At 41.3% G+C, this 72,089-nt stretch overlaps 1 protein-coding gene across 1 annotated transcript; it reads left to right on the top strand.

Moving 5' to 3' along the window:
* Positions 1-23,863: 23,863 nt before the first annotated feature.
* On the top strand, positions 23,864-59,201 carry LOC139690495 (sodium-coupled monocarboxylate transporter 2-like). Its single transcript, XM_071587953.1, has 12 exons — positions 23,864-24,165; positions 31,081-31,240; positions 37,541-37,592; positions 40,527-40,594; positions 41,092-41,246; positions 44,562-44,702; positions 46,098-46,263; positions 46,451-46,560; positions 49,107-49,322; positions 53,448-53,564; positions 55,951-56,171; positions 59,134-59,201. The coding sequence occupies exons 1-12, from the start codon at positions 23,864-23,866 to the stop codon at positions 59,199-59,201; spliced, it is 1,776 nt and encodes a 591-aa protein (XP_071444054.1).
* The last annotated feature ends 12,888 nt before the right edge of the window (positions 59,202-72,089 follow it).

Genomic DNA, 72,089 nt, shown 5'->3' with positions numbered 1-72,089 from the left:
CGCTTCGCTTGGCTACCCCCTCCCCCTTCTCCCCCACCCCTACAAATCAGACTCCGCGTCCATCTATAACCTCCCTCCACAAATCTATATATATATATATATATATATATATATATATATATATATGCATATGTATGTATAAATATACAACACTGCCAAAACTTCCTTTGATAAATGCTATAGTATTCTAGCATCCCTCCCACCCTCTGACCCACCACTCAAACTCAAAACAAAATTTATCTGGCTCCTTGATTCCTGGAATGAACCAGGTATTAATATTAGACATTGATTCCCCCATAGTTTCCATATTTCCATCCCCTTTCCACTCCCAAAAGCTTCCACATTATTCACATACTTCTAAACATTCCCCTCCCAACTCTTTCCCTCGCAAACCTTACCCTGTCTTCCCCTTCCATTCAGCGTCCCCGGCCCCTTCTGCTAAAAACCTATTCCTTAAATCCTTCCTTCTCTTCTTTGAGAAAGTTGGTTTAACAACCGAAAATTCGGAAACGTATGAGTTTCTTTTCTTTTGTTGTGTTTCTGTGTTTTTGTTCGCTAGAGCTATTTTGATATACATTGTGTGTGTGCATATACTGTGTATATATATATATATATATATATATATATATATATATATATATATATATATATATATATATATATAATTATATATAAATAATTATATATATTATAATTATATATATTATAATTATATATAAATAATTATATATATTATAATTATATATATAAATAAAAAATTATATTTATATATATATATATATATATATATATATATATATATATATATATATATATATATATATATATATATGTATATATATATACACAAACACACACTTATATACTTTTGTCCTTCTCTTCCTTGAGAAAGGTGGCGTGAACCACCAAAAATTTGAAACCGAGTGAGTTTCCTTTCTTTTATGTGTGTTTTTGTCTTTGTCCACTAGTGCTAACTTCATATGCATATATATATATATATATATATATATATATATATATATATATATATATATGTATGTATATATATATATTTATTTATTTATATATATATGTATGTATGTATATATATATATATTATATATATATAAACATAGGACATATATACTTGGATGACTTGGATTAGTAGAAAGTGAGCGATTGGTCCAAATGCTTTGATTGCATTGATGCTATGCTTTACAATGGGTCGCGTGCAGTGGCAGATATCACAGGTTCTAAAGGGCGAAGGGTTTAGCCGGAGGCAAACCAAGACCTAAGAGTAGGGCGCATCCCCAAAATCAGCATCGGGCCCTACCTCCCCGCGAGGTGCGACGGGGGGAAGGGAGGGCGGGGAGCGCCACGAATACTCCGGCCGCCGCGCCATCCCTTTCCCGATATAAGAGCCACCCCCCTTCCGCCACCCGACCTTGGCCTCCGAAATACTCGCTCGCCTCGCACTTACAAATGACCCCACGTCTTGCACGTCGACTCCTTGACCTTTTTCAAGGCATCGAAGCCTTCTCTCCACACCGCCTCCTCCAACGTCTCCTCCCATTCGCCAAACACGCCCGACCCGACGTGCGTGCTCTTAGCTGTACGAGGAGCCCTGTTCACCCCTCAACCCTTCCTCTATCCAGCCACCAGCCAGCCCGCGCTCATAGCTCCTGCCCGGCCGATTGACCCGCTTGGCCCCCAAGATAACACACGAGGGTGCCCCGACCAAAGGACATTATTAAAAGACGCTTGAGAAATTAGAGAATTGAAATTATAGTCTGACACTTGCTTGTTTCGCAGAGTAACTGATTATATTCCGAGGAGCGCCAAAAAAAGTTCCCGAATCGAAAATACAGGTAGCTAACCGAAATTCCCAAATTTAAACTTAAAATTCATTTATCGAAAATATTTGACTGATCATCTACTGTGAATAAAACTTAAGATAGGACATCAGAATCCATCTTGTTCGCCATCACTGGCCGTTTATTACAGACAAGGTTTGCAGAAAAAGTATCATTAACAATTTTTCCTGACGTGCGCATGATCGCAGATCGTACATTGGCATTGATACGATGACAGTGCACTAAATTATCACTGAAATTTTGGCGATGCGAAATATCTGCGCTTAACTCGTCCTCCCGAACGGACGATCTTTGGACGGACGACCAAGAGAACAGTGTCCGGTGTCTGCTAGCAAAACCCTTTTGTAACGACACCGCGACGATTCCCCAACCCCCTTACACTCCCGAATCGTCACGAGCAGACTATTTCCTATTCCCGAGAGTGTAATCCTGCTTCAAAGGACACCATCATGAGAATTTAAGTGCCGTCAAAGAAGCTTGCAGGCGTACCCTTAAAGACCTCCCGGAATCCGCCTACCAGGGAGTTTTCAAGTCGTGGAAAAGCCGCAAAGGAAACAGTTTCTCGACGCTCAAGGGAGTTACTTTGAATAATTTTGAACCATTTTAGCCATATCTGAAATGAATTTATTTTTCCGAAACTTCTCCCGATACTTTTTATACAAACTATGCATATGCGGTATTCACTCGTCCTCCCCGGACGTACGCCAGCCTTTGGGACGACGCCTGTGTGTTGTCGGTTCACTTCTCCGGCCTTCCTCATCGTCCGCTCCTTTGCTGTGGGCGCACGCTTCTCTGCCATCGCCAACTCATTTTCGACAAATTTGTAACGAAACGAATTTATGGAAGGCGTGTACTTCTGTTTATCAATTTCAATACACGTCGCACTTTCTTATCGGTCTTCCTCTCTGTCCAACTTACTCCCCTGTTCTTCTCCTGTCGCAAAAGACATTTATCCTCTCTATTGCTCTCAGGAGACTGACTTCGGAACTATACGATGTCCACGCATCCTAGTCTTAACTGATCACTCTTTGGGTCTTGGCTGCCCTCGATCTCTTGATCCCTCGGCTGAAATGAGCGGAAATAGCACTCTGTGCGATTTTTTATTGAATTGCCGGGGAGAATAAGTTTTTACGTCATTTTAATAATTAATATGTATTTTTTATTGTGGATTTTTTATTTTTTATTTTATTTTTTTAAATTTTGTATTTTTTTAAAAATTTTTATCTTTTTATTTTTTTAATTTTAATTTTTTTAATTATTTTATACATTTGCTTATTTACTACATAATGCAACTCCAAGTGCTTTTCACTGTTGTATTGGATCTGGTTAATGTTTTACGAACAAAAAGTGAGTCCCGCTATCGTGGACTCCCCTCTCAATTTTTCAAGGCCCGAGATATTTCAACCGAAGTTATGACGTCATGTCTCTCCGAAAGCGACCTCCGAGGACGGATTTGGGAACACAAGGAACGCGGGGGCGGTCAGTTCCAGAGCGAATAAAGGAACATTTCCCCAAATACATGGACGACAATGGCGACGATGAGTCGGAGGCTTGGAGGAGTGACGTACGACGTGACGTGAACGGGCGATGACGTCAAAGAGCACCCATTCGACATGGGAGTCGAATAAGGGCACGGGGGTCGGAAGACAAGAGATGACCGGTGCACTGCCCTTCGTGGAGGGTCGCCATTTTTGTTAACCTAAGCAGTCTCCCAGAATCTCAAACACTCCCTCGCTTCTTTCCTCTTGAATAAAACAGCGAATCGCGTGATTTCTTTGAAACTAATTCCTTGTATCGAGTTCTTTGTCCTTTGGGGTAAGTGCCTGCTCCCCAATCCCCCTTATCCTCCTCCACCCTTTTACCTATCGTCATCAAATTTTCACCGGTCGGCGTTAGATGTTAAAACGGACGCGTTTCGCGAGGAAATAGCTCAATGAATATTCAATGTCCCTCCCCTCGCTCACTAATTGCTCTCATATAAACCTTTCCCCGCACTCGTTCGCTCACGCCACGTTCAACTCCACTCCAGAAATAACTCACGCGTTCCTTCCAAAGGGTTTACATTAATAAATATAAGCAGTCCCCCCGCCCCAAACAACCACCGCGTCCTCCGCTACGAAATTAATGACTACGCACTGTTTTAAGTTTAATTCGAATTGCCAAGTGTCGCAACAGTGTTGTATAGCATTAACGTCCTTAAATTAGCCCAATCCACAGCGTCGTCCTCTTAATTTCAAATACGTCTAGATTGTATTCGACGTTCCTTTCTCCAATTGCTTTCATCTCTGCAATGGCGCCATGAGTTCCACTCCCTTTTCTGAAGCCAATACGATCTTTAACTGGGTGGTTGTATTAACTACTTTGTAAACTTTTATTTATAACTCATAAACTAACTACTCGTAAATTTGAATTTTCAACTACATTTCGCATTAATCACTTTTGAGTTTTTTAATGGGACGTATTTCTCTATTCTGCCTCGTAAGATATTCAGGAAGGACATTCAGGCATTCTCTCTCTGTTGGAATTGAAGGCTTTGATTATGGATGCCGCCGTTAAATACTTTTGGAATTCTCTTTGTTAAAGAAGAATACTTTTCTCTATTCCCTTTCAAATCTCGCAAGTCCCCTTGAGGATTTCTAAAAAATATCGCTTTATGGCCTCGCTCATGACTTCAAACGAATCCGGGGTATTAGTGGCGGAAATTCCGATTACACTGTTTGTTGCCTCGTGTCGGTATTTCAACTAGTTGTTCTAATGAGTGTTTGGCAAATATGCTTACTAAAAATCACGTCGCATGAATCTCGGTTCCTGCCACTCTTGAGGGTACCGTAATGTTCCCAATGATTAAACTGAAGATTACATTCCATTGCGACAATAATCATAATATTGCTGTGCATTAAGCCGAGACATGTTTGGACCACGAGAATTTCATTTAATAAGCATGAATCTGGTGCTTTTCCGGCGAATACAGAACACTAATGAAGAGCGTCAGTATATGAGTCAGGTGATCGACAGAACGAGCAACAGGTTTTTTTGATGCGGCCTTTACTTCACACTGTCACTATGGCATTGTCATCTATGGCTACTGCAGGGTTTAGAAATGACACATAAATACTGCGATAAAAATTCCACTAAAAATCTAAAGAAACTGCGGGAGATGCCACAACAGTAACTTTTAACGGAGACATCTGCTAACATCTGTTTCGACGTAAGAATTTCAGAGCTTAAAAATCATTCGCCTCGACCGGGAAACGAACCCGGATCCCTAGCCCCCCCCCACCCCCCGCCCCCATCCCCCTATTGACGCCCTACTCAACAGCTCTCTCCCCCTCCCTCAAAACATACACACCAGTTTCCCTTCTCTTTCCCTTCCTCCTACTTCTCAAACACCTCCCCTTCCTCTTCTCTCTCTACTATATAAAGCTCTGTGTCTTTTCTGCACTATGCCTGATGATGACTTTGTAAGTCGACACCTAGGTCGTGTTTAGTAAAGTATATGTGGAATAACTAAGTATTTCTTTTCCGAATTAACTGTTTTCTAACTTACGACGATAATCCCTGAAGTACCCGGCCCAACAGAGAAAACACAAACATTTTGGATATATATATATATATATATATATATATATATACAAATATTTATTTATTTATTTTTCAATATAATCCCCTTTCAGCTCTATAAACTTTCCCAGCGATGTTCAATAAGTTCGATGCCCTTTTTTATAGTAAGAACTGTCTTACTCCTCAAAATAGCCGTTGACTGCCGACATCACTTCCTCCAGGTTGGAAAATTTTCGACCACTGAGCCATTTTTTCAAGTTTGTGAACAAAAATTAATCCGAGGGGGCTACATCTGCCGAATAGGGTGGATGAGGTAGCAATTCAAACTTTAATTCATGAATTTTTGTCATTGCAATAATGGATTTGTGAGCTGGTGCGATGTCTTGATGAAGCAACACTTACTTCTTAGGGGCCGCTTTTGCTTGATTTATTCGCTCAAACGTTGAAATAAGTTCGCATTAGACTCGCTGTTGATAGTTTATCCTTTTCCAAGATAGTCAATGAAAATTATCCCACACGCATCCCAAAAAACCGATGCCATGACCTTGCCTGCAGATAAAACGGTCTTTGCCTTCTTTGGAGCCGGTTCTCCCTTTTGAATCCATTGTTTTGATTGTTTCATTTGTCTAAGGAGTGGAGTAATGGATCCATGTTCCATCCATGGTTATGAAACGCCACAAAAATTCTGCTTTGTTGCCGTGAAACTTTGCTAAACACTCAATCTTTATGACACTGGTTTTGCTTGAGTGTGAGCAAACACGGCAGCCATCTTGCACACAGCTTTCCCATGTCCGAATTTTCAGTCAATATGCGATGTTCCGCACTTTTTGAAATGCCTACTAACATCTTTTACCTCTCGCACTTTCAGTCAACGATCATCCAGTATCACTTTGTGGATTTTCTTCACCGTTTCTGGAGTCGTCACCTCATTTGGTCGACCGATGCGATTCTCGTCTTGACACCTCGTACGGCCTCGTTTAAACTCTGCTACCCAATATTTTACTCTTGTAAATGAAAGAGCAGACTCACCCAGAGTAGAATCCAGTTCAGCTTCCTTATTGGTTGTGCTGAAACCTTTCAAATAAAAGTATTGTATCACCTAACGATGATAAATTTTCTCCATTTTCACAACCTCACTGAAAACGTTCACTATTGATGGCTGCCAAACAAATACTAAACGACTTGGCGTCTTCAAAATTGAATCATATGTTTTATAGATTGCATACTTTCTAATACAGTAATATTTTTTAAACAACTACCGCCACCTCTAGGTCAGACCGAGTACTTCTGGGACCACCCTCGAATGCGCCGAAATAAATTATACTGAAGTAACATTGTATGCAATGCATTGAAGAAAATATAAAAAACTATTTCGAGTATAATTTTATTACGCGTTACAACTTTAAAAAATTGCAAGGACAGCAAGGTTTGTTTTGCTGACAAAATATCAGAATCACAAAACAGTAAAAGCAATCAAATTGGAGATAATTTGAAACAATTCAAATATTCAGCAAAATATATGCCATTTGGACAATTGCTTCCGTTTTAGCAAGTTTTACAATGAGAGATATGGCCTTGGCAATCAACTGGTATATTTGAGCTGGTTTTCAGCTCTGATTATTTATCCGACGAATAATGTTATCTCCAAATAGTACATGTGAATATGGTATTGAAATTACTGGTTTATGAATAAAACTAAATTACTGTGTTGCGGTTTCTTAGGTAAGCCATTTAATCCTCTTATCTCTCTCTGCGTTTGCTTTTTGAAACAAGGTTCCCACGACGCACATGTCCAAATGAAATGTTTTGGGGACTGCCGTCATTCAAGAAGGCATTATCTCTTTATTCGTGGGGCGCAGATAACGACGCTGATTGCTTTCGTGAATTTGGGTCAATTCGATGGCCTCCGCGGATGTCGAGTTGCCAGCGCATAGAACGTTCCCTTCCGCTGTGAAGAATGTTTTGGACAAAAGTTCAACAGTGAAGCATCAGAACTTGGTTTTTAGTCAATAAGGGCGTTCGTCAAGGCCAGGAAGTAGTTGCCTATTTATTATTCTTATTGGTCTACCTTAAGACTCGTCCATTCCATGAAGAAAGGACTGACTCGCTCACACCCGTTCGTTATGAGGGTGAAACTGCTTTATTCCCTTTTCTTCTTGTCACATGACCGTGCGCTGAATCTCTGTCTAACCATCGCCTCTGAAAGTCGTTCCGTATTCCCCAGTCTCCAAGCGGGAAGCCTCGCCCGTCCTTGCTAAAAGATCACACCAAGTACTCTTGACCCTGGTGGGCCCGACAGCTGAGTCGTGTCCTTCCACGAAAGCATTCTCATCCATTCTTGGCGATATAGGAATCCAATCCGAGAATAAATTGAAAACAAAAATAATACTAAGGTATATTTAATATAAATTAAATAAATTAATTAAATACATTATTACATAAATACAGTTGTTCCTGATAAAGTATTAGTAGCCTTGTCGCTTGGATAAGGCGACCGGACGCTGTTCTCAAAAAAGACAATTGGAATAATAAACCGTCGTCTAGCGGATACCGCGAGATTCGATGATCTCGAATTATTTCTTTAAGAGAGAATTTAAAAAGTGCATCAGGTATTTTTTTCGAATTCAGTGTTCATTATGCTATCAAGGGAAATCAAATCGCATCCGAGTAAAGCATCTGCAAAGCATCGCGTGTCCACAGACGCCCCCTCCGCGATGGAGCAACTGCCCACGCACACACGAGGTCTCTCCCAAAAGTAGCACCACTGATTTGATTAAAACGTCTATCATCAGAATCGATACACTCCCTCATAACTCTTCGAAGAAGCACCTTTGTTCGCTCATGCACCATTGCCAAGGGGTTTTCCCCGCCTTGCACGCTCTCTAGAAGGCGTCGCTCGGAATGCTACTAAGCTCCCTCGTCACGGTCTGTTGTAACGCCTCCACCGAGACACGGTGACGTCCTTTCAACACGGATTTGAGGCGGGGGAAGAAGTGTGGTGGGGCAGCGTCACGGAAATAGGGTGACTGAGGCATCTTGGGAGATCCGCGTGCGAGTTTCTTTTCGTTCGTCCGAGAGCACTTTTACCACCAACTTCGCACACATTTCTCATGGCCACGGCGAAGAGAAACGTGGGCATGGTGATTAGATGCATGACGTGAATGAGAGCATTAACCGTGAGCAAATGAGGATAGCAATCTGGCGGGACCAGCACACGCCTTCATCCCTTGATTGTGCATCGCGTCATCCCAAACTCGAGAAATAACGTCCAAGAGAGGACTCACGAAGGGACTCACGCTGAAGCTGTTGCGAAGGTTGCTATTTATATTTTCAGCCTAATTATGAAAATACAATAATGTTATGTAGAAAATGGCTTCATTGTTTTTCGAAGTATTCTCCATGATAATCAATACTTTTTTGCATGCGCTCGAGCTAATTCTAGTAATATTTCCACTCCGAATGAGTTACCTCCAAAATATGGTTTTTGAATGCATGAATGGAATCTTCAGGCACCGAAAAACGTTGGCCAAGCAATTTTTTCTAGATAAACGGGAATAAAAAAAGTAACTTGGTTGTATAACTCAGGGCTTTACGGAGGATCAATTCGACTTTCTGGCCAGTCAAATAGGATAGTTGTTTCAGCCGATCTGTGAGAGCTTGCATTGTTGTCATGATGAAGAATGATTCTTCGTTGCCGCTTCTTTTTCCGTATTTCACCAAGCACTCCTGGCAAACAACTGCTCGTGTATAATTCAAAATTCACGGTTCTACGTTGCTCTAGCAGTTTGGTGCTAACATGTCGAGTTATTCCGAAGAAACATGCGATCATTTGCTTCGATGTGGTTCGCGCACGAATCACTTTCATCGGATTTGGCTCGTCCTGGAAGAACCATGCAGTGCATTGCTGTTTTGTTTCAGACTCATACGCATAGATCCAAAATTCGTCACCTGTGTAAATGTTATACACGGCTCTCGATGCACCGCGGCTTTACTTAGTGAGCATTTATTTGAACAAATTGACACGAGCATCTTTTTGAGTTTCTGTGCAATTATGCGGGATCCAACACGACCGATTGTTTTCCATTGCTAAAATGTACATGCAATATCTTATTGATGCTCGTCATACTAATCCCCAAGGATGCCTCAATCTCACGATAAGTGACATGGTGATCTTCCTTTACCAGTTCTTGCAGAGCAACAATGTTTTCTGGTACAACAACTGATTTCGGACGACCTTCACGACTTTCGTCGCTGAGTGAACGGCGGCCATGATAGAATTCGTTGTACCAGCGTTTCACAGTGGTAATAGATGGGGCGTTATCGCCAAAAGTGGAAGTAAGTTGATCGATGCACCCCTCTGTTGATAATACACGTCCAAAGTCGTAAAAAAATCATCGCACAAAATTGTTCACGAGTAAACTCCATTTTTTCGCCGAGACAAAATTGTCGAGTCACTGTAAACAACACAAATTATGTTCAAACGACAAAATATTCTGTCCAATGTTAGCGTTAGTGGGGTCAAACTTTCAGGTAAAATTTCAGAGGGTACGTAAAGCACTTATTGTTGTCAATGCTCAAGATATAAATAGCAGCCCTCGCGCTGTGAGACTGTGACTCAATAGATTGAATTATTTTTATTCTTTATTCAGCTTTACTTGAGATATCGAGAAGAAAAAAAGCCCTTAAAGACTTCCGTAGGTAATGCACGATTGGAGATACTGCAGGGTGCGTTCCAAAAGTAATGCAATTGAATTTTCCGCGCCTCTCCTATTGATCGGAGTGGGATCGAATTACTTAAAGCGGTTGGGGGGACGCTAAGCTTTGCCGAAAAACTAGTCTCAGTGCTCTCCAAGCTGTGGAAGCGGCAGGACCCGGTGCCAACGCTGCCCTATCCCCCTTATAGTTCTTACGTCGCCCCAGCGGACTTTGTTTTGTTCCCTCGGATTAAGGAAGCCCTGAAAGGAACCCGTTTTTCGTCCATAGGAGAGATCCAATCAGCCGTGAAGAAGACCCTGCGAGAGGTCCCCGAAGACGCCTTCCAGGGCGTGCACCGGTCGTGGCAGAGTCGCTGGAAAAAATGTGTAGAGGCCCAAGGAGTGTACTTTGAAGAATTTTAAGTGATTGCGCATATCTTTTCCATAAATTTCTTGAATTAAAAATAATTGCATTATTTTTGGAACGCACCCTGATCTTTAGGCCATTCATACGTTTCCCGCAGGCAAAGTTCACCATCGGAACGCCAAAGGTAAGGAAAAATCACAAAATAATATGTGTCCCTCTCCTTCACGTGTGTTTCCATTTCCATTTTCGTAACTGATGGCTTTCAAGGTCGTGCCACTCGCCTAGCTGGGCACTGTTTTGGGTATGGACATACGGGAATATTGCGATTGCCCATTCCATTCCGTTCCTCCTCGCCTGACTTCATCGATCGCCGCATTCCATTTATTCCCCTCCATTTTCTCTCGGGCTCATTTCTCGTCCGCTATTGCCTTCGGAATACTGTCGCACCCGATAATTGAATCAATCATCGCAATTGACAATGCTTCAGTCAACTACTTCTTCATCCGCTCAATTGCCGAACCCTTGGCAAACCCTGGACTAGTCTGCGACGCCGCCGACGGAAATATTTTTTGCGACCTTGTACCGAAAATGCGAGTATGCATGTTCCAATCTTGTCTGGAAAAAGAAAATAATTGCAAAGTTGGTAAGACGAGTGGACGGGCGAAAAGGAAATCAAAACAAACGCATTACGATTTTTATGTTTCCATGGTGCATTTGACATATTATTGAGCTAAAAATCGCACAATGTCATGTATCATACTGCAATTTATAGACTGAAAATGTTAGTGCATACGTAGTCTGTGTAATAAATACACGAACTGGTGCAATCTAACGGCAATGACGGGCACTATAGCCCCACCCACTAGTGCCGCTTGTTCCCTGAGACCCAATGAGCCGCCTGTGCCTGGCGGATCGTCGAGCTGTGCGTATGGTCCAGTTATGTGGGTTTCTGTTGTACTTGTTTTTACTGTTTGTCGAAAATGGAAATTGAAGAAATCAACGAATTAACATAAAGTTTTTTTTGGAAGTGCGGTAAAAATTATCAAGAAACTACTGAAATGTTGATTGGTGTTTACGGTGATAACGTTCTGAAGAAAACGCACGTTTCCAAGTATATTAAGCGTTTTTGAAGATGGCCCAAAAGACACCACGCATGATGCAAACCGAGATGACCTTCAACCGCCTGTGTTGACGACAACATTGATCGTGTGCGGTCCCTTGTCCTCACCGATCGTCGGAAAACTGTCCGAATGATAGCTGAATAAATGAATTTAGGAAAATCAACAGTGCACACTATTTCAACCGAACATGATGGATGTATTATTCACCATGACAATGCACCTGCACATTCAGCATTGACTGTTCGCCAGTTTCTGGCAAAAAATTCAATCACCATCTTTGATTATCCTCCTTATTCGCCAGATCTCGCACCCTGCGACTTTTCCTTTTCGCAAAATGCAAAATTGTGATGAGGAGACATCACTGGGAAGATGTGGGTGAGACTATAAAGCAAGAAACGACGAGAAAACTAAAAAGCCTTAGCTGCCGGGGAGGACTTCCAAGGGTGCTTAATAAACAGTGTATGAAAAGAAGAAGATGGAATAAGCGCATATTAGCAACGAATGGAGAGTACTTTGAAGAAGGGGACAAAATCGATGTAGGCTCAATTTTGCAAAATAAATTTTTATGGCCTCAGTTCGCGTATTTATTGGACATACCTCGTGCATTGATTAGGCGTCGTGTAAACAATGTATAATGCATAGCAATGCATGCAACCTTGACTTTGCAGGACGAAGAATCAATTTTCCTGGACGAAATGAAGTCCTGCCACACGCAAAGATAATTATAAAGTCATTTAAAGATAAACGGTAGATGAAAAAACCCGGTGGAATGAATAACAGCAGATCGCCCGGAATTCGGGAATTGACCGATGGAGGGAGCGCAAACTAGGGGAATGCGCGCCATATCGCCCACGTCCGAACGGGGAACTAAACTGGAGGACGAGGGAAAGGCAAAGAAATTTAAAAAAATGGAGGACCAAGATTACGAGAAAGACAGTCCCGAGCCGGAGTAAACAAAAAAACTAGGAAAAAATCTTTGAATGTAGATATCAAAAGCATTCGTAATTTATATTTGTTTTATTTTACGAGGCAATACTAAGAAAACTGGGGAGACCTCTCCTAGCAAAAGCATTCGGTTTTCCGCAAAGAATCAGAATATTTCCATGAAAAAATTGCATCTCTTGGATATTTGATTGCATTACAAACAAAAAACGTTTGAATCTCATTCGGAATCCTCTGTTTAGTAGGAAAATAGTCCATTTAATGTCAATTCGATGACCAGAATAGACATTTAATTTGAAGGAACTTTAAATGTTGAAGAATGATTGGTGGAATGAAATATACACGAACAATTTGGGAAACATTTGCCGTCTTTACGAAAATTCTGGTCCCAATGAATTGGGTGACGCAATGAAATGGCTGGTAAGTCGATTGCAGATGCAATGACCAATGAAAGGACGTGAAAGGTGATCAGTATTTGGCAGGGCGTCCGTCACTCAATCTTCATGGTTGCAAATACTTTTTAACAAAAAGTAGACTCCCCGCAGTGATATTCTGTGGATCAAATCCCCAAAAGTCAGGGATTACGTTGTACAACAAATAGACTTCCAAAACACAATGTATCCCAGCATCATCCGAAGGTGAGCGCGAGAAATTTTGAAAGAAGAGTTCAAGCAATCCAGAGAGATTATCGGCAGATATAAAATGTATTGTTCATTATTTATAATAATTTAATAACAATGAAGAAATAAAAGAAAATGTTTCGAATTTCTGGAAATATTATAACAATGATACTTATTAAAAATTCCATAGCTCGGAAAGTACAGGGTTCGTCCGGAAAATAAGTGTACTGAGCTCAGGAAAAAAAATGTATTACACTTTTACATATCTTAAGCTAATATTCCTCAAAATAGGACCCTTGTGAGTCGATACACTTGTTCCAGCGGCGTTCCCATTCCTGGAACGCTCCCGCGAAGGCATCACCGGGAACCTCTCGAAGACACGTCGTCACGACCTCTTTGACGGCGTCCAAAGTCCCGTATCGCGTTCCTTTCAAACTCCTCTTTATCTTCGGGAACAGAAAGAAGTCCGGTGGTGCCAAGTCCGGGCTGTAGGGCGGGTGCGGCAGCGTTGCCACGCCGTGCTTAGCCAAGAAGTCCGACACGACAAGCGCGGTGTGAGACGGCGCATTGTCGTGATGCAGCCGCCAGATGTTTTTGATCGCTGGTCGGACGCGGGCGACGCGTTTTCGAAGCCTGTCGAGCACTTGGACGTAAAATGCAGCATTTACAGTTTGTCGTTCAGGTACAAATTCGTAGTGGACGACTCCCCTTTTGTCAAAAAAGACAATGAGCATCGCCTTGATCCGAGATTTGCTCATGCGAGCTTTCTTTTGACGGGGTGATGATGGGGTGTGCCACTCCGCACTTTGTCTCTTCGACTCCGGGTCGTACTCAAAGATCCACGTCTCGTCACCCGAAACAACGTTCTCTAAAAAATGTGGATCATTTTTGCTGTGATCCGTAAGTTGTGTCGCGATTTCCAAACGATTGAGTCTTTGATCATCACTGAGCACTTTCGGCACCAACTTTGCACAAATTTTTCGCATCTGTAATTGGTGCCTAATAATCTCGTGCACTATTGTTTTTGGCACATTACACTGCTCTGCTATCATCCGAACACTAAGACGACGATCAGAGTTCAGTACATCGCGAACTTTTCGCACATTTTCGTCGGTGAGTGTCGTTGATGGGCGTCCAGGCCGTGGTTCGTCGTCGACCTCTTCTCTGCCCTCCACGAACATCTTGTGCCACCGAAAGATCATGTTTCTGGACATGGCTGACTCCCCGTAAGCCTGGTTAATCATACCGACAGTTTCGGTAGACGATTTCCCAAGCTTTACCGCAAATTTGATGGAATAACGCTGCTCCAAAAACTTCGGCATCGCGTTCCGTGACGTGGGTCGAGCGTGGAGGTTCGCGTTAACAGAGCTCCTCACTACACCACAGCTCAGAGCCGACTGCCTTTTTCAGCGTCGCTTGCCAACATACCCCCCTCCAATCGCAGCCCGTCAGAGCGGTGCTGGGCGCGCCTGGAGCGGCGGGAAAGAATCAGTACACTTATTTTCCGGACGAACCCTGTAAATTAAACAGGAAGATACAACCGCCTCTTTTAAAAACTACGTGTCCGAGGGTGGGCTGAAATCTAATGCACACATGCTTGGAGACCACAAACAAAATGACATTCAGAAGCACTCCTGGTGGTACGTGGAAGTAACATTCCCCCACCACACGCATGAGCAGGTTTGAGGTCGTTACATTTATCCTGTGTATTTCGAGAAGCGGAAATAAGGAGACGTGTTCTAGTGCTGTGTCAACGCGAGTTAAACAGCGTGCTGTCATCGAATTTTCAACCGTTGAAAAAGTGACTGAGGTCTACTGTAAACCGATGGGTAGTAAAATTTCGTGGTCGCGAGCCTGGAAAAGCCATAATTGTTAATGAAACACGGAGCGGACGCCCGATCACTGCCACAGATGATATACATCGCGAACTCGTCGAAGATTTGATTCAAAATGACCGGCGAATCACTCAAAAGCGTATTGCAAACCATATTGGTCGAGTTATAGGCAGCCCGGAGCCTATAATCTCTAGTAATTGTTATTAAATTATTATAAATAATAAACGAAACAAGCAATGCATTTTAGATCTGATAATCTCTCTGGATTATTTCAACTCTTCCTTCAAAAATTCCCGCGCTGACTGTGGGGTGATGCTCGGATACAGTGTATTTTGGACTCTTAAGTATATTTATTGTACTACGGAATCTCTGATTTACTACGCAAAATAATTTTGAAACGTGCGGGAACTGTTCAGTGAAGAAGGCATGTGTTTTTTTAACAAATTCATTGGGTAAAATTTTAATTTTATGGAATATTGTTAGTCTGATGAGTGCTGTTAATGAGGTACATATTTCATTGATTTGACTCTAGTATTGCTTCGGCGGAAGACGATGCAAGTTCAAACAGGTTCAGTTCGCGACACTGGAGCTAATACGTTACGCTGCGTTGCAATGTTACACTCGCTTGAACTAAATGGCTGGCGAGGCCTAATTACTGTTATATGGAGCTCACTGAGAGCAGTATCCTCTTTTGTAGCACATCTAGAAAATTGTTTTAAATGTTTAAAGAGGAGAGATAATTTTAAGGAAAGGTTAACCTGGGTCTCCAGTCACTTCTCTTTCAAACACCACTACTGCCGCTCCTGTCAGTATTGCGAGAGGAGATCGTCAAATGACGTCGAAAGCGCTCTCAGATATGTTAGGTTCATTGGGTACCACCCACGCACAGTGGTGACGGAGATATGCGCGATATGACTCGTGTTTGAGCGCGAGTTTCACGAAATCGCAATTGCCTCGAGAAAATCTATTTTAATTATGTTCCTCGTTCTCTCTTCCTGCATGTGTACGTATAGTCAGTCCAGATTCAGCCCAATGTGACTCTTTTCTGCTCCTCAAACACCTCAGCGGGAAGCGTTTTTCTGCATCATCACACACAGCAAACAGGCGAACTGAAGACATTTCAACTGTAATGGTATCTGTTGACGTAACAGTGATATCAAATTAAGGAAACCTGTACCACATACGGATTATGGTAGCGGCCTCGTACTAAGCTAGTGCCTCCTCGTAAAATAAATTTAAAAAATATTATGACTCACAGTCATTTGGCCTTTGCTCGTGGGTTTTGCATATTATATATATATATATATATATATATATATATATATATATATATATATATATATATATATATATATATATATATGTATATATATATACACACACACACATATATACACAAGTATAATTAGGTAATTTTCGTAGCCAAATGACTGACATCTTGCTTGTTGTAGAGTAGGATTTAGGGTTTTGTCTATTTGGGAAAGACAAGAGAAATATGTCGTAATTGTGTCCATCCAAAACCCACCTTAACCGGTAGATTACCTATTATGATAACAATAATATGTGATAATGGCAAACATTTTCTTTTATATCATATGTATGCATGATATTAAATATTTAATATAAATAATGAATATAATTGTTATAATAGGGCACTAACGCCCTGGTGTCGTTGGCTGAAGCGTAGTTCACCCGTTGGTCAAATCCAGTGAGTATGCTGTGAAATTCGGGCTATAACACGAGAGAGGGCGCATTGCTTTCCCCCGTGTCACCCCCAGCCTCACATTCAGACATTCTGCGGACATGCCCTTGGACTCTTGCTTGGCAATCGCCCGGGGGCATCCGCAACCCTCCGGTCGACAGCCAAGTGCCATCTCGTCATCCCTTCCAGTCTCTGAACCATTCCCATTATTTTCCTTAAAAGAGCCCAGGTGTTTGATGAGGGGAAACTTGTCGCCTGGGAGTGTATCGGGGTGGAGCATGCTCGAACGGGAGGGAAGCCCCGAGTGGTCCAGGCGAGAGACCTAGATGCGCAACCGCGGATGTGGAAAAGCGGGGACACCCAAGGGAGAGTGAATTTGAAGAGGAAAGACGAAGGATAAAAATGGAACATCCAACTTTCTAAATATTCATATGTGAAAGATTTCACGAAACATGTGACAATTCTCGTGCAGAAGATAAAATGGAAATAATCAGGCCTCTATACCAAATCTCAAAATATTTACCGTATCTTTTTGCCGATAGCGGAGCTGCCGCTTAAAAAATAATACCAGATTAGAGCAAGAATTGCTCGAGGTCAAGCAATGACACTTGAAAACATGCACCAAATTACTAATTGGACTAATGATTGCGTGGATTGACTAATAGCACGAAATTCATCTCGCCTCAATCGTATACTCCAAAATTGAGTGCATTCCAGCTTCAACCAAAAAATATTTTGGTTTTTGGGCTCATCTTGTCATCTCGCTTGATGGTTATCCATATGAAAGATTAATGGAAACCCTAACCCAGATGCAGCCACGGCAGAGGCATCATCATGCAATTAATAAAATGGCGTTTGCAACTGAGAGTTGGGGTCTCCGACCAACGGGTGGGACCCAGCTCGCGCTGTGTTTTACACTCAGGTCCATCGTGACCTTGAATAGTTTAAGCGTTAAGCTGCAATTGTTAATTATGGTAAGTTACAGGAGATCACCAACCTGATTCCTTGCCCCGCACGGAGACATACAAACACATTGGTGTCCACATTCTGCCTAGAGCTTCAGTCGAGGAAATGCCCTGAAAAGGTACTTTCAAATGTGTCGAAAAGAAATGGGCCCAACGAGACATAATTGGAAGAATATCACACTAGTTTTATCGCCATAAATCCTGTTAATCGGTATACTAATTCAATACCAGGGGTGTAAGATTCATATTCGTCGTGCCGTCACGAGAATTGACTACAGAAGAAGCAGAAGAACCAGACCATGAAATATTTGATAGAGAGATTCTTGGAATTTCCGGGTCAGGACTGGAATGTCTCCGTCGGCTGCCTTTCGTCTGCTGGAAATTTTATCTACGGGTCTGAACAGTAGACTTTGGTTACAACCTACAACCTCCTATATAGCGGGTTACTACCCCTTATGTAGATACGTTTCAAGAACATAAGCTAAATTATCGATAAAATATCCCCCACATTACATATAATGCATCTAAATTTACTTAATTACCCGCAAGCCACCGCAAGGGCGTGTGGCGGAGGGTGTTAGAGCACTACCTGTAATTAAGAAAAAAACAAACCAAATGCAAAAGCCAAGAATTTATTCAGCCCACAAACAAAACATGGTATACATTCATGCCAAAACCCTTACAACTCACGCTCGTGCAAACACACAAACTTCCCACTAACACATGTACCCTTGCTCCTAAGAATACACCTTATGTCTTTGCAACGTTTAATTATGTTCCGAATTGTTAATTCAATGTTTTTAATGTTTCAAACATGACTTCGGTTTCTTACAATTATGATTCCTCATTTTTCGGGGAAAGAATGAATATTTGTATAATCTATCTGTACTGGAATCTATCTCCCTTATTTTATCTTTGTGGTCTGATCTACTCAAGTAGTGCGGGTCCAATATAATTCCTTTAGTTAGTCCTCGTTGCATTCGTTTGTTCTGAACCTTTACTATATAGGATACACATTTGCATCTTGGATGAATTTCAAAAACGGTGAAATAAATTCCATAATTTTACGAGGCACGTGACGAGTAATGAAAAAAACAAAAGAGTAAAATTCGCGATGACGCCGCCTCAAGCTTCCTTCGCGATAACTCTTTAATCCGAGTCCGATTGTGAAAAGTTGCATTCGGAACATCGGTAAAGGTAGACCGACCGACCAGCATTGCCGGCCACGAGATCACGATCCTTACCATGAAAGAGATTATTCACGGGACACAAGAAATAAGATAGTCGGTGGGCTGATTACAGCTCTGGCGGGCGAGCGCTCTCACAACGAAGATTCAATGACATCACCGAAAGCGTTCTGTCGGGAGGACGCGAGTCAGTCCGCTTAGAAAGAATATTCGCTCGCTCCGACGCAGAGAAAGAGGGAATACGAGAGGGAACCGAAACGAAGGCGACCGAGGGAGCGTTCGTTGCCTTCACCTGCGGAAGGGACGGAGGGAAGCCGGCAGTGGTGAGCAATTCTTTTTACGCTTCCGATCAAAGAAAATAACTTCTAAACGCATCTCCACTAAATGTAGTCACAAAAAAAATCATAAATTCTTAGGCGATGTTTTGAATGCGTGGCCCTGGGCCACTTGCCGCGAAACATTATTGGTTTACGAAGCCCTTCATTCAGCCCGTGACATTTTACAATCAACCTTGCATTGCATTCTGGGTCGTCAATTAGGCTCAAATATACGACAGGGGAAATAAATTCTGGAGGATATTGATTTAATATATCAATTAGCTAAAATGCCTGCGCCATTTACGTCTAGACAGCTACGAATATGTTTTATATGTACGTATACGAGGTGTGTCCGATAACTATTCGACCTGCGTTCATATCTCCGCATTGGTGCTATCTATGTCATCTAGGCCGTGTGGCATCCTTGGAAGTAGTTTTGCCCATTTGATTGAACCACACGCTATCCCAGCGGTGCTTCCACATCTTAAAGCAGTCTTCAAACGCATCTTTTGAATTGGCCTTCATGCATCGCGCGTCACATTACTCCATGTCGTTGAACCGCTTTCCTTTGAGCGCCTTTTTTTCAATTTTGGGAACATCCCCAAAAGTCGCAGGGAGCTATGTCTCAGGACTGTATGGAGGCTGGCGAAGCTGCACAATCTCCTCTCTTTCGCCAAACATTGCTGCACAAGGTTCGACGAATGCGCTGGCGAGTTATCGTGGTGAAGAAATAGCCAGTCGCCGTTTGACCGGAGACGCGGTCAAATTCTTCTCACGGCATAACGCAATCTTTTCAGAACATCATCTTAATATTCTTTGTTGATTGTCTGATCTCTCCTGGAGCAAATTCATAGTGCTCAACACCCTCACAATCAAAAAATAACAAAAAAAACGCAGGTCGGATACTTTTCGGACACTCCTCGCATTTCGTGATGTCGCAAGGATGATGAACACACTGCGCTTTAAATAACACGATTCTGTTTCTTTTTGCCACCCTTTTCCCCATCCTTCACACCGTGCGAGACAGATCTTCAGCACCGGAAAGGATTTAGAAGTGAGACAAATTTTCTTTCGGTAAAAGGCTGACATTTCTAGTTGATTCTCGGTAAATGGCACTTTAAAAATTGTATTGTCTTGGAACTACGTGGAAATGAGTTGTAAAAACCTTAGACAAGCTAGGATTTAGCGATGATTTGAAGGTCAAAACGACCAGAATAATTGCAAAGCATGTGACCACCTAAATTCTATAATTTTCGTGTTTCAAAAAATTACTTCTGCAACTACAATTTTCCAATTGCTCGAAATTCGCAAAATTAAAACTAGCCCGTTACTTGGTCCTTGTTTGCAGCGGCACTAATCAGATTGCCTTCGATTGGAATCACAACTGTTTGCGCGAGATAATGCCAGGGAGTAAAATCACCATTCCAATCCATATTTGTTCCAAATGCGTTTTGCTTGCAAATGCAAATTTGCTTGTTGTACCCTAGCTTGCATGTTGTTGGATGGCTTTCGTGCTGCATCCTGGGGTGCAGTTGTCTGTTGGTTTATGGCATATGTGTTTGCATGAGTGCTTGCGCTGCCGTGGGTGTAGTTTTCCATGTTGTTTTTTTTGCATGTGGTATTGTTATCTTTTCCGGGTGGTGACCTAACACCACCCCCGCCACACGCTCTTGCGGCGGCTTGCGGGGTATTATGTAGATTTAGAAATGTCTCATACTTTGCGAGACGGTGAGAAAGGGAAGCGCAATCCTATTGGAACACCTAGGTGTTACTACAACTAACTACTTGACTCGGGGTACCCACATGCGTAAAGTCTGTGGGCAAGTATATGAAAAATTGGGATTGATTAGACGCATTGTCGGCAGAAGTGACTCCAAGGTCAAGGGACGTTGTTACCACGCTCTTGTAAGGCCTTATTTAGAATATACATGTAGCGTTTGGGATTCCTAGTGTTTACCTAGCCTCATTCCTAGCCTCATTCGGGAAAATGAGAAGGCTCAATACCGGGCAGCCCGTTTTATTTGAAACTCTTTCAAATAAAACAGAAAGCGTCACTGAAATGCTTATGGAGTTGCGGGTGGGAATCATTGGAAGAGAGACGATTCAATGCAATTCAGATCCGCATGTTTCAGCACCGAGGTCTCGCAAATTATTCGCACTCCAACACACTCGAACATCTCGTACATTAGTCGCTTGGATCATGTGTATTAAATTCGGGAAATAGATGCCAGAACTAGTAGACTCAAGGAATCCTTCATCCCTCGGACAATGCGGGATAGCAACTGCAGGGTTATAGATAGCAAAAATTCCACTTCCCACCCTCAGCGTGTAGGCAATAATTAGTTCTACTCAATCGCATGCACTTTCAGAAACCTCGTGTGATTTGTTGTCAAAAAACTTTCTTCTCGCATGACTTCATCAGAATGCATTTAAATAATGTAGTGTTCTTTAGAGTATTGTTTGCTCTGCCTTTTCTGTTTTTTAAGTTTCCCCTCCGTCACTCGTCTTTCTCTGTGAGGGGGGACCCTCCCGCTACCTGCAGCGTTGGGTCACATTCCCTACCTGTGTCCTTGGGGATGGGACAGTTGTATGTTGCATGTCCATGTGGCAGTGAAATTTCGCCTTCTTGCTTTTCAAATTCTAGCTTACACGACGTTGGATAAATTTCTTACTGCATCCTAATATGCAATTATTTGTTAGATGATACTATATGTATTTGCATGAGCGTAAAATGAAAGGATTTTTGCATGAATGTGTACGCCACTGTGGGTATGGTTTTGCATGCATGTGTTGATTTTGCAAGTGGTTTTGTTCCTTTTTACGGGTGGTGACCTGACACCCCCCACCACACGTCCTTGCGGCGGGTTCTGGGGTATTATGCAGATGTACATGTAGATGAACACGTAGTATGTGCAATAAACACGCGAACTGGTGCAACCTAGCGGCCATTACGCGGACTATAGCCCCTGGCCCACTAGCGGCGCTATTTACCTGAGATCCAATGAGCCGTCTGTGCTTGGCGGGTCGTCGAGCTGTGCGTATGGTGCCAGTTGTGTTAGTTTCTGTTGCCCTTGTTTTTACTGTTTGTCAAAAAATGGAAATTGACGAAATCATGGAGGCAACGAATCAATATAAAGTATTTTGGTGAAGTGCGGTAAAAGTTATCAAGAAATAACTGAAATGTTGACAGCAGCTGTTTAACAGTGATAATACTCTGAAGAAAACATCCGTTTTCAAGTTTAAGGCTTAAGCCTTTAGTTAAACAAGACGCCACGGATGATGCAAGGCCGGGATGACCTCTAACCACCTGTGTTGACGACAACATTGATCGTGTGCGGTCCCTTGGCCTAACCGATCGTCGAAGAAGGGTCCGAATGATAACTGATGAACTGAACTTAGGAAAATCAACAGTGCACACTATTTTAACCGGACATAACGGGATACTTCACCATGACAATGCATCTGCACATTCAGCATTGATTGTTCGCCAGTTTCTGGCAGAAAATTCAATGACCATCCTTATTCGCCAGATCTCGCACGCTGCAACTTTTTCATGTTCCCAAAATGCAAAAATATGATGCGGGCACATATCACTGGGAAGATGTGGAAGACACAATAAAGAAAGGAACGACGACGAGAAAACTAAAAAGCCTAACTGCCGGGGAGGACTTCTAAAGGGTGCTTTATTAACAGTGCATGAAAAGAAGAAGATGGAATAAGTGCATATTAGCAACGAATAGAGAGTATTTTGAAGAAGAGGACAAAATTGATGTAGACTAAATTTTACAAAATAATGTTTTCATTGCCTCAGTTCGCCTATTTATTGGATAGAGTAGTATATCGTGCGAGCAGAAGACGTTGACCACACCCCACCTCTAAAGTCACACTGACCGCGTCATGCAATCAGGGCCCTCATGAGGGAGAACTGGAAACCAAGCGAGTCATATTTTTTATTCATTCGTTAGTCCACTGTTTAAGGTAAGTTTTTGGCGGACACGGAAATAACACTCCCTAGAAAATGTTAGCCTCGCCCAAGACAAACCTGATCCCACAATGCAATGAAATCTTTTTCAATTCAACATAATTCATTCCTCCTTTCATTCTATCATTATCATGCTATTTATAGGTGAGCAATGCTACACTCTCCCTAGCTTTTCCCACAAACTTTTACGTCATTCTTTGCTTGGACTTTCCCTAATTTATTGTTCTCTCTAATCACTGTCATTTACTTTGAGTATGTGTGTACGTGTTGGTGTATTTTTAATTTATATGTGTGTGTGTATATATATATATATATATATATATATATATATATATATATATATATATATATATATATATATATATATATATATATATATATATATATATTTCTCTTTTCTTTTCGACGTGCCAATCTGATCATAATGTAAATCTGTCTGTGTGCATGTACGTATTCATGTGTATGCATTTGTAATTATAGATTTTATGCCTGATATGTATGTGACGATGGGTGATATGGAAGAAGGGACCAGTAGGTCTCAATTTCGTCCAAATGAAAACCTCTATCTATCTATCAAATAATAAATATCAGATGGAGAAATGAATTACTATGTTTACTCTCAGAGGAATCACTTCCCTTCTGAGAGTACATGATGGACGCGGTCCATTTCCGCTCGCGAGCTGACCGCTTACTTATTTCGCCCCACCCAGGCCCGCGATGGCCAGCTGGTTGGCCGGTCCGGGGGATGACCCCTGGTCGCGACCGCTCTTCGCCGCCGACGAGGAGGATGCCGGCGGTGGTGGACGGCGGGACGCCTCCGAGTGCCACGAGGTCAATGGGATCGGGGCGCACCGCTTCAAAGGGGCCGACTACGCCGTCTTCGCGGCCATCCTCTCCATCTCGATTTTCATCGGCCTCTACGTCGGCTTCTTCCGCGGGAGGATCCGCACGGCCTCCGCCTTCCTCGTGGGCAACCGCAGCATGCACTTCCTACCGGTGGCCCTCTCCATGATCCTCGGGTGAGGACGCCCTCTGCGACATCAACTAACGCGCCGGCTGATAACTCTGGTTGTCTTTTCATTTTGTGATGATCGGAAATACTGAATTTCACGGCGAGAGATTATTTGAAATCGTTCGATCATTTTATAGGTTGACACTTGGTTGCCTTTGCATTAAAATACATCCATGTCTATGTACTTATCCACTTGTCACAACGTAATTCAACTCATACATGTATGAAAGTACAAATTGACTGACTGACTGACTAAATTTCACACATTCCTGGTAAATTTCAATAGAGTGAGGACCTTAAAATTTCCAGGCTACCTTCTTGTGTACCGGATGACCGCGGAAAAAATGGAACATTTCAAGAAAGTACCCTTCTCGCGTCCCAGTACATGGTCAGGCATGATTATAATTTTCAGTGTGAAGAAATGGACAAAAGGAAAATAAGTGTTCGGATCGATTTTCTTTCACTCTTTCACCAATTACACTTTCTCATTCATTTTATTTTTAGCACATTCTCTCAAAAGCTTAAATAATTTATTCCAAATGTGAAAATGCGACAATTTTCTGGAGATAACTTGGCATACATGTCTAAAAATAATTGCAAAACTTTAGAAACGCACTCTGTAACTAGAACCACGGCAGCCTTAGAAGTCGGGTTTTCGCGAGATATTTCCAAATGTTGCGCAGATTCGCCTGTTATCCCTCAAGTGTCGACAAATCAACTTGTTCGGAAACCAGGAGCAACTCCTTTTTCAATTTAAAAAGTATTGATAGGGTTAAACATGCGGTGATTTGATGGACATATGCTTATTGTTTCGATGTTGTATTGCAAAAATTACCTTTGGCACATCTTGAGGGAGATTTATCTTAAAACAAATTAAAATTATATGAATTTTCGATTGAAAATTTAATGTATGTTACACATATAGTAGTCTGAAATATGATTTGTTAAAAGTCAGTATAAATTGACAATATACAAACATTATGAGCATTCTTCGTTTTTTGTGATACACAATTCTTTAAAACCGGTGTGCATTGGAAACGCATCTATTTATTTGCAGAAAATCGATCGATATTCTTAATTATACTATTTCTCCGTTCAGTTCGTAATTTCTAACATCGCACCGACTTCAGGCATATATAAGTATTCATTCCATTTTCATTTTCTTCAGTGTCACTTTACCAGTTCGATCCTAACATGTTGGTTTTTTCAAATCAATTTTATCATCATAATATTTTGTCGCATTGTTTGATTTCATTGGCCGAATCTTTTCAAAATCAACTGGAGGCAAAGTCCACCAAACTGCGCACACTATCATTCAATCGAGGTTAGTTCAATAAAATATGAAAATTGAAAGGCTTTTCCAGTGTGTTGCTACAACGAATGGCATGGTAGGATTTTACTCAAAACGGAGCAAACCGTATACCTATTTCATGTTGAGAATTAATCGTCTTAATTTTACTTCGACGCAGAAGAGACTTTGCTATTATTATCGGTTATCTACCGGTAAAGGCATGCTTTTGAATAACACAAGTTATTAAGCGGTGCAGCGACAAATTCCTAGTCTCTCCCACCAAACACCCTGACATCAGATATTATATTTAGCCTCTTTTCAATCCCATATGCCTCCTTTCTCCCCTCATTCCGTCAGTAATAATTACTTTAAATCTATACCCCAGTGTATACGAGGACAATTTTTCAGTGAACTATCGCATTTAGGGAGTTGGACGATGAAGTAACTTGGAGATATCACGGTACTTAATATATAATACCTTTACTGTGCAACCAATTGAAGAACCTGAATGATTTCCGCATAATTTCATGTAATCGCGTGCAAAACGCCACCTGGATTTGCTCCTTTAACAAACATAATGTTTAATTTTATTTATTTATCGATTAAGTTGTTATTGTAATTATTTGGTAGTCTATTCTTTTTTTTAACGGGGACAGGCTGTACATTCCAACAAAATTTTTAGCCACGCCTGACAAGACATAATATGATACCCCATGCGACGTATAATAAACTTCTTCAATTCCGCAGACATTACATACACATTCATTCCGTTCAATATTCCGATCATTTTCCAACATCCCTATCCTTTTCCTACCCCGTCCTCGTTTGTCCGACATTCTCCACTCAGTCGCAGTCTCCAATATCTCGTTGCCAATCAAAATGTTCTCCATCCATATTTTCTTCATTTTTGGGATTTCTCCCAACAATCCTCTCTCCTCCCCTTTAACCATACCTAGGGCGCTTCCTCATCTGTTTTCCTTTCTGTCCACTTCACCTTCTCCATCACTCCCCGCGCCCAGATCTCAAAACACTCCAGTCTGCGCCCATCATCCTGCTTCATTGACAATGTTTCACTCGTTTAATCGTCAATCTGTCATCAATTCCCTCCTAAATGTTAAAAAGAGATTCTTTACCTAATGTAATTCTTTGCTTTATGTTCCTCCTGCTTTCCTACAAGCTAAATCATATAGGGATATCACAGACCCAATTATGCTAGTAAATAGATGCTAATGCAACATTTAATGAATTTTTTAAATTTCCAATATTAGTATAATTGACCAGAGAAATTAGAGTCACACCAAAGAAACAAGTAGATACGTAGTTAATTATATTGGTGGGTGGTTGGAGAACGATGATCTTTTCATTTGATCATCACTCTCAACCTAAAAAATCACAAAATATACTTACTCCCTATGGAGAATTCGGAAATAACCATACCAAATATTAAAAAATCACTAACACAGGGTTCACCCCGAAGATTGATTGGTTTGGCTGGTGATGGTAGAGTTGACCCACTACTCGACCCGACGGCGTTCAATTCACGCATCGATACGCTTAAGCAGTAATACACAGGAAATTCACATCCGCTCCTTCAAATAGATATGTTTAAAGAGGTACTATGGTAGAAAGGATCGAAAGATATTTCTACGTTCCATGCATTAGGCACGACACATCTTGTAATATTTATGCGATGTTTGACACTGCAAGATATGAAAATTCAATTCGAACGAATGAATTTCAAAATTAAGAGAAAAGAAGCGCTAAACGAGATTTGTGGTGTGTATAATTAATGTCAATATAATTAAATTCTATAAGAGGTTCAGCTTATGACTGCAATGAATTTTCTACTTTCTAATATTAAAATTTGGGCGGATACTTTAAGTAATTTAAAAAAAAACTGCAGTTTAGACTCGCCATTTAACAGATTGTACCAAACTTTGAACAAATGTTTATCACTATTCGAGAATCATACAAACTTTCATTACGCAATCAATTTGGTTTCTACTTATGTTTATGTATTTAATTGGAATATACTCTAAAGTAATCCACCGGCTAAGGTATGTTCTGGTTGGACACAACAACCAAATAAATATTTTGATTCTCCTAACGAAAGGCAGCCCAGCATCTCACTCTACATCAAGCACCTCTTCATCTCTGAGTACTTCCTTCCTCCTTTCATCCCGTCCAACATCCCTATCCTGTTCCTCCCCTTTCCTCGTTTGCCCAAAATTCTTCCCTCTGATACAGTCTTCAACATCCCACTGCCGGTCAATACCCCCTTCATCCATTTTTCCTGCCTCCATAGGATGACTCCCAATAAACCCCTCTCCTCGCCCACTATACCAAGTACTTCCTCATTTGTTTTCCTTTCGGTCCATTTCACCTTCTACACTCTTCTCCATTCTTCTCAACACAGACATTTCGAAAGCCTTCAATCTACTCCCTGCCTACCTCCACCAGCACTACCTCTACTCTACTGCCTACTACTACCTCCAATAGCATCCTGCTTCAGTGACCACGTTTACGCACTTAACTACGCTCTATATCAAAGTTTTAAACACCCTTACTCAACGTCCCTGTCATCAACTCCCTCCTCCTTGAGATAGCATCTTTGCCTAGCGCATTTCTTATCCTTTCGTCCACACCACTTTGACCAATTTGCACCAAATGCTTCCGAGTGACGTAAACTGTTCTGCCTGCTCTAGTTTTTGCCCTCATATTTTCATATTTAGCTTAGCCTTTCTGGGAAATTGCATAACCTTTGTTTTATCAATATTGATTCTCATCCTATATCTACTGCACTGAATTTCCAATTCACTCAGCAATGCCTGCAGACCCTTGGCTGACTTAAAAACTAAAGCTTGGTTAGAACTTACCTAGCTTAGAACAAAACTAAGTGATGTTATGATTTTTTCCCGCCAACTTACATTCCTACCTCCAGTTCTTCCCATGCGTCTTTAATAATTTCCTCTGCATAAAGGTTGCACAGCAACGGTGATAATGGGCAAACCTGCCTTACACCTCTTCTTAACACTGCCCATCCGGACTCCCCGTTCCCAGCTCGCACCTGAGCAGTCAGAGACATGTACAGGTTGCGGATTAGCCTCCTATCCCTCCAATCTATCCTATTTTCTGCTATATACTCATTAGTTTTTCCCAATTTACTCTATCAGACGCTTTTTCGAAATCTACGAAACAGGCAAATACCTCCTGGTTGTGTTCTTTATTCCTCTCGATTAATAATCTCATTACTGCAATGGCATCACGCGTACCCCTCCCCTTCCTAAACCCAAACTGGTCATCCCCTATGTAATCATTTGCCCTACTCTCTATCCTTTTGTTTATGATCCTGAGAACAACTTTAGCTGCGTGGGATATCAAACTTATTGTCCTGTAGTCTTCACATGATGTAGCCTTTACTTTTTTCGGAATTGGAATTAACACTGATCTCACAAAGATTCCTTCCTCATAGATGCTACGAATCAGTCCATATAGACTCTTCCTCCCACATTTTTTCAAATATTTCAGTAGTTCCGCAAGAATGTATCCAGCCCCACGGCTTTGTTTAGTTTCATATTCTTTAACGTGCGTTCTATCTCTTCGTCGAGGATGTCTGGACCTAAGCTATTTTCATCTACGTCATGTTCCTTTCCTATGTCTAACCTTTTTGGCCTAAGTTCTTTACCATACAGTTCTTTTATATATTCCTTCCGTCTCTCTTGGATCTTTTCTATTTCAACTATTATCTTTCCCGACTTATGTCTAACTGCTAACACAGACCTTCCCTTCTTACTTCCCAATAGTGTTTTAACCTTCATATAAAGTGAACCCATTTCACCCTTCCTCCGGCAAATTTCTATATCTTCGCACTGCGTCTTCCACCATACTTCTTTTGCTTTATTTGTTACCCTTTTCAATTTAATATTTAACTCTTTGCGCTTCCTTCTTCCTAACTCTGTGTCACATTCTTTCATTTCTTTCTCTCATATATCTCTCTAATCATCTCATCAATGATCCATGGTTTCCTTGACATTTTCCTTTTAGCAGTTCTTATACTTTCTTTTGCGTATTTTTATTTCCCTTTTATGATATTCTTTCATTTAATCTCAATGGTACTCAGCTCTTTACCGTCCTCATGGTTTTCTCCACAGCCGGCTGATCCTCCTTCTTTGTCAATCTAGTTAATGGCTCTACATGCCATTTCCTAACCCACCATCCCTGCCTTATCTTTTTGAAACGGACGCTTCATTTCATGGCAACTAAATTGTGGTCAGGGTCCGCATCCGCTCCCGGGAAGCTGTGCGAATTTATCATACTGTTCCTAAACCTGTGTCTAACCAGAATATAATCTAGCTGATACCTTTCTGACTCACCTGGCATTTTCCATGTATACCTGCGTCTTTTGTGGTATTTAAACCAAGTGTTGGTGATGACTATCCCCTGTCTCCTGCAGAACTCAACTGCTTTCTCCCCGCGGTCATTCTTCGTGCCTAAACCGTAGTCCCCCACCTCATCACCATCTCTTCCTTCGCCTACCGTCGCATTCTAATCCCCCATCACTATCAAATGTTTCCCTGCAGGAACACTCGCGATTATGTCCTCTAACTGATCGTATATCCTATCGACCTCTTCTTCCTTATGGTTGCTCGGTGGCATGTATACCTGAATAATAACTACGTTCGTCGGTTCTGCTTTTATCTCCACTAATAGTATTCTATCCGTTACCTGCTCTATGTTGACTACGCTTCTTCCTACCTCTTCATTTAATACTATGGCAACCCCTCGTTGGCTCTCGTCCCCGCCGCTGTATATTATTCTATAATTATCACTCCAGTAATCCCCGATATCCTTCCATCTCACCTTGCATAGACCTAAAATATCTATATTCCCCTTTCCATCTCTCGTTTAATGTTCTCCAATTTCCCTGTCCTCATCATTGTCCTAAAATTCCACGTTCCTATTCTAACTAATTCAGTCTTCTTCTTCTGCATCTTCTGTCCTGTTGCTGTCGGCTTTGCTTTGCAAAGCTTTCTTGGGAATTGGAATATACGATATACCACCGTAAATTTTCAATCAATAATTTTCATTTAATTTAAATGTTATTTTTTGCTTTGAATTTTGATTTGAATCTGAATTTTTAATTTCCAGTTCGCCGGGTAATACATTTTTAGGGTGAAAATAAAAAAAACATCAAATAAGTAGGTTTATGTGCTATCGTTTCTGAGAGAGAGGAGAACTTTCAAGAAAAATAAAAAAAAGATATGTTTTCAAAAATAAAATATCAATTTGCAAAATATTAGTAAAATGACGAGAGGTAATGTCGTCAAATCCTGAAGTCACTAGTTTCATCCGGATGTTGAATCTGTGCATTTGGTGACGTCGTTTTGGCGTTGAATTCCATTTCGCACTGCAATTGATGTAGATCCAGCGTGATCTAATGCCGCGAGCATATTTGTTCAATTAATCGGTCCAAAACAGGAAATATTATGCCGTTCTCCTCCTTTCTTGGGTGAAATGATTATGAATTTCCTATTATGCTTGGACCCAAGTCGTTGCCATAGAACGACCGCCATTATAAATGAGCATGAAAGGTGCGCGCGTTAATTAAAGTGTGTAATTGGTCCGCCGAAGGCACTCGTCGGCGGTGGTGATGCTCGGGAACCCGGCCGAAATGTACAACTACGGGGTGCTCCTCTACGTGCTCTCCTTCGCCTTCCTCGTGGGCGGCCCCCTCGCCACGGCCCTCTTCCTGCCCGTCTACGAGAATCTGCGCATCACTTCGGTCAACGAGGTAAGCAGGCGGATGGCGGGAAAAAAAGAAATGAGTTGGTTGCATTTGGAAGCATTCGAGTCCAGAGGTCAAGTGGCTGCTTTGCCACGTTGCATCATTTATAGGTTTGCTTGACGTGAGTCGAAAGTGAATGTCACTTTCATGGTCCATCTCTGAACTGTCAATTGCGAGTCGCATCCACTAAAATCACTCCATCTACGATCAACGTAGGAAAGAAAGTCTCTTTGGGAAGCCGGGAGTTGAATGAGGAGGAATCTCTAAATATGGATGGTACCATTTCGAAAAATGAAGTCAATTATTATACTATACATTTGACCACTCCTAACCACATTTTCATTTCAAAGTACGGTATGATATATTTATTTAGCACTATGCTATGGCCTTCATCAGTCATAACTGAAGTGATTAACTTTTACCAAGTTTACTTTGATTTTCCTAGGCATAGGTGATATACTAGGCATTAACAAGTGTCTCAGGAATAAGAATTCAAGAATAGCTCAGGCAAGGCGACAGGCGTACACGACACACCTTGAGAACTTCTGGAGAATTTAGGCAAGAAGGTGTGACGGGAGATCTTTGAAATAATTTAATAATATCGCGAGAGGGAAACTACCAAAAGACTTGATCGATAGTAAAACTATAACTCTATAGAAGAAGGAATAGCACACGAATGAAGAAATTAATTGACGAGGTGCAATTTCTCTATCGTCACATTTCCCCAATGTGCTCATTCTCAGAGTAAAGAGGATAAAGAAGAGCAAAAGAAAATGCAAGAGGAAAAAAGAAGAGCATAATAGGGAGAGTTAGTTTGGATTAGAAGTGGAAGAGGGTCTCGAGATGTTACATTAGCTTGGCAACTGATACTGGAGAGGAAACTCGGAAATGAAAAGGAAAAGTGCCAAATTCCAAAGAAACTGCGGGAGATGCCGCAACAGTAACTTTTAACGGAGTCATCCGCTAATGTGCATTTTAATGCAACAATTTCAGAGCGTAAAAATCATTCGCCTTGACTGGGACTCGAACCCAGATCCCTCAATATCCGGTCGAGTGCTTTAGCCACTTAAGCTACCGAGGCGTCCTCTTAAACTCTGAAATTTTGGGGCTTTTAAAGGAACTAGATGTTATGACGAAATACCGTACATACAATGTCACATGCATTCGTAGTCGTGCGCGAGGCGCCACTGTCCACGAGGTTAAAAGCCAACTTTAAACACGTATGGTGTTTTCCCTTTGACAAATTCCAAAGAAACTGCGGGAAATGCCGCAACAGTAACTTTTAACGGAGTCATCCGCTAATGTGCATTTTAATGCAACAATTTCAGAGCGTAAAAATCATTCGCCTTGACTGGGACTCGAACCCAGATCCCTCAATATCCGGTCGAGTGCTTTAGCCACTTAAGCTACCGAGGCGTCCTCTTAAACTCTGAAATTTTGGGGCTTTTAAAGGAACTAGATGTTATGACGAAATACCGTACATACAATGTCACATGCATTCGTAGTCGTGCGCGAGGCGCCACTGTCCACGAGGTTAAAAGCCAACTTTAAACACGTATGGTGTTTTCCCTTTGACAAATTCCAAAGAAACTGCGGCAGATGCCGCAACAGTAACTTTTAACGGAGTCATCCGCTAATGTGCATTTTAATGCAACAATTTCAGAGCGTAAAAATCATTCGCCTTGACTGGGACTCGAACCCAGATCCCTCAATATCCGGTCGAGTGCTTTAGCCACTTAAGCTACCGAGGCGTCCTCTTAAACTCTGAAATTTTGGGGCTTTTAAAGGAACTAGATGTTATGACGAAATACCGTACATACAATGTCACATGCATTCGTAGTCGTGCGCGAGGCGCCACTGTCCACGAGGTTAAAAGCCAACTTTAAACACGTATGGTGTTTTCCCTTTGACAAATTCCAAAGAAACTGCGGGAGATGCCGCAACAGTAACTTTTAACGGAGTCATCCGCTAATGTGCATTTTAATGCAACAATTTCAGAGCGTAAAAATCATTCGCCTTGACTGGGACTCGAACCCAGATCCCTCAATATCCGGTCGAGTGCTTTAGCCACTTAAGCTACCGAGGCGTCCTCTTAAACTCTGAAATTTTGGGGCTTTTAAAGGAACTAGATGTTATGACGAAATACCGTACATACAATGTCACATGCATTCGTAGTCGTGCGCGAGGCGCCACTGTCCACGAGGTTAAAAGCCAACTTTAAACACGTATGGTGTTTTCCCTTTGACAAATTCCAAAGAAACTGCGGGAGATGCCGCAACAGTAACTTTTAACGGAGTCATCCGCTAATGTGCATTTTAATGCAACAATTTCAGAGCGTAAAAATCATTCGCCTTGACTGGGACTCGAACCCAGATCCCTCAATATCCGGTCGAGTGCTTTAGCCACTTAAGCTACCGAGGCGTCCTCTTAAACTCTGAAATTTTGGGGCTTTTAAAGGAACTAGATGTTATGACGAAATACCGTACATACAATGTCACATGCATTCGTAGTCGTGCGCGAGGCGCCACTGTCCACGAGGTTAAAAGCCAACTTTAAACACGTATGGTGTTTTCCCTTTGACAAATTCCAAAGAAACTGCGGGAGATGCCGCAACAGTAACTTTTAACGGAGTCATCCGCTAATGTGCATTTTAATGCAACAATTTCAGAGCGTAAAAATCATTCGCCTTGACTGGGACTCGAACCCAGATCCCTCAATATCCGGTCGAGTGCTTTAGCCACTTAAGCTACCGAGGCGTCCTCTTAAACTCTGAAATTTTGGGGCTTTTAAAGGAACTAGATGTTATGACGAAATACCGTACATACAATGTCACATGCATTCGTAGTCGTGCGCGAGGCGCCACTGTCCACGAGGTTAAAAGCCAACTTTAAACACGTATGGTGTTTTCCCTTTGACAAATTCCAAAGAAACTGCGGGAGATGCCGCAACAGTAACTTTTAACGGAGTCATCCGCTAATGTGCATTTTAATGCAACAATTTCAGAGCGTAAAAATCATTCGCCTTGACTGGGACTCGAACCCAGATCCCTCAATATCCGGTCGAGTGCTTTAGCCACTTAAGCTACCGAGGCGTCCTCTTAAACTCTGAAATTTTGGGGCTTTTAAAGGAACTAGATGTTATGACGAAATACCGTACATACAATGTCACATGCATTCGTAGTCGTGCGCGAGGCGCCACTGTCCACGAGGTTAAAAGCCAACTTTAAACACGTATGGTGTTTTCCCTTTGACAAATTCCAAAGAAACTGCGGGAGATGCCGCAACAGTAACTTTTAACGGAGTCATCCGCTAATGTGCATTTTAATGCAACAATTTCAGAGCGTAAAAATCATTCGCCTTGACTGGGACTCGAACCCAGATCCCTCAATATCCGGTCGAGTGCTTTAGCCACTTAAGCTTTGGAATTTGTCAAAGGGAAAACACCATACGTGTTTAAAGTTGGCTTTTAACCTCGTGGACAGTGGCGCCTCGCGCACGACTACGAATGCATGTGACATTGTATGTACGGTATTTCGTCATAACATCTAGTTCCTTTAAAAGCCCCAAAATTTCAGAGTTTAAGAGGACGCCTCGGTAGCTTAAGTGGCTAAAGCACTCGACCGGATATTGAGGGATCTGGGTTCGAGTCCCAGTCAAGGCGAATGATTTTTACGCTCTGAAATTGTTGCATTAAAATGCACATTAGCGGATGACTCCGTTAAAAGTTACTGTTGCGGCATCTCCCGCAGTTTCTTTGGAATTTGTCAAAGGGAAAACACCATACGTGTTTAAAGTTGGCTTTTAACCTCGTGGACAGTGGCGCCTCGCGCACGACTACGAATGCATGTGACATTGTATGTACGGTATTTCGTCATAACATCTAGTTCCTTTAAAAGCCCCAAAATTTCAGAGTTTAAGAGGACGCCTCGGTAGCTTAAGTGGCTAAAGCACTCGACCGGATATTGAGGGATCTGGGTTCGAGTCCCAGTCAAGGCGAATGATTTTTACGCTCTGAAATTGTTGCATTAAAATGCACATTAGCGGATGACTCCGTTAAAAGTTACTGTTGCGGCATCTCCCGCAGTTTCTTTGGAATTTGTCAAAGGGAAAACACCATACGTGTTTAAAGTTGGCTTTTAACCTCGTGGACAGTGGCGCCTCGCGCACGACTACGAATGCATGTGACATTGTATGTACGGTATTTCGTCATAACATCTAGTTCCTTTAAAAGCCCCAAAATTTCAGAGTTTAAGAGGACGCCTCGGTAGCTTAAGTGGCTAAAGCACTCGACCGGATATTGAGGGATCTGGGTTCGAGTCCCAGTCAAGGCGAATGATTTTTACGCTCTGAAATTGTTGCAGGAAAAGTGCCCTATATTTATTGTCTGGAGGGAGCGATTGACACGATTAGCTGTAAACTGCAGCACAGCACAATGAAGAATTCAGGGATCGAGTGAGGAAGCAGAAGAATGATCGACAAGCCATATCGAAACTAAATGAAAAAATAAACAGCGATGCAGCGGAAGATGGAGCAGAGGTGCCTTTTCATATGTTTGTTAGCATTTCTATTGAAGGAATTACAAGGTGCGTTCGATGAGTAATGCTATTGAATTTTCCTCGCCACTCTATAGTCGGAAATGGATGGTAGAGGTGCTAAGCTTCGCCACGAAACCAATCTCAGTGCTCTCCAAGCTGTGGAAGCGGCATGAGGTCAGTTATTGTAAACCTCTGCGCGCCGAACGTGTCACGTAAGACCATCCGAGCGGAAATTTCAAGTGAACTTTTGCAACGAATTGAAAATGAACCTGAGTATTTGGACGTCATCACTGGTTATGAAACCCTGGTTTTTTAATATGAAAAAAACGCCAAAACTCTGAGTGGCACACCTACCAGCCATCCAAGCCCAAAAAGGCAAGAATGAGCAAATCATAAGTGAAAAAATGTCATTGTCTTTTTCGAGAGTAAAGGAGTGGTCCCTAAGGAGTTTGTCCCTCAAGGACAGACAGTTAACGCTGCCTACTACGTGGATGTGCTGGAAAGACCCCGAAAAAGAGTCTCCAGGATGAGGAAAGACTTCTCCGATACCTGGAAACTCCATCACGACAACTCGCTACAAGCTCGCGAGTTCCTGGCCAAACTATAGGTGCCAACACTACCCGACCCCCCCGTATAGTCCTGACGTCGTCCCAGGAGACTTCCTTTTGTTCCCTTGGGTTAAGGCAGCCCTGAAAGGAACCCGTTCTTCGTCCATAGACGAGATCCAATCAGCCGTGACGAAGACTTTGCGAGAGGTCCGGGAAGACGCCTTCCAGAGCGCGTATCGGTTATGGCAGAGTAGCTGGAAATAATGTGTAGAGGCCCAAGGGCAGTACTTTGAAGGATGTTTAGTGTTTGTGCAAATCAGTTCAATAAATTACTTTAAAACAAATAATTGCATTACTTTTGGAGCACACCCTGCATAATTGTCATGAAGATTAAGGCAAAAGATTTTTTGAAAACATTAAAACCATTTCATTTAAATTGCTGGCAATATTCGAGGTAGCTGCACACTCGGCAGAGTCTGTAAAAGAATGCAGAAACTTTAATGAGGAAAAATGAGTCGGTAAAAATTAACTATAAGTAATAAGAAAACAAAAAGCACAGTGGTCAGAAAAATTAGGAAGATATTAGCACCCTTATCAAAGGAAACAACCTGTGAAGTTTCGCGCCATTCAAGACTGCTTGTCTACATGGTTACACCGTACGTGGCACGCTGTGCCGCTTGAAACGCAACGCCCCTTTTGTAATTCAAGTCGCCATTTATCAACTGGGAATAATTTATTGAAAAAACAGATATAAAGTTATTCGGGTTAAATCAGGTTTTAAATAGTTGAAATTGCAATGCAATGCATAAATTCCCAATAATACGATTATTCGGAAAAACGCGTTCTTTCCAAGTTTAAAAATTACGTACATTTCTAATCGCCACAAACACAGTCCTTTTGGGTCCAGAGGTTTATTAGGGAGAGTGGCGAACGCTCTTGGCCCTTAAACACATGCATATGTTTTCACTGCCATACCATGTACTCCTCATACTATGTTGCGCAACCTGCATCTTTGGGGGTTTGTATCCAAGACGGGTGAGGTGAGAACGGTCCTTCTCTTTCTTACTACAGTATCTGCAGCTCCGATTCCACAGCTGCGTGAGAAGCATCTACTCCTTCATCTTCATCGTACAAGCGGTGAGTTGCGAATGACTGACGAGTCGTCCAAAGGGGCCTTTCACCGCCATTAATCCTTTCCTTTCTCTCTCTCTCGAAAATCGCCAGCTGATGAGCAATGGACTGGTCCTCTACGCACCGTCGTTGGCCCTGGCACAAGGTGAGTAGTCCTGGGTCAAACTTAACGTGATTTGATTAGGAAGACACGCATAATTGAGTGTGGCCCTACGAGGTCTGTCCAATAAATACGCGAAATGAGGCCATAGAAATTTTATTTTGCAAAATTTAGTCTACATCGATGTTGTTCCCTGTTCAAAGTACTCTCCAGTCGTTGCTATGCACTTATTCCATCTTCTTTTCCACCGTTTTAAGCTCCTCCTCCTCTTGAAGTCCTCCCCGGCAGTTAGGCTTTTTAGTTTTCTCGTCGTTTCTTGCTTCATTGTGTCTTCCACATCTTCCCAGTGATATGTCCCCTCATCGCAATTTGGCATTTTGGAAACATGAAAAAGTTGGAATAAGGATAGTAATTGATTTTTTTGCCAGAAAACGGCGAACAATCAATGCTGAATGTGCAGGTGTATTGTCAAGGTGAAGGATCTAGTATCCATTGCCTTGAGTCAAATTTGGTTGCACATGAAGCGCGCGATCTCTCGAACGCTTGAGAACTTTAAGGTATAACTCAGCATTTAATGTTTGTCCTTCAGGAAGAATTTTATGATGAACAACACCTTCGGCATCAAACTAGGGAACCTAGGAGCATGACTTTGATTTTCGATTGGATTTTTCTTGATTTTTCGATTTGATTTAATCCGTTTGAAATCGGATGCTTTCTTCAGCGCATTATCACCGTAAACAGCCGTCAACATTTCAGTAATTTATTGTTCACTATTATACCGCACTTCACCAATAAAACTGATGTTGATTAGTTGCTCCGTGATTTCGTCAATTGCCATGTTCGACAAGCAGTAAAAACAAGGACAACGGAAACTAACACAACTGGCACCATACGCACAGCTCGACGATCCGCCAAGCACAGACGGCTCATTGGGTCCCTGGCAACTAGCGCCGCTAGTCCGCGTTATGGCCGCCAGATTGCACTAGTTCGCGCATTTGTTGCACAGACCACGTATTTCACTCATGGAGTGCAATTCAACGTCGAATAAGAGCTCCTGGTTGAACGCTGTTTGGGACATGCCGTCATCTTGATATTTCCTGGTCCACTGATGGCACGCCTCTCGGAAGAGAATGCCTGATTATTTCCTATTGCCTTTGCAAAATACGAGAATGTTCTATGGTTCTATGGGAATAAGAGATGGAGGAAATGACGGCTAAGGGGATTGCTTTATGGAATTCATTCTACTCAGAAATCTTTTAAAGACTTTCCATGTGTATAAAGGAACCATCTCCTCACCAGTTTTCTAAGTCCTGTGGATATTTCCTGTGAATAATCTTAGAGGCGTGAATAAACGGAGCTCATAAAAGAAAGCATAAACTTTGACTGATTTGCTAAAATATTGATTTACACTGAATTACCAATTCATTCGGCAATGCTTGCAGCCCCTTGGCTGACTGCCAATTCGAGTTTTACCCGCAGACCCAAATGATTTTATGGATTATCCATCGACTTTCATTCCTATCTCCAGTTTCTCCCATGCCACATTTACTGCTTTCCGCGTATCTAAGTTGAAAAGAAGCGTGTACGAGGTGATGTTCAGAAAATAACGGGAATTTTCAAATTACACTGTTTTCGAGAATCCTATTGTCAAATTATTTTATTGTGCTGCTATGCATGCCCCTAAACTATGATAAAACCTTCAGCTGTTCAATTTCATTGTTTGTCTGTGGCAGCCGCTAAGGTTGGATGTGTTTGTTATGACCTCGGCGATTTTCGTTTGTTAAAGAAGTTGGATCAAAGAATTTGTGTCAAATTTTGCGTAAAAATTGAAATAAAGTGTGTGAAATGTCAAGAAAGGCCAAAATTGTGAGTCTGCTGTGAGTAAAACAAGAGAGTTTACGAGAGGTACGTGAATGAGTTTCCAAGATGGCCGTGAAGACGTTGAAGATGACGAACGCCCCGGGGCACATCAACAACCGATGAGAACGCGGAAAAAGTGTAAGAAATGGTTATTAAACGATCGCCCAATCACAATAATCAGAGGAGTCGCTGATGATGTTGGCATGTGGAATTGGCTCATGCCATGGAATATTTTCGCATGTTTTGGGTATGAAACGCGTGACAGCAAAATTTGTTCCAAATGTGCTGAATTTTGAGCAAAAACAGCGGAAGCGAATGGAATTTGCTCAATGGAGTCACCGAATGAAGTCAACGGCGATGCAGAATTACTGAAACGCGTTATAACAGGGTACGAAACATGGGTTTGCGGATGTGACGTCGAAACTAAGGCTTGATACAAATTCTTCGATCAATTGTTTTCAACAAACGAAAATCGCCTAGCTCATAAAAAGCACGCCTAACCTCAACGCGGCGGCTGCCACAGACAAAGTAAGCAATTAATACAGCTGAAAATTTTAGCACAGTTTATGGACATGCATACCAACATAATTAAAAAAGATTTGGACAGTCGGTCTTTCAAAACTCGCGAAATTTAAAAACTCCTGTTATTTCATGAACACACCTCGCATGCGAGTCGTGTCATCTCTGTCTTACTCCTCTTCCTAACCATATAATTCCTCTCTGTACTCTTTTCATCCCTCACGAATCTTCCCAAATTCCAATCGTAATTTTCCTTCCATATCTTTGCCTCGTGAACTCGGATGGTTCCAATAAAATCAAGCTAAAATTAAAATTCTCTGGAAAACACGCATATAAAAGCAACATCAATATAAATAGTGTGACTAAATCCATGTTTATGCAGATTACCACTTTGGTAGAAGCTACATAGTTGAGAAAAGGAATGGCTTGCATTCAAATATCTTTTGGTGACCAAGGCTCATTGTGTGTGGTCGGTAGTTCTGGGTTAAGATTGCCATAAAAGTCTTTGATAAAACGTGGCGAGGAATAAATCTTTAACTAATATAATCTTCCCCTTCTCTTGTGCAATAAGCTTAATTATTTTTACTTTTTCCTCCTCAGTGACGAACATGAACGTGTACGTGATTGTCGGCATTGTGTTTGGAGTTTGCGTGTTCTACGCTTCCGTCGTAAGTACTTACACATCGCATCACATTTTTCTCAAGCGCACTCACTGCACGGATCATAAACAAACCTCACAATTATTAGTTTATCTAATTGAACTCAAAAGTTCTCTCAAAAATGTATTTGACTCGAGCAAAATCTCGGGTTTTTTTTGGGTTCAGCTCTCAATCGTCATTTTAATGTCTGATTGAAGCGTCAAAAACCTCGCATAAAAATGGTCAGAAAACATAAGTGCATTTCTCGTGCACTTTTCCATTGGAATGGGTCATGGTTACGGCGCGATTAGGTGCCCCTTGCTACATTTACGATGAGGGAAGGGGTGAGTGATTTCACCAGCAGATTTACTAGATTCGATTTGATCATGGTGGCATTTGTTTGCCGCCCCCGTTGCCAACCAACGAGCCCACCAAACGTATCGTGAGAGCAGGCAAGATGTGAGGAGGCTGCGGGGCCCTCACCGTCCACATTCCGACCGCGAAGGTCCCCTATTTTCTGCCCCCAGGGAGGCATTAAGGCCATCGTGTGGAGCGACACTCTCATGTTCGTCATCCTCCTCGTCACCATGGCGGCCTTGATAATCAGAGGGACCGGCCTGGACGGAGGAGTGGCCACTGTCTGGAGCGACAGCCTTCAGACCGGTCGACTCGAAATGTTCAGGTACGTAAGTGGTTCGCCAGCACGCGCGGCCCACATGAACGCTGTGCGCCCCACAGGTTTGGCGTGCGGTTTTTATATCGCACACGATTCCGGGGAAATTTTAAGAGTTAGGGAAAGAAAGAAATTACTAGGGACAAGATCCATCCGTCCGCATTTTCGGGATTACATACACTTAATTATTTTCTTTAATCGAGTACTGTGCAAGTTTCGAATAGAATTTCGATCTAACTACATGCTTTTGTTGTGAGGGAGTGGTTAGAAAGCTTCTCAGAACCACCGCCAGATGTCAGAGCTAGCGTTACGAGTTTCCCGCGTAGTAATAGGTAAAACCTAATGAGTAAACTCGTATCACATCAGTGCTCTCGGATGAGATCTGTTGTGCGGACTCCTCCCTGTTGTTGTGCCTGTTTAGTGATTTGTGAAGATGGTAATAATTGAGACTCCAGTAGTGATGAAATACTTTGTAAATAAATGTATGAAAGCAAAGGAAATCCATGCCGACTTTCAGGATACTCTGAAAGGGGACTCTGCTGCTTCATATTCAACTGTTGCTTAGAGGAAAAACGAGTTTAAGTTTGGTCGGGACAGCTTAGGTGGTGATCCGCGCAGTGGTCGGTCAAAATGTGCCACTGCCACCCCAGATGTTATTGCAAATGTGTATTAAAACGGTCGTGGAGGATCGCCGACTGAAATTACGAGAATTCGCTTAAGCTGTAAGGGTGTCATCTGAACAAGTATATCACATTTTAACAGTGAAATTGGATTTGAGAAATTTATCTGCTACATGCCGCGACTATTGACCTATGATCACAAACTCATCAGAATGGAAATTTTATAAACACGTTTGACCTGATTTAAGAGCAACCAGCAAGATTTACTGCGCCAGTTTGTGACCATAAATGACACTTGGGTCCAGTGTCAGAAAACAGAAGTCAAAGCAGTGGAAACATGTTGATTCACCGCCACCAAAGAAAGAGTAGGCAATACGGTCGGCCGGAATATCAGTATTCTGAATTAAGAAACGCATTCTGATGATAGATTACCTTCCCATAGGAAAATACTACGCTAAACTCCTGGACCAACTACAGCAAAAGATATGCGAAAAAAGGCCAGGTTTGGCAGGCAAGAAAGTCTTTCGTCTAGATAATGCACGTCCACACCTAAGTGTCTTTGCCGTGGCAAAAATACGTGAAATAAGATACGAATTGTTGCCACACCCGCCTTATGCGGGTACGTTTTGGTTCAATACTTGAATTTTTCTCGTACGACGGAAATTCTCTTCAAACAAGGAACTTCTAACTGAAGTAAACGAGCATTTTGCAGGCCCGAAGGAATCTAATTTTCGAGATGGGATCAAGGCATTGGAACATCAGTGGATCAAATGCATTAGTGTACGGGGTGACAACATTGAAAAATAAAAAAAAGTTTCTCTGAGATAAGTCGTTTATTGCTATTACATGGCGAGAACATTTCTAATTACCCCCGCACCTCTTAGGGCACAGCCTTCCAACACAGATGCTGAGCATCTTGAATGAACCATACCAACTCCAGATACTTCCAGACCTTGCAGGTTGTTTAAATTATGCTAAAAATAACCATAAATACTTAAGAACTCCAATAAATTGGCCCTTCTGAGGCATCAGGAAGGGAGCATGTAACCATAATTTATTTGTACAATGTCAAATGTCAATTAATTGACCTAAAGGCGAATGACTTAGCATGAGATAGACATATTTAACTCTTACTTAATATATCTCACTCCTAAATTAGCGAATGGGTGCTCTGTCATATTCGGAGCGTTTCTTCGCCCCTCGGAGAACGATGGCGCTCCCTTGGCCGCCACCCTTGTCGCCTTGGCGGCCAGCACCAATGACACGCCCGTTTAGGGGGGGAGGGGCACGAACCGTACCAATGCGGGTCCTCCCTCTGATGTCGCAGGCATTATCGAAAGCGTCTCCCTCAAAGACTCTGCCTGTCTTGTTCCTTTCTATGTAATAACTGACTCATTTTATTTCTCCTTTTGAGAATATTTGAGTAATCAATTGGATATAATATGAAAACTAGGGGATTTATTTTTGCTACTTTGTACAGAGGGTTCAAAATATTTTTCCAATGCACTAAATGTGGCGTAACTAATTAATTCCAGGATAACACCTTCTTTGCCTTTCACTTTGCCATTTACTTTCAAATTCGTGCATTGAATACTAATACAATATCAATGCAACAATTTCAGAGCGTAAAAATCATTCGCCTTGACTGGGACTCGAACCCAGATCCCTCAATATCCGGTCGAGTGCTTTAGCCACTTAAGCTACCGAGGCGTCCTCTTAAACTCTGAAATTTTGGGGCTTTTAAAGGAACTAGATGTTATGACGAAATACCGTACATACAATGTCACATGCATTCGTAGTCGTGCGCGAGGCGCCACTGTCCACGAGGTTAAAGCCAACTTTAAACACTTATGGTGTTTTCCCTTTGACAAATTCCAAAGAAACTGCGGGAGATGCCGCAACAGTAACTTTTAACGGTAGCTTAAGTGGCTAAAGCACTCGACCGGATATTGAGGGATCTGGGTTCGAGTCCCAGTCAAGGCGAATGATTTTTACGCTCTGAAATTGTTGCATTGAAATGCACATTAGCGGATGACTACGTTAAAAGTTACTGTTGCGGCATCTCCCGCAGTTTCTTTGGAATATGTTAATACAATATCATCCGTATGTGCTAAATATTATTAACTTATAGGAATCAACAACAATACAAGTTTATTTTTCATGAAATAGGCAAAATACGCGAATGGTTGACCGCGCATAAGTACAAATTGAAAAATATCAACGAAGAAACAATCACGTGCGAAAGAGATTTACTATTTACCAATCCTAATTGATGTTTCGAATTACCAACTTCATAATTCTCAAGGTGAATCGGGGGATAAATCTCGACAAATTTCAGGTAAACCCTCGGAGGTTCCTTCAAGTGGGCACTTCCTGGGTGGCTGTCATGCTCTATCGAATATTTTAAAGTATAAAGAGAGAAACTAAATCTTATGCAGCACCGTACAACGCAGATTGAAGCTCAATTATAAATATGTGGAAAATATTTAATCAATCACCTTATCCCTAATAATTAATGCTTGGCATATTTGCACGTTATATTGAACAATGGAAACAAACAATAGGAAATCATCTTTGCTTAGCTTCCTTGAAATCAGTGCTATCTTATCTAAATTTTTAAGCATCAATTTTGAAACACACAAGAGGATATCCCATATTAACTATTTTTATCGAATTAAGATTTCGTTTATGCCATTTGTTGTAGGAATGATCCAAGTATAGCCGAGAGGTACACCTTCTGGTCTGTGTTCTTCGGTGGGATATTCTACTGGGTTGGTCTCACGGCAATGAACCAAGCTTCTGTCCAAAGGCTGCTGACGATGCCAAACTACAAAGAAGCCACCAAGTAAGCATTCGAAGTATAGATGCAGCAGCAAAACGAACATCAATCTGTCTCGGGCAAAATACAAATTAGTAATCGGTCAGGTACAACCAACTTGGTATTCACTCTGTAATTATGAATGATCAATTTCGATGGCCATTTCCGCTTTGCAGTGTTCGCGAGTTTTCCTCGAAAACCTACAAGTGAGCGATAAAAACTTACACTTTAATTGCAAGAAATAAGTCACCGAGCAGCAACGTGGGCACTCTCTTACTGTTAATGATTTCAGAGCAAAAGAAACGTGTGAGATAACGACGTATATCATTTGCATACATTCCAATCCTAGAACTACGAGGGTCATCCGGAAAGTAGTACCCTTTCGTGCCGCATGAAGTGCTGACGACGCGAGTAGCCGCTGGACGAGGTCAGATAGCTTCAGTGGCTTGTCTGCCTTCTCTGAGCCAAGTTGCGTGACGCTAGCATTGCCTGTGTTGTTTCTGTGATTGTTTACAATGTTTAAAAAAATTGAGAACGCCGCCAGTTGTGAAGTGAGGGCAGTGATTAAATTCCTCAATGCAAGAAACGTTCGCCCATGTGATATTCATCGCCAATTAAAGGAGGTGTATGGAGACAATGTAATGGACGAGTCGTCTGTTCGGCGGTGGTGTCGCAACTTCAACATGGGGAGGGGGAACACACACGACGATGAGCGTTCGGGGAGACCGTCTGTCATTACAGACCAACTGGTGAGCTCAGTTGACGAATTCGTGAGGAACGATCGGCGCGTCACAATTGATGACATCTGTGAGCATTTTCCCAATGTTTCTCGAACAATTGTTCATGAAATTGTTAAACACCATCTGCATTATGCAAAAATTTGTGCAAGATGGGTCCCTCGCGTATCTCAATGAGCTGGCGGCGAAGGACTATGCAGCAGGAATACAGAAACTTGTCACACGTTATGACAAATGCCTTAATTTGCTTGGAGATTATGTTGAGAAGTAGTTTAAAGTATCCTCTTTCAAATAAAATTTTTTATGTTTGTTAATATTTACTTTTGTGTCTTTATTTCACGAACGGGTACTACTTTCCGGATGACCCTCGTATGAACAGTTGACGTATTTTATTCCAGATATAAAGTGAATTGAACGAATAAGAACTTGATATAGAGCATATTAATTAACCCAACAAATAATTTCACCTTTCGGTTAGCCGTCATCAACAAACCGGTTAAAAGGAAATATTAATTACACAGTGTCATGACTGCTGATCACAGTATCAGCTACTTCTGACTAATGATTCGATAAAAATTATTTAGAAATTTTCAACGGACGGAAGAACTACATTCTCGGAAAGGAGTCAATTGCTGTGATAACCCCTGATGTCAATAATTTCCTTCGCGATGCATGTTCACCTTAGATTAACAGGTGGTGTTGGTGGTCACTTCGCACTCATTCGCAACTCTCGCATCCACAGATGCATCTGGCTGACCGCGGTGGGAAACATCGTCATATCTTCGGCGCTCTTCTATCTCGGAATGATGCTCTACAGCAGCTACAAGCACTGCGATCCCATATCCGCCAAGGTACGGCGCCAAAATCTCTTTGGTCACTCTCACAGCACTACCCGTGGGTATGAAATAATTTCGTCTTTCGTGGATACTAGACGAAATTATTCCATTGAGACGTAGACTTGGAAGACACGTGTTGCGCGGTAAATGATGAATGCAAAGAGTCACACTTTTAAGTAATGAGATATATTTCTGTCGACAGATGATCAAGCGCTCGGATCAACTTCTGCCCCTCTACGTGATGGATGTGATGCACAGTTTCCCAGGAGTGCCCGGGCTCTTCGTCGCCTCCATCTTCAGCACGTCCATCGGGTGAGTCCTCCCAAGATTACACTCCCAAAGAATTGTTTGCCTCTTATCCTGTGTGACGTGGTGTCCCACAGCGCACAAAAAAACACAATCCGTACACCGTGTGCGCCAATGACCATATCCCCATTTATGCTCACTCTGCAGATCGGAGTGTTACACAACGTCTGTCCCAAAAGTAGTAGGACTGAGTCGATTAAAAAACATTTATTGCGAGAATTGATCCATTCACTCGAAAGTCTTCGAAGTAGCACCAATGTCCGTCCACACGCTGCTGTAAGCGGGTTTAGCCACGCCTCGAACGCCATCTGTAAGGCGGCGACCGGAATACTGCTTAACTCCCACGTCACGGCCCGTTGTAACGCTTCCACCGTGCCGTGGTTAAATCCTTTCAGCACGGATTTGAAGTGGGGCGGGAAGAGGAAGAAGTCTGGTGGGGCAATGTCTAAAAATTTTGGATCCTCACTCACATGGTCGACAGGCTCTCGACAGATCCCCGTGTGAGTTTCCTTTCGTTCGTCCAAGAGCACTCGCGGCACCAACTTCACAAACACACCTTTCTCACGCCCATGTTTTCGGTCACAAGTCGATGTACATCACTTTTAGGGACACCAAGTTCATCAGAAACCATGCGAACATTTAATTTGCGTTTCCTGTCCAACAAATCCTATAACCTTGCAAAATTGTTGTATTTTTTTTGGAGCCCAAGGGCGTCCTGGACGTTCGCCGTGTTCAAAATCTTTTATATCCTTCCAAAACAACTTGTGTCCTTGAAAAACACTTGATCTGCCCATGGCGATACCACTATAAGCTGCCTTAAGCATTTCATAAGCTTCTTTTCCGGTTTTAACCAGTTTCATGCCAAATTTGGTGGCTTAGCGCTGTTCCAATAACCGCTTCACGATGAAACGTAACGAGGTTACGTTATAGAGGTTTCGCAAACGATCGACCCTCTCGCCGCAAACGCTGAGTCTGAGTCCTGAGTCTCCCCTCCCTCGATCCCAGCCAGAGAAACCTTCGCCCGTCCGTCCGTCTATCCCGCAAAAAATAAGTCATACTACTTTTGAGACAGACCTCATAAGCTATGATCACCCATATGATAAGTTTATTGACGGTAGTCCATTGGAACATTGAAGAAAATGTCACTTTCAGGCTGATAATACTCATTGCAGAATATTTTTGCTGACTATTTTAATGCCACAACATATTTAATTTCACTGTGCGAAGTGCAGGAGGCCAAACTACAAACTCGTTACTATGTAACGAGTTTGTAGTCACTATGTAACGAGTGAGAAATGGTACATGAAGACCGGGAGTGAACGCCCCTTTGAGCATAAATACAACATAACAATGCAGCATGGTTTACTTAAGATAGAACTGTCAAGACGCTCATCAATGCTCTAAAATAATCTCTTAGAAAACAAATAAGATAACAGGTGGAAATTTCATCATTCCAACATCATGTAAATTACTTAAAGAATATATGCGAAGATTGTATCAATTTAATCCTGAAATCAGACCAGTTATAATGCAATTAGCAAGCCTTGATCTTTGAAGAGCTACTTTTTTAAAATATTTTTTGAGACCGAACAAGTTTTCAAGTATACATCATCCATTTTTACTTTCCTTGGGAGCGGTTGAGGATGTTTAGGCTCAGAGATTCCTGTACTTACGAGCGGTCGGCTCATTTGGAAATTTTGAATTTTTTTCAAAAACCAACCACGAAAGACAGACTCATCCAAACATCGCATTCTGGGCACACCAAGACTAGAATAGTGTGAAACACACTTGGGGAAAAATGTATTTAAAAGATGATATCTCTTCCAAAATCGGGGCCATGTCCTTCGAAGATTGAGTTGCATGATGCCTGACGTTCGTGCATTCCTTCGTCGCGAATCGGATCACCATGCAAATATTACAGCGGCAAACGTTGAGAAAGTGTCGACTCTGCCTTCCATTTTCCTTCCTCCATATTACTTTTATACGCCTGTCTGTTTTTCAACATTCCTCACTTCTTTGAAATTTGTAAAAAAAAGAGAAAACACCATCGGGGAGGGAGGCAGATGCAGGGACAAAGACAAGGGAATAACTGAAAAGTAGTCTGGAACCAGAGGATCAGCACTTGAGGCCAACCAAATACTTCACCCCTTCAATGTATTCCCAAATGTAAGGCCTGTCCTTAGAATATGAATAATCTAAAACATAAGCTCCTTTGATAATCAAGATGGCAGGGGTAGATTTTAGCACTGCAAATGTTGACTGTACCACTTACGATGTCAATCCGATAACACGGCACGTATAACGCCATTTTGCACAAATGCATCGTATTATTCCTTCCCTCTCAACACTACTCTTTGAGTTTCAGGTAAAAATATGTCAACGCATTTAATTACATACCGTTTAATGAGTAATTGGCATTTTAGTCAACAATTACAGTAGCAGATATCAGGGTGAAAATCTTTCTCTCTATACTATATGTGAAACAGTACAGAAATTGGGAGGTTAAAGTTTAAGATCACCAGGGAATGAAAAAGAAAACTCTTTCGTTTCAGGTCAGTAGCTGCAATGCTGAATGGAATGGCAGCTGTCACTCTGAGAGATTTCATCATTGGAGTTCTGCACAGGGATTTGACAGACATCCAAGCCGGAACCATCTCAAAGATATTGAGCTTCTGCTACGGGATCGCTAGCGTGGCGTTTTTGGTTGTCATGTCCCGAACTGGGAGCATGGTGGAGGTAGTGAATTATTCTTCTCAGAGGGGACATTTGTAATGATAACAGGCACAAATTTCTTTAATTTATAATGCTATTTATAAGCACCAGATCGTACTTTATAATGCTGTTGATGAGTTTGATAGTTATTTTTTTGGATGAATCTTAAATACGGTCCCTGTGTCCTTGGGGGAGGAGACCGTTGCATATTGCATGTGTTTTCAATGTAGAATGTAAGGGGTTTTGCATGAATGTACACGCTACTATGGGCATAGGTTTGTTTGTACTGTATGTGTTGGTTTTGCATGTGGTTTTCTCCCCTTTCACGGGTGGTGGCCTAACACCCCCCGCCACACGCCCTTGCGGTGGCTTTGGGGTATTATGTAGATGTCCTTTATGGGAGGACTTTACTTGTATAGGGAATAGGAAATAGTCTGCTGGTGCCGAGTCGGGATTGCAAGTGGGTTGGGGAATCGTCGCGATGCCGTAGCAGAAGGTCTTCGTAAGCAGATACTCGACTCTGCTCTTGGTCGTCCCTCAAGATCTTTCGGACGACGAGTTTAGCGCAGATCTTTCTCATCGTGAAATTTACAGAAATAACGGTGTGCACTGTCAATGCCAATACGATCTGCGATCATGCGCACACTTAAACATCGGTCTGAATTCATCACTTCACGCAAAAACGTCAGGAGAAAATGGTCACTTATACTTTTCATACGAACCTGGTACGCGTGTCTTCAATTTCCCGTAACTTCTAAGGATTCCATTCATCCAATGACTTCTTAGATCGCTCCCATAAGGATCGCATAAGTTTAACTAACCATCGTGCTCCTGGTTGTCGTCGTATCGCAGTCTAATGCATGAAATTTGAATTCTTTTGTTTTCAGACACATTTGAGCTTGATAGGCATGACAATCGGAATTGCTCTTGGAGAATTTTTCCTTGGAATGTTCTTCCCTTGGGCGAATTGGAAGGTGAGTACGGTGTTAATTTTGATTAAATAAATTTATTTGCACATTGAATGAAAATGTCCAGTTTAATAATCCAGGGAATAAATGAAAAATTATTATTCCTGCCGCCAAAGTTGCTCGCATTATTTAATCACTTTAGACATTACAATTTCTAGCATCATCTTGAAACAGAGGGGCTCGAATTCAATTGTTAAAGCATACGTTTTTAATTCCATATCATGTCTACCCTCTCTTTTTTGCTATACACCTATTACCTCCATGTTGGCAAACTTTCCCCTCTTTAGTGTTCTCACAATTAAAGTTAATACTTTATATATGCCAGCCGATTTTCTGCACATCGGAAAATATTGGCAGGTATATGAGCGGAAAAACTACCTTTCATTTACATGCACATGCATTTACGAGGGCAGTGCAAAACGTAACTTACGCTTTAAAAATAAATATGAACCTAGTGACAAGACAAATTTTTATTATATGCATTTGAATGTAACATAGAGCAGGGAGCAGAGAATGAAACATAGAGCAGGAAACGGATAGATTATTACTAGTAGAGATAAAAGCAGAACCGACGAACTTGGTTATTATTCAGGTATACATGCCACCGAGCAACTATAAGGAAGAAGAAGAGGTCGATAGGATATACGATCAGTTAGAGGACATAATCGCGTGTGTTCCCGCAGGGAAACATTTGATAGTGATGGGGGATTGGAATGCGACGGTAGGCGAAGGAAGAGATGGTGATCAGGTGGGGGACTACGGTTTAGGCGCGAGGAATGACCGCGGGGAGTAAGCAGTTGAGTTCTGCAGGAGACAGGGATTAGTCATCACCAACACTTGGTTTAGACACCACAATATGCGTCGGTATACATGGAAAATGCCAGGTGACTCAGAAAGGCATCAGATAGATTATATCCTGGCTAAAAGGACATTTGAATGATACAATTGAAAACTATTTTTCTATATAGTCGCCATTCGAAATAATGCATTTATCATAAGGACATAGTACACAAGCTTTTCAATTCCGTCTCTGAAGAAATCTGCCGCCACCTTACATTTTAACCACTTTTTACACCAGCAAGCAATTCTACGTCACTGTCAAAGCTCTGAGCTGCAATCCACGTCTAGCTCAAGAGATTCGTAATGGTAAATCGGCGATTTTCACGAATTTTTTTGTTGATTTTCACCTTTCAGTTAATCTGTCACAAGGCTAGGCCGATCACTGCGATGTCCTCGTCGTGGAAATTGGTGCTTTCAAATTGATGGTGAAATTGGAAATTTTCAAACTAATAATGCACCACTGCCGAACTCCGCATTCACTCATTAATTCCGTATCCCTACACAATTCACAAAGTTGCCGATGATTTTTAATTGGCTAGTGGTTTTTTGACAGTATAAACCTAATCACAGATCGCGCTTCACAACTCGCTGGATTTTCTTCTATAGCAGCGCACATTTAAACAGTTCGCAATGTGAGCAAATTAGAATAAACACAGTCTGCGCACCAATAGCACAGCAAGATGCACACAATGTGTATGAACGTTTAGTAGACACCAAGATAGTGGTTTTAGCCCTAATCCCCGCCACCCTGGGCGAAACGTAAGTTATTTTCTGGACAATTCTAATACTTTGAATGGAATGGAAGGGAAAGTCACATTTCAGCTCTAGATACTACTTATCTCCCGTTTTGTCCTCCCAGCATGCCTCATCTCTGTTCCACCTCCCGCCTCACCAACCCCACTTTCTCCCGCTACGCTAAATCAAAGTCTTCGTTGCTGCTCAGCGTGCCCTGCAGACATTTCTCCCGCCTCCTTCTTTTATCTCGTAGCAAAAGTCCTCTCCCCTCCTCTGCCACGCCCTGCTCATCCTCTCTCGCCTTCTTTTCTATCCACTTATCCCATTCCCTTTTTCCCTAATCTATTCTCAAAACCTCCGCGTATTCTCCCGCATCTATGAATAAGTTTTGGAACATGAAACACTATAAATCTACATGAAAGTGTTCACAAACATTTCCGCTATTTAAGATCTCCGCCATTAGCTCCCAACTATTTGTTAATGTTTCCTTTCCCACCGAAATTCTTTTCCTATTGTCTTGACTATTATTTCCGTCTAAGTCCAAAAAATTTCAAATTTAGTGTTCTAACTAACTACTTTAATACTCTCCAAGTTTTATGCCAAATTTAGCCTTTCCTTTTTCTTGCGAACATTCTTTTCTTCTTTGAATTTAGTCTGAGCTCTCTCGCATCTCACGCTGCATGACTTCCTACAGTTTTTATGATCTTGCGGTCGACTGACTATCGCCATATCTTGATTTTCCGACTCAATCAGCTTCCCACTTACTTTTGTCGCCAATTCTAGCCCCGCCTACGACGCAAGAGTCAGGAGTGATGGGCGACGCCCCTGCTTTCCGAAGGCCCTGAATTAACCCTGCCTATCCCTGGCACTCCCGTCTCCATCCGACCCTTACCTATGCGGTATAATTGATAGGCATGGACTTAGAATAACACGCCAAACCCTCCAGAGTGCTCCCACATTTCGCAATTCACTCATTGACTCTGTTCACATTACTTTACCGAATGATTACTTCTTTCTGAAGCCTGCGCTTCGTCGCTGCAGGTATTGATATCTCTCTTTTTGGTCAAGATGGTCATCTCTTCTCATTAGAGCCACAGCAATCGATTCTTTTAAAAAGGAAAAGCATTATGGTCAATTCTTTTCTTCTTCTTATACTATCCCTCCCAAATCTTTACGTATTGTCGTTCTTTTGTGACAAACCTTCCCAAGGAGCGAAACTTGCCCATTTCTTCAGGGTATCTTTCAGGGCACCTACGTAGCTCTGGATTTAAGCACTCCCTTTGATTTCTGCGAGCTGATTTTAAGCCTCCTTTGTTCCGCGTTTGATGCAGCATCGCCATTCTATTGGTGTTTGCTTCCCATTTCTTCATAATGTTCATGTGGTCTGCTAACATGATGCTATGTGTCTGACTCCCATTTACTTTGATATCTTTGGCATCTACAAAAGTCATAACTATTTTTTTCATGATTCTACTCCAAAGTATTTAAGGTCGTCCGTGATTTAAGGAAGGTTGAAATTCGGTGAAGTAATCCACTTCACCGAATGCATACATTTCGATATGACGTGGGTCTCCGTTTCTTCCGTCAGGGTGCGATAGGTGGCCTCGCGCTCACCCTCCCTCTTATGGTGTGGATCAGCTGGGGTACTTCCGTCGCCGTGCACGACGGCAGGATCGTCTACGACCTGCTGCCCATCTCCGTGGACGGGTGCCTTTGCAACGCCACCATCGCGGCACCCAAGAGTGCCAGTGGACCGTGAGTACCATGGCAAGAACCCCCCCCCCCCACGCCATCGACGGTCGACCACGCGCGGTGAATGACGGTGGGTGGGATTGTCCCAGGCGGCGAACATTAGAGTGGAGAGCGATGTCAGACCGGTCTTTGTGACGATGACCCTCGGGAAAGATGACGATTGATCCCCACCCATTAAAGCGAGCGGGCCTCGACACCGTCTCTAGTGGCATCACATAATGCGAGATTTAATGACTGCAGGAAGATGCATACAGTGAGGTTGTGGGGCGTGGGGTTGAGGTTGGCGGAAGGACACGATGATGCATTGCATCGAAACTAGTCGAAAACAAACCTTTATTAAGTGGAAAATTGCTGGAGTTTTCATCTCTGATATAACTAATACCGTCAGAGGTACCTGATGATGTCACGTCGAAACTGGTAGAATTCCCAGAATACATTTATAGTGGAGATGTACAAGGTTTTTTTACTCATTCAGTGCTGTCAGAAATATTTAAAGAAATGAGCCTGAGAGCGTTGAATTCACCGTATTTTCAATTTCTTTCATTTACGCTCGGAAATCTACATTTTTACTAGTTTGGACCTATCGGATCAGTCGTGATTCTTTCCAAATGCAGAAATTTCGTAGCGAACAGAAACTGTTCGCTCTAGCCGGGATACGAACCCGGATCCCTCGATGTCTGGGTTCGAATCTCACTAGAGGTGACTGATTTCTACTCACGGTGAAATTTCTGCATTTTAATGCACGTCAGCGGATGACTCCGTGAAAGGGACAGTCGCAGCATCTCCCGCAGTTCTTAGAATGCTTCTCTGGAGTTGGAAATTACTAAGGCCCTTGAGTATAGGTATATAACACATTACGAAATTCTCTTTAGTGATGAGTAAGGCTGCTCATCGAAGGAAAATCGATTCAAATGATCAAGATATTTTCTCTATATTTAAAAAGACCTCTCCCCGAAAGCAGAACGGAAACTTCTTGCTTCCAAGCATGGGAGGGGAGCGGTGGATTGCTTTAAAACAAAACAGGTTTCATGCGAATTGGGTTAAAGATTATAACAAGTGGGCAAAAAACATGAGCGAAGATCATCATCAAAAAAGATGTGTTTCCCTGAAGACATTTGGAGAGTAAAGTGAAATCTCAAGTTAGATGGGAGAGGGTTTTCATAATTTCGCTTCTGCAAAATTATGGGTGACTGACCGTAAGTCAAACCTGCGTCTGTGTGAATAAAGAAAGATAATAGTTTGACTAACGGTGAGAAATGTGGCCGCAGTGAGTTTAGTTTAGAGTAAACATTATAAAAGTTTGAGCTTTTTTAACAGTTCATTAAAAAAATTATCAAGTTAAAGCAGCGTGGGGTAAACAAGAGTACGCTTTAGGGCTGGGAAGGGACGTGAATGTGACTCTGTATCTGAGAAGGCCAACAAGGAGTTGAGGTCACGTGAAAATGACGATTTGTATTAAATCTGACGGCCTCGGAGAATCGCCAATCCTCCTCAAAGATACCCACCATCTATGAACATATATATTATATATATATATATATGTATATATATCATATATATGTATATACATTATGGTGTTCTCGGGGAAGAGCGGAGAGGACATGTGCGGGGGAGAGGGGGGGGGAAGGAGAGGTAAGGGACCAATAGGAAATGAACAAGGGGGTGGGGGGGATATGTAGGCAGCCATATGATGCCTTCAGTGGGCTTGGTTCAGCCCGGGCGGTTTAAATGACTGGGCCACCCAAATATGCGCCATCTCTTGGGTTCTCACCTCTATTACACTAGCAGATCAGATATTGGGAAGAATTTCAATCACCGAAACGGAGAAGCAGTCATCAAAAGATTGATTGTGGGAAGCAGTTCCCACAATCAATCTTTGCGTACCAAACACAAATATTTTATTCCCAACTCAGGAACAGTTGCTTTAAATACAGTGTGTGGAAACATAACCTCCTCTTTTAAAGGGTTTTCGCTTTAAAAAAAAGGGGAAGCTATGTTGCCGTTATTTACTTTATGAAAAAGGAAGTTAAGTTGTATTTCAAAGGAATAAAATGATTAAACGAGAAAAATAGTGGTAGGAAAGGTATCTTCTTTTCATGTTTTTAGGATAAAATAATGGAATTTAACAAAATTGCAATTCATAGATTTTTCTTAGTTAAGGAAATTTATTTCCTAATATTCAGGTCGTAATAGCCTTTTTTTAATTTGAATTGACGGATTTTGTTATTATTTTCAAATGTGGGAGTAAAGAATAAGCTTATGTGTCTATGTTTGAATTCTGTGTTTACTTTTGTGCACGTGTTAGCGTGGGCGACAATCTTCATGACTGGAAGCCCCATGAAGTGTCCATTTCAATGGCCTCCTTTTGAAACTGTTAATTCTCATGCAGGGTACTGCCTATATTCCTCATCTCCACAATGTGGTATTCACCGATCGGATTCGTAATCTTCCTCATCGCATCAATAATACTAAGTGGGATTACTGGCTTCCAAGACCCGCGTGACTTGGATCAGTCGCTGCTTTCGCCCGTCGCCAAGTGGCTCTTCAACAAACTACCGCCATCCGTGAGGACACGCCTGAGACTACCTATCTACGAGTCACAGGAAAGAGGCAAGTAGAGTAACGCAATCACCATCCTGATGATGGACAGGCGTTGTAATGTTTTTTTAACTGATATTACATTTCAACGAGGGTTGACCAAAATGTAACTTCCGTTACGCTATAAAAAATACACTGGAATAGCTACAGAATATTTATTATTTTAATCTCAAAACTACATTGTCTCTCCTACTTTTATACCTATTCGTCAAGCAGATTTAAACGGTCATGCCATATCTCTGAACTAATTTTCAAATTCCTTCAGCACAAAATTCTGCCGCCTGAGAGATCACAGGCAACTGATGACGGCATCTTTTGAAGTTCCTCGTCGAGACGAGCACAAAACAAGTGCTGTAGCCTAACTTTTCAGCCGTGTTTCCATGCAACAGAGTCGTTGAAATCTGTGGAACACTTTCTAATGATTTCAGATATCGTAAAAGTCGGGTTTTTAACGAACTTTTCGTCAATTTTCAAGTGTAGTTCATTGATGAACATAGACGGGGGCGGGGGCGGTCACTTCTGTCATAATCATCGTGGACATTTATCCGTTCACTCTTAAACGATCGACAACACTGACGCACTCAAATCTTCTCACTCTCATCACATTTGGTCCGCACAGAGCAAGAATTTCTCGATGATGAATGTCAAAGCAGCTTTGAAGTTTTTTTATCAGTATAAACCTTATCACTGTGCGAACTTCACATTTGGCGGGAATTGTATTGTTCGTTTTGACGCGCTATTGTAAACAAACGACAAGCGACGATATCTTCCGACCAGTGCAGATCGAGGTGTACTGTGTGCGTCTATAAAGCATGTGACCATTCGGCTCCCTCTCTCCCTCTGCTTATCACGCAACACGGAAACGGAGGTTACTTTCTGGACAGCTCTATTATCTTCAGCCACAATTTTGTTCGCAATCATAATATGCCGTTAACCAACCTTGTACCATGGCACCCATTACACTTACGCGGAAAGAAAGCAGGAGCTCCTCGACCACTTCTCATTCTTTTCGCGAAAATTAAAAGTTTAACTCGTTTCTGTCACTGAGGAACATTCCACAATCGCAGTTGTTGGGGGCCGCATCACCTCGACTGACACTTCTCGCCTTTCAAAGAGATATCAAGCGTGTGTCCATGCAGACGGACGTGGAGAGGTTTTCAAACTCTCTTCACGCATGGCTGTTTGAATTTTGAGAGAAAACACGGAGTGCTACCCCCTTATTCCCGTCATCACAGCTCCAAGTTGGTTGTCATGGAGTCTGGATTGCTGGGTGTGATTTGTCGACGGCTCTCGATCGGGTTCACATGCGACGATGGACGCCAGAGTGGACACTCTCTTACAACCGATTGATATTCTAAATTACTATCAAGTCTCCTGATTAACTTCCACAAACTGGATTAGATTCATACCCTCCGTACGGAGACGATTCGGTACACAAAAATGTGAAGTATTTAAACGCATAAAGGTAGACCCCAGACCCCATAAAAAAATTATTTTTTCCCTGCAAAAAATACGATTAACTTCCCACCGTAACTAGGAGTCATTTTTAGCGATTTTCAAGGAACTGTTTTTTTTATGGGAAAAGTGGAGCCTTGACGCTTGACGTATGTTGATACACTTCTCAGTTAAAAACTAAAGCTGTTTGTCATGATAATTCCAAATAATGTGTGGATATATTCTATCTAATGAAGGTAAAAGGCACACACTTTTGGACTATATACAGAGTCATATGAATGCAAAGTGATTAGGTAATTCATTTTTGCAACTAGCGACTGTTGCTTTCTTCCCAGCCTAAACTGCCATAACAACGGTCAGCCAAACTTGGAGATCTTGCATTAATTGGAAGGAGGGTTCTTTAGCAGTGATGATGTTGAAAATGTATCATTACCCACATCGTACTACGGTAGGAGAGGTCATGTCAATGAAATTAGAGAGAATAAGTGAAGTACAGAGAGATTTAAAATGCCATTTTTCCCACAAACTAAAGGGGATCATAATAACATTGTTCGACCGCGGTAGGGTCATATTCTGGTAAAATTATATCGTGTTTACTCACCCCCTGCCACGCACCTAGGTGATGGCTTGGAGGTTTTAGATAAATAAAATAAGAAAAACATTACAATGCGCTATCTATAAAACAGGAATGGATAGTAGCAATTTCCCACTAGATACGTTTTTTTGCACGACCGGGTTTCGATGCATTACATGATCTTCAGGTACCAAAATGAAGTCAGTTGCCGTCTTATATACATTTTTACATCCTGGTAGGAGGGGGTGGATGTAGTAAGAAAGGCGGGAGGGTGGAGAAGGGAGAGGTTGGCATAGGATTGCGGAATAAAGCATGTTACAAACAGTGCACAAAGTCTCTGAGGTCCACTTGGGCGATTAGCGGCCAACGCCAATCACATAACGGCAGCAGGAACGGCGTCAGGACGCCAGGGGTGAAAGGGGGTCGGGGGGGGGGTGGACGTGAGGGAGGGAAGAGAAGAGAAATGCTGGGAAATTGCTACTGTCTGTTCTTTATCATGTTCGACTTCCACCACATCACGCCTGAAACTACTCCATTAGCGCTATCTATATGTTTGTATCTCACAGCGACCGAGTAATATTATTGATTAGAAACTAAAAAAAATACTAAATTTCATTGACGATACATCTCTTTTCACGAGATATCGTAAAAGCTAATGTACATGGCATTCATAATCCTTATGCGATTAGCACCGTAATTGCTGTAACCGGTAATTTTTCATTTTTGAGTCTCAAGCAGTGCCGTTACTTCCATTTGGGATTCTAGACCGAGCCAAGCTGCACCCGCTGTAGCCACGACGCCGTGTCTGTTGCGAGGAATGAATTGTTATCTGTAATTTTAGGACGACAGTACCACTTAGGGTAATGGTGGAAGGATTATCATCATCCCATGTTTTCCTCCTTCACATCCAAGTACATTGCTAATTCTAAATTGATTTCTTTCCAGAAATGACGAGCACAATCGACGATGGCGTCTCCAAGAAGAAAAAGAAGACATACGATATTCGCCTGTGACTGCGCATTTCGCCCATCATCTGACTCCATGTTCTTTCACTCGCAATTGAGGACTTTTGATGAATTCTTTCTGAGATGGGAATTAATAGTGACTGCTTTACGCTAACAAGATGACAAAATATTTCAGTTAAGACTTAGTGTTTTTTTAAATACTCAATATATTTTTTTAAATTATTGATATCCACAATTTTGGAATAAAATCGCTCTCCAATTTGTATATAAGGGTGAATATCGCTTTATGATGCGTAAACAATTCGAGCTCGTTATGGTGTATATATATATATATATATATATATATATATATATATATATATATATATATATGGAGGAAATTTTCCTTCAAAAATATTTATTTCTTTATCATTATGTATAATGTAGAACTTCTTTCAGCTCGATGGAAAATATTTTTTTTCACAAGAACGGTGAACGTTTTTGGTAGTTTCCCGAGGGAAATCAAATATTTTAAGAGGGTATATATAACATCTTATTTGACTCATCAACATACAAATTTGGGTATAGACGCCGTGCTACTTTGCCAACAGCTGTGACACTTCAATGGAACTGAAAAAACATCAGTAATTCCCCATTTGATACCACCACATTCAATCCAATGGACTCTATTAGGCTCTTCAAGCTCTCGACGACTATCATAAATAACAGCGAACGGCTGAGGGCAAATGTCACCAATTGAAAAGGTCAAACCACCCTCGAGGTCATCACATGAGTCCAATCCGCCATCGAAGGATTTGGGAAGGTTGGTGACGAAGTGAGTGATCACAAGGTGAAGCTTGTTAAAAATATCGACATTTCATTTCAATCATCTTGAAATCAACGGAGCGGGATTGTCCTCCGTATAAATATCAGTCGCGAAATGCAATAAGGAGACTGTATAACGAGCTCCAACGCTACTTCGCACAAACGACGCAGACGAACCTCTTTGTCAGTGGGGGGGGGGTTGGCATGCCGCACACAATTGGGCGAGAGGGCGGCCAAGGGCGCATCCATCAGGCCTAGAACAAATAGAGGCAGAGGAGCAGTGCAAGTGATTCACGTCAGAACCAGGGGACCAAACGTGCGTGTCATCACCCAGAATTCAGAATGGCGAAGACAGATCGTTTGTACCACGTCGCCTTGGCGAGATTGATACCGGCTCAGGCGAAGCAATGTGCGCCTGTGTAAAAGAACATCAAAATCTCCTTTCTGGAATGCGATGAAAATCGATACAATGGAAACCAGTTTGACATAACAATCGATAGATATCAAACTAGGTTCAGTTTCATTACACTCTCCTGTGTGCATCTTTATTGTTTGCAGCTATGTTTTTTTTTATTTTTTTAATGCTGAGGTTTTAAAAACCAAATGAAACTCCACCATTCTAGATGATTACACAAGGCTTAACATTGGTTCGCAGAGGCAATATTCCCTTTGGCGCAATACCGTGTTTAATGACTGATTTGAATAAAAAAAAGTTCAAATGCTCCCTACATTCCATACACATCTTTGTTGGCGTATTCTAAGTACTTGTTGCAAAATGTGTTTATTATTTCGCCTACTTTATTTTGACAAATATGCGCTTGACGAATCACTTCAAAATGTACATAATTTAAAAATCCTTTTAAAATTGGTCTAACAGTTACTTCTAATAAAATCATCACATTTTAACGCTTTCACTCGTCTGCATTGTCACTTGTGATTTTCAAAGTTCTACGCTAAAATTACAACTGTGTATATAAATAGATGATGACCCCCGCCAATTACTTTCACAAGTAATTGGCTTATAACTTTGGCAGAAAGGCTATGGACATTCATTCTTTCACATTCCTGTGAAATTAGATAATACATTTTCTTGCAACAGGACTAAAATTGACGGTTCCTCACCGATTATTCCATGCAATTTAAAAAACAAAAGCCCGGAATAAAATGAAAACGTTGTTAAATTGAGAGAAACTGACTTTAAATAGATTTTATTGCTGAGGTAAAAAGATTAAACGCCAATTGAAATGCTTGATATTTTATGTGTACAGCCTTTCTTCAATGCCTTGTTTCTTTTAATTTCGGGTTCATTGTTTCGACCTTATTTCGTTTGTTTATTGTTTAGTTTTTGATATCCCATCAGTCAAAGTAGGTTTTGGATTTTTCCATTGTAAAACTGCACACGGACAGCCTGTATAACAACACATTTATTTTTCCACGTTTGACAGAAAACACAACCTGACGCCGCAGTAAGTCCCTCTTCAATTCCGCATACTCCCTTCTTTGCGTTTGTGACATGCCGTGCATCCCATTCCATCCCATTCCTCATTTGCAAAAACGTTCTCCCCTCTACATATGTCTCAGTCTTCAACATCCCATTGAAGATCAGCATGCCATGTATCCATCTCTCTCCTGTCTCTTTGTGATTTCTCCCCATAAGACAAATGATATTTGTAGTTAAATATCACGATTCAAACCGATTCCTTCACTTGCCTCGTGAGGTCTCCGCAAGGGAAGTCGAATTGCTCGCGCTGAAACTCTACATGTCTTGCTAACGGCACGTGAACATGGCCGTGAAGACGTCGGCGAAACGTAAGCTCCGAACTTGAGGCCACCTTACAATTCTACTACTTCGGTTTTATTCCATCTCAACCGAGAACGCAACAGAAGCACGCGGCAATAGTTGAAACAATCTACAATGTGAGTGTCCTTTTGAGTGTTATCTATTTTATTTGTGCTCTATTATGCCGCTCAAATGTTATATAGATATAAATATATACATATAAATATAGACATGTTTTCACATTTATTTAATTTATTTTTATGCATACATCAATTTATATTTACGGAAATTATGACAATGGGAACCATGGAGCTATCGCAACAATGCTGCCGATAGCATATGTGTAGTTACCGGTACTCAAAAAGCTATTAGTGGTGAAGTTGTGAAGATCAATTAACTTTTCGGTCAGCTTGATCACTTGATATAATATTCTATACTTCACGAGTGCAATCGCTATAATGGCGTCGAGCAATAGAGGTGGTGCTCTGTACGGAAAGCAGTGTTCAGGAAATGAAAGGGCTATGGAACATTATTTCTTTTGTTTGACGCAAGCCCTACGGTGTCTTAAGAAGCTTCCCAAACCCCTGCGCAAACAATCGGGAGCATGGATCAAGTTCTTGATCCGAACAAAACCTCGTAGCGTGAAGGAGATGAGGATACGAAACGTGCACTTCGTCAACTTACTTCTGGATATGTCTCAAGGGACTCTGAGGGGAATATACTTCGGTAGTCCCCCGAAAGCGGACGAGCCGCTCCCCCCAGCACAGACCGTTACCCTCTTCAACTAAGAGGAGCAGCCGGTCGAAGAAAGCCAACCCACAGAGGAATGTGCCTTCGTGATTCCTGGCTGGGTGACGAGACTGATCGAAGGAGGCGAACCATCGTCAGAACAAAAGCGAAAGGACCCCCAAATTAGTCACATCTCTAAAGATAGGAGACTCTATGTTGCCACCAGAGCTCTCCCTGGGCGGCCGGATACTTACGGCTTCGTGAGCGTGTCGGTGATGACATGCGAAGAGGGGGTCCCCCCACAATTCCAGAAAGAGGTGGAGAGGACACGTGGAGATATGCGACGGGTCGAGGGACATGCCGCGGTGAGCAGAACCAAATTCACTGGCAAGAAGCAAGGGCTGGAGCAACACGACATCAATGCATTTCCACTACCGCACCTCAAGATATGAGAAGAGGCAAATCCACTGAGGTATAGTATCTCAAATGTTAATGGCAATACAATTTCAAATGCTCCGTATGTTGCCATCATATGCATACTACCACCCATTGCTTTCGCCTCGACATGTACGTGAATTAATCATTCTCTTCATTATGAAGTTCATCCTATTTATATCGAAGATCAGCATTCAATATTCATGAGAATAGCATTGTGGTGGATAATAAACAGCTTTAAATCACCTCTTTAAATTTAACTTTTCATTTCTAAAACCATTGATAAATTTATATTAAAGAAGGACTATTTCCAAGCATCGTATTCTTCCTTGAATAGATTAGACAAGTTCGAGACATTATTGAACGAGCAAAGGAACAACTTCAGGCTGATTGCAACACTGAGTTCAACCAGCAACTGGTCTACGTGAGAGAGAGAATGCCAAGCAAGATTTGAGCCGTGCTCAAAGGAAGAATGAATTTGCGCGGTGGTCACATGAAATGGCGATGAGGGCACGGGAACAGGCAATAGAAGGGAAGGAGAGAGCATCGTCGAGAAATGTAAATGCACTCTTGATTAAGCTGGATGAACTTGAACGACGAAATGTGTACCTCTTAGATTTGATTGAGAAGGGAATGTTGGAATTGTACGAAACTAGAGGATATGTGAGGGACGTTAAGGCATTGCGAGCCAGAGAATTGAATGATCTGAAAGACGAACTACTTATGAAGCAGTTGTATCTCGCTGATTTGACATAATACTACGAAGAGAATTACCTGGGTCCTCCCGAATCCACTGGCAATAAATGCATATGAAGGGCCATTCTAATTATCGATCAATTCTGTAAATAATGTATGTTTTATAAGTTTATCAATATACTTTGAGCGTTATATTTAATTGTTAGTTAATAAGATTGATCCCGATTGATTTGAATAAAGAAATGTTTCAAAATGAAATAATTTGAATTTTAATTTCTAAGTTAGAAAGATAATAATTAAATATTATACAATGATACGTTAGATATTTTAGTACCCCGAAAGCCACCGACAGGGTGTGTGGCAGGGATTGAATACACACCGGACTAATTTTGACCCATATCTGACCCTACCGTGGTCGGAAAATGTTATCATGGTTCTATATCGTTTAAAGTCTTGAAGATATGACACAGTTACGAAATCTAGGTCGTAATAAAATTACTCTATGTGGAAAAGCAAAGTGTCTTCCTTCATCAAGGAAAGAGTAGGTGGGGGAGACGGGTGATTTCGCAATGCAGACATTTCGAACACGGTTCACGACCGTGCTTCCGATTCGCCGAAAGCGATAGCTGAATAGGAATTACGCCGTGTTCAAAGGAAGATGATCGCCACACCAATCGATATAAACTCAACATGGAGTAAAGATGAGAATAGAAAATGGTAGAATGTTAACGCATTGTTAGAAAGAAGGAAGTACAGAGAGTTTAGTAATAAATTGAGACGTTTGACAAATCAAACAAAGAAAGCATGGTGGAAGACCCTGTGAGAGAATAAGGGAAGTTTTAAATATTCAATTGTTCCCGGCTCAACTTTGTGGAAGTTCATGTTCATTAAATGAAGAACAGAATATATCTTTCCACTCTTCTTTATTTACGTACAACTAGTTTCGACGCTTAAGCGTCATCATCAGATACAAAATAAATCAAGTCGCGGTCCATTTATATATCATTCATGAGGGATAGATGGGGGTGGGTGAGAGAGGGGGGAGAAGGAGGGGAAAGAAAGTGGGGTTGCGATTGGCGTTGATAGGGAGGGGGGGAAGGGGTGTTAAGCGTCAGGGCAGGTGATTGGTTGGTTCACAGTGGGGTGGGGGGTTTGTTGGATCCATCTGTGAAGGAAGGGGAGATCCTTCAGGATTGGGGAGAGGTATTCCAACAATAAATCGTTAACCAAATGACCCGTTTTTAGATTCTTCCTGATTTCCAGCTCTTCCCACTTGTCCATCCTCATTCCTTTTTCCATCTGGTGTAAGAGTTCCGGGTTGAAATCACTCCCATGATTTTCTTCCCATAGATGCTTGGCGAAGCGTGATTGCTTGACGTCACAGTTTCTGAAATAGCGTTAGTGTTCCTCCGCCCGTGTTTTCAATGATCTCCCCATATGATCTCCCCCTATGTATACAGCACTGCAGTCCTTATAAGTTAACTTAAAAAAAGCCACTTTTATTTTGATTTCCTACTTTGTCTTTAGTGGTATCAAGAATGATTTTAAGTCATTCGTATTGTAAAAAGCTATTAGAAATGTTTCACTAGGAAATAGGTTAGCTATCTTTTGTGAAATCAATCCATAATAAGGGAGTTGGCACCATTAGTAACCTATTTCCTCCACATCAATTGGTTTGAACAAAAGATTGCAAGCTTTAAAATGAACGTTTTCTTTGTAGTATTTTTTCAATTGAATTTTCTTTGTGGCCTTTTTTTATTGCTATATCTTGAATCGCTTTGAGTTCTTTAACAAATTTACTCTTGGAATGAGGAATGGCCAACAGTATGTTTAGTATAAAACGAATAGTGGAAATCTCATGCGATTTGTGACGGCGGGAGTTGGAGGGGATGATGTGGTCTGTAATGTGGTATGTGAAGCGCAAATTCAAAGTCCCGTCCCTCTCTCGACACTGTGATATCTAGAAAATTTAGTGCTAAACTACGTGCGGTCTTCAAACTTGAAACATATGCTTTACAGTTTGCGTATTTTCAAATACAATGATATTTTTAATACGACTACCGCCATCGCTAGGTCAGGCCGGGTACTTATGAGACCACTCTCGTATTACGCTTATATTTAAAAATTAAATGCTTCCCTTGCTTAATAATAAGAGTATACTTGCGTTGCATATACTTTCCTTTCAATTTCACTCAATTTATTTTTGCAGATTAATTCGCAAGGCCAAATTCACAAAGTTTCATTTCCCTCGGATAGTTTAAGTATTTTATGTTACCACGACAAAAATAAAAAACTATCCGATCAATTTTGCTAAACTTACATGTTTTTTTTCAAATACATTTGCTGTAATTACTGAGCAAAGTAAAGAGCATTCTTCTCTGAATCGAAAGATGCAATGTGCATTAAATATATTGCCACATTGAATAGGACTAGATATGTAATTATTCTTTGCTCTATTAACTAATTTATTCTTATTTTTCTACCGTATTACAGTACGAAAAGAAATGGATTCAAAGAAGAAAACAAAGACAAGAAAAGCTAAACAAAATAAAGAATTGGATTTTAATTATATCTCAATAAGACACATTCTGTGTAGGCTGGTGGAAAACGACGGACATGCCATATTAGGAGAATAGTAAAAGAAGCAATCGATTATTATAAAATTGTTTAAAAATGCTCAGAACAGGAACAAATAGGGTATAAAGCTACAATGTTAGGCTAAAAGGTATGAAAAGGTGAACTGTCAATAAAACGGTTGAGTGCTGGTGAAAAAGCGAGAAGCTTTTATGCTAAGAATCCACGGATTCGTTGGATTTAGGGCCAAAATGATACCCAAAAAAGGGTACATAAAAATAAAGCCTTTATCTAAAGCCAGTGCACCGAAAAAAAATCCAAATGGCTACACGGCAAAAAAAATATCAATCGATGAAAAAGTAATTTTATTTATGCATAGAAATGACCGAAAGTAGGAAATGGCGGATCGTTGAGCTGTGCGTATGGTGCTAGTTATGGTGCCGGAGAGGCTCCCTGCGATATTGTAAATCTTGGATGATTTGTCAGATTGGGTTTTTTTAGCGGCAGTGTCGTCTGATGTTCAGAATTCAATTTTGGAAATCTTTTCAATATCCCATTTAATAGCTGTGATTTCAAAGGTAGTAGTCGCTCTTAATCCTTGAATATGTGCGATCCAGTGCACAAATTCTTTCATTAATTATTGTTCATCATGCATATATCCTTTTCTAGCCTAAGTACACCTTCGGAAATACCGAATGTCGTGATAAGCACAGGGGAATCCATTGAGAAACTTATGAAATGGAAACAAATAGTTTCATTCAACTGAGAACCAACCATGGGCACCTAACAACCCCGTACACCAACGGTACACGCTAACTGCCAAGCTGGTATCATTTCCACTGCCGATTGTGATTGGAAAAAGGTTTGTCGAGATATCACTGAAGGTACGAATATCATTAATTAGATGTCTGTTTTGTGTTACTTTGTCCCTCGACACGTCGATGTACACGACACCTGAAATCTAGACACGCCCAGTCGACGTAGTGAGAGCGGGGAGGTTCATAGGTATTATTTCGATTTCGGATAAATCAAGGAGGTATTTTCAATTATTTCCAATTTCTTGGAAGGACCTCAACGCAAGAGTTATATAAAAATCGGAATTACATTCCTTAAGATCGTCGATTTCTGCCTTGAACTAATTGATTTCCCTTGCAACTTTCGCATTAATTTTCCTTTGATACTAAATGTTGTATCACACATTTGAGTTTGTTTTTGCTATTTCATTCTGCCGCCCCGAAATGAAGGCATGTCAGCATATCTAGGTGATATTTGACCCAAAGTTACTTCCGGCGTTCGCTCCTCCTGGTTGAGTGATCGGAGTGATTATTTGACATTGGTGAAAGCAGTTTCCATTTGTATTTCTGTTGAGCACGTTCGAGATACATTGGGGAAGTTTTGGTAAAAGTTAATTTCGTAAGAATTCATTCCTATTTATTTCAATTAGTCTAATAAACTTCATATACCAAACGAGAATATTTAAAGGAAAAAAGCGGAGGAAAATCTTAATTTAAATTGCGCTCATAGGAATACTTGATGTGTGAATAATTGGTCTTCCTCAAATAACAGCGGCAATTTGCCATTTTTCAGTTCTTTCAAATGATTGCAATAACGTAATTGTATCGAGGGTTTGCGAACGCCATGGAAGGTCATTTCCTGTCCTGCTTGCCTGCTGCTGTATTGGTGCTTTCCCGGTCGTGTAATAATCGTCCAGCTATCATAATAAAAAATGTGCCTGAATGTCCATCATCATGTAACTTATTGTTAAATTGTAAATTTCTCTAAGATGTTAATACAAAAATATGAAATTATGAATAAGTTGCAAATTGATGTATTTATCAAGATTATCCTCACTGATTTTTATGCTTAGCGGGCCGTTGTTTGTTAACGGGATAAAACGCTGAGATGGACGAAGGATGCGATTGGTGTCTGATTCCAACGTAGTACTACTCTGCAGGTCGCTTCTCCGTCTCTTCGATTGCTGGGCATCGTCAGATCGTCGTCCTTTCCACTACCACTTTCACCCGGTAGCACATCATCGCATCGCCATCTCATCATGTGGAGAGGGTCCTACTTCCGAATGCAAATAACTACGGTTAATGCTCACTCCCGTTTCCAGCAAATCGGTGGCGAGGAGGCAGATGCTGCTTATCTCTACTCCGGAAAGGTAACTCAATCTCTGCGCTCTAATTTTATTTAGCCTTCTTGTTAGCTTTCGATTCTAATGAAGTTACGCCATTCGTAATTTTAAGCCAGGGTGGCTTATATTTAGTGGAATCGCGAGCGCTTACAGGAACGTATTCCGCCTCCAAATTATTTTTGGTATTTCAATTGAGACAAAAATTATTTAATTCATCCTTGGAAGATTTTATATTCGTGCTTGTTTGCCAAATTGTTCTTGCACATTATTCAAATGCCCGGATATTTAACTGCACATGCCGAGGAGGGCCTGCAAAGCTCTGGCAGGTGTTGTCTTGCTTTGCTTCGTAAATATTCATTAGTTTCTTTCCATAAATATCCATAAACAATAACCATAAATTTTATGACAGTAATAAAATTGACTTTTCATGAAATGTTATGTTACTAATGTGTTTTCAGTTGCTATTACGAGAGTACTCATTGCTAATCACATTTCGTTTTTCTTAATTTATTTCAGTATCGTTATATGTGAGTAGTATGAGCGGCCTCTCTCAGTTTATATTACAAAGGCCATTGTACAAGTCCGTTCTCTTTTACGTGCATAGCAGTACTTAACGCGGGAATAATTAATTTCGTAAGCCTGCGTATTTTAGAATAGATTTCAAGTGAAAAGCAATACGGTAGAAATGTATTTTTGCCAAATGACGGTCGAAATTCTTCCTTCTCTGTTTAACGATATCCAACCTGAAGCAGAACTCTCTCCCAAGTGGATTTAGAAAATTGCTACGGCAACGGTTTGCAGATAAATGCGTGATCTTCTGCGAGGGAGAACAAGTGGGAATCATCAGCAAACATCACGATCCATATTTTACATTCGTCCCCACATTTTTAATTTCGAGGATGTATCGATGAACTGGGAAACAAAAGAGAGGAGCATGTCGAGTTCTTCAAATCAGTAGAGGGAGGTTTCGGATCAGCCAAGCGTTTGACTCTCGTGAACTTGTCATCAGCTGATCGGAAAGATTCCTTTCGGGAATCCATCGCTGTAACTGACCCGTCCTCCTCTTCGGAAAGGCAGTAACAATTTCAGCATTCTCCTTATTTATTTCGCTGTCTTCTCTTGAATGGGTGCAATTCCCCCCTAGATTTTCAAACACCCCCCGTATTCACCCGATCTGGCTCCCTGCGACTTTTTCCTATTCCCTAACATGAAGAAATGGCTCGCAGGAAAAAATTTAGCTCAAGCGAGGAAGTTATCGCCGATACAGAGACGTATTTTGGAGAGTTCGACGTATCCTATTTTTTGGAGGGGTTAAAAAAATGGTCGGAACGTTGAGAGAAGTGTATATTTTTAAAAGGGGACTATGTTGAAAAATAAAAGAAATGTTTTTGAAAAAAAATGGTTTCTTCATTTCTAACACGGGTACTTATTGAACCGCCCTCGTACATACTATACATACTTATACTACCATGGTTAACTAAAATGTGTGAAATCTTCAAAGATAGGTCTGTCCAGCTCCAATTGTTAAAATATTTTCAATAGTGAAGTCGTACTGCTGCTACTATGCCCTTTTTGTAATCTTAGTATTGAATATCATAAATTAGTAATGAGTTAATCCTTAGATTATCATAAGTTATCCGGAAGCATATTAAAAGGGCTCGGGAGAGTTGAAAGAATATGCATGCAGAAAGGTTTTAAAAGTAAATATGGCATTGTTTTTTGGAGGTGTCCAAAGAAGACACAAACCAAGAGGCGTCCAATCAAGGTACACATGAAACTCCTCATTTAATGTTCATATCAACAATCCCGTTTGAAGATGATTTCACAATTGATCCTCATGCACTTGAAAGAGATTAAATATTGAACTAAGAGTTAAATTTATTAATTTTCTTCAGGGGGAAGAAAAATTCTGTTTCTTTCAAATTGATTTTACTGCAACTTAGTTCAGAATACCTTATCTCCCAAGTGTTGGAAGGAGATCTCATGTATTCCTGTATTGTCTAAAAACATTGAAGTACAGTATCTTGGAGATGAATGTGGATTTCCATGTTTACAATCAATAATGAACTGCAAAGGTTTTTGGTTGGTAGTAACCTAAAATGAGCAATGAATTTGTTTGATAGTATGGCTAATGCATATTATGATTTTTCAATGTAGTGTTGGACTTTCATATGTAGTCTCTTGTATGAAAATAATCTTTGTGCTATCAATAATATCTCTTGAATCTTATAAAAAATAGCATTAACATTACATAAGTTTTCCCAGTATTTAATGAGAAAAAACTTGTTTCTTATATTTGTGCTTTAAACAGTGTCTTTCACAATTACATAAGCTTCTCCTGAGCAGCACTGCATGTCCTACAGGTATGTACCAGTTTTGCTCAAGGTAGTTGTGATGTGATTGGAGCTCTGAGCACCCTCAAACCCTTTCCTCCGAATTTTATGCATATTTCATTGCAATTTCATTTATTACTCACTAATACAGGTGCTAATTTGTTATTTTATAATCAATTTCTAGCAATTTTGATATTTTCTTAAAATATACATATTTTGTCATATTTACTGAATTGGTCCACTATCACTGAATCTACTTTAATTCGACTAATCGCATGACATAAATAAAAAATTACATACTTTTTAGTCAATGAAATTTGGAAGCCTCATTTACCTAGTGTAATGTGAATAGTCCCATTTACATCTTCAGTTCAAGGTGTAGTTCACTTTCCAAATTAAAATGGCTAATTATCATTCAAATCCTGGGGTTAAATTAACTTGAGCAGATAAATGTAATGTCCCTCATATTTTTCTAATTTCCAAATTGAAAGGGACATGCTCTCCTTTTCTTTTTGCAGGTGTTAAGTACAAAAAGTATTCACAGTTGTTTTGCTGTATATTTAACTCTGTCCTCCTGGGACTTGCTCTCAACTTTTGATGAGCAATAATTTGTGAAGTGAGCAAATCCAGTGGGTGAAACTTGACATTTAAGATGAAAAATAATCAAGTAGCAACCATTCACTGATCTACTATTTACCCACAAATAGAGGCCTCGTATTTGATTGTTCAAGGACTTGCTGAAAAATTCAAAGGGAATAGCGACTGGGTGACAACAAATGTGGAAGGGGGACTATATATATAATAAAAGCCACCAAGGCAATGGATGAGAGAAGAGACTGACTTCCTTGAGAAATCAGAGAGAGGAGAATGTTCCTTGGAGATTTTCCAGATGTTATAGTATGTTAATAATGACTGTTCATGTTATTCATTAGATTTTTTCTAGGATTTTGGATTTTCCCATCCCTCCTTTATTCTGTGGATCCCGAGAAGTTTCCTCCATGCATCCAACTATCACTGGGCTCTCTTTGCCAGAAAGTAAAGTCATTATATTCATTCAGGCACCTGCCTGCTCAACCAAACCTAAATCTTCTCATGAGGGAAAGGCGACCAATCTTGCTGAAGTACTTGAATTTTTATTAAGTACTTGAATTCATAAGTCGATGGTGATCAAAGTTCACTGCCTCATCAGGGTTATCTCTAAGGCTTTGGTGTTCGTTGTAATTTTTTAAACCATACATTAATCTCCTGATGAATTAGAACAATAATCCAATCCTATAATTGATAACCTTGTAGCAGTAATTCTTTTTTTATTTCGACTGGATCTACCTTCATGCTTCAAGATTGTCATTTGCTTTCTTCTATCAAAATCGTTTAAGTGGATTTTTGCAGATGGAAATTTGCAACCCAATGTGTAAATTCTTTCACTTGGCCCCCAATCATCGTATTTA

This window comes from Hetaerina americana, unplaced genomic scaffold (assembly GCF_022747635.1).
Source record: "Hetaerina americana unplaced genomic scaffold, ioHetAmer1.1.p SCAF_3, whole genome shotgun sequence".
NCBI lineage: Eukaryota > Metazoa > Arthropoda > Insecta > Odonata > Calopterygidae > Hetaerina > Hetaerina americana.
This window is presented reverse-complemented; position numbering and strand designations above follow the sequence as displayed.

Excerpts from the sequence above, each read along its gene's own strand:
- LOC139690495 (XM_071587953.1), top strand. The coding sequence starts at position 23,864 with ATGGCCAGCTGGTTGGCCGGTCCGGGGGATGACCCCTGGTCGCGACCG. Across the intron at positions 31,241-37,540 it reads GCATCACTTCGGTCAACGAG|CTGATGAGCAATGGACTGGT; the intron begins GTAAGCAGGCGG and ends GAAAATCGCCAG. Across the intron at positions 53,565-55,950 it reads CCCAAGAGTGCCAGTGGACC|GGTACTGCCTATATTCCTCA; the intron begins GTGAGTACCATG and ends ATTCTCATGCAG.